This window comes from Brachyistius frenatus, unplaced genomic scaffold (assembly GCF_029030835.1).
Source record: "Brachyistius frenatus isolate BFR_SWC_R1_liver_20210118 unplaced genomic scaffold, ASM2903083v1 Contig_47, whole genome shotgun sequence".
NCBI classification, from domain to species: Eukaryota; Metazoa; Chordata; class Actinopteri; family Embiotocidae; genus Brachyistius; species Brachyistius frenatus.
The window spans coordinates 1,240,021-1,293,645 of NW_027210646.1; the positions used below are offsets into that span (position 1 = coordinate 1,240,021).

The 53,625-nt window shown below is 39.6% G+C and overlaps 1 protein-coding gene across 2 annotated transcripts; it reads right to left on the reverse strand.

Moving 5' to 3' along the window:
* Window positions 1-2,279: 2,279 nt before the first annotated feature.
* vipr1b (vasoactive intestinal peptide receptor 1b) lies at window positions 2,280-40,300 on the reverse strand. Of its 2 annotated transcripts, XM_069703460.1 has the most exons (14): window positions 40,231-40,300; window positions 40,038-40,134; window positions 31,841-31,931; window positions 26,985-27,095; window positions 17,615-17,715; window positions 15,860-15,957; window positions 12,550-12,682; window positions 9,215-9,368; window positions 9,021-9,081; window positions 8,867-8,939; window positions 5,426-5,517; window positions 4,729-4,858; window positions 4,240-4,281; window positions 2,280-2,581 (listed from the first exon to the last, which is right to left on the reverse strand). In XM_069703460.1, exons 2-14 carry the CDS (start codon window positions 40,089-40,091, stop codon window positions 2,390-2,392), a joined length of 1,332 nt encoding a protein of 443 aa, XP_069559561.1. In that variant the 5' UTR covers window positions 40,092-40,134; window positions 40,231-40,300; the 3' UTR covers window positions 2,280-2,389. The 2 variants fall into 2 exon arrangements, with proteins under 2 accessions (XP_069559561.1, XP_069559560.1); XM_069703459.1 differs by having other exon boundaries at window positions 40,038-40,255.
* Window positions 40,301-53,625: the final 13,325 nt, after the last annotated feature.

Here is a 53,625-nt window from a genome sequence, read left to right on the forward strand (position 1 = left end):
TGCCGCAGCCACATTTAGAAAGAAAAAAACACTCCGCCCTTCAGAGTGGCTGAGCGAACATTAATGCTCATGTTTCCAGACTGTAATCATCGCAGAAAACTGAAGATGTGAGCAAAAGTCTAGCGGAGCCAGGCGAGCTGATTCATTTGAACTTGCGCAATGTATTTAACTTATGTCATGTATGGAATGTAACAAAAAGTGGTTATTATAACCCAAACCACAATCTTTGCCCAAACCTAGGCCAAAATGCGACCATTTTATTATTTATTGTTACCGTGACGACAAAGGTTCAATACGCCTGCCACTGGCACTTTTTAACAGTCAAATGACCAACTCTTTAGTTTTGGTGTGAGGACGTCTTGGTCCTGTAGAGGGTGCCTAACAGGGTCATATGTTGTTTTGGAAGTCAGATAAAATTTCCGTATGAGGAAACATTACAATCTACTCATCTAACTCTCCACCAGAGAGCTGATTTTAGTGACACTTCATGGTGGTCTGACCCTTTAAATCAGCGCTGGGTTGAGATGATGACTTTTTTTTTTTTTTTCATGGATATTCGGTCTGGCATGAACATGTGGAGGACTTTCAACCACAATGATAGCCTCGCCGTGACAGGGCCAGTCATCCTCATCACCTCGCTTTGCTTTACCTACATGCTTCAATAGTATCTGCTGACTCGTCAGATTTAAACTCCTCCAACAGAGACATTTGAACCTGACAAGTCGACCAAGGATTCAGGAAAAATGTTTCATGATGGAGGCTTAGGAGTTCAAGCTTGTGCCAGTCCACCAGGGAATCAGCAAGAGAGCTCTTCTCTGTGTGTATTACTCCGTATTGTGAGCATCGTTTCAAAGTCGAGGGTGATTTTTTTTTTTTTAGCTCTTATTGTTGACAACAAACCACAGACTGCTACATAAACAAGCTTATACAAGAGAGTTTTATATTCCTGACGAGGCTTTACGTCCCACACTTTTTCTTATAACGAGAATAAACGACAATCAGTGGCTGATCACTAATATTATCGTCACAATTCAATCCATATGGCACAACAGTTCATAGAAATTAATTTTCTTTACACTATATATTTGTCTGTACAATGTTCTATGACTCTTCATAAGTAAATGTAAACATTCGCGTAAAGGCATTTCCTCTCTCTCTCTCTCGAGCCGCTGTGCAGCCCAACAGCCAGTGAAGATTAGATTGAAAGTGTCACTTCCAAACACTGAAACCAGGCACTCGACTGATCAGCACCAAACTGCCACACTGCCACCGATACTTCAAACCAATCACAGGCCCAGAAACACTGAGAGGGACGGCTGCGCTGATACAACGGATGGCAAAGGGCAATCAGTCTCTTGTGATAGTGGTAGTGCAGAGAAGGGCATTTGTGCTCCAAAGCCATCGTTGTGAATCAGTGTCACACTGGTCAACCCGGTTTGAAGCATCATCTGTTTGGCATTTGTGAAAATAACATTTCCAGATGGTCTTTCTTTTTCTGTCTTCCCACACCAGTGAGGAAAATGAAACTGTGCACACCACGCTGTTTATTTTGGTTGCTTTAAAGCATTTTTTTCTGTCAACACTCACATTCAGCGCTGAAACACCCCCCATAATGCTTTTGTGCTACTTTTCTTAGCCTGTGGTGTCCCTGCGCGCTGTGAGGATATAAATAATGGGATTTCCTGTTAAAGAAAAAACATCAGGTAATTGTGTTCTCATGGCTGTGCTGCATCACTAGCCTTGTTCTTTGGAGGTGCAAGAATCCACTAAGTCATTTTTAAATCAATGTATAATTACTTAAGTCTGTCATTTGGATCCACCTTACTGCATTAATAGTTCACATTTCTTTGTCCAGTGTCGGAGCACACAGGGTACTTAAGAATAATTGACCAAATGATCCGCAATGAAATGACTGACAGATTCACCCGTGCACGTGCGCTGAACCATGAAACACAGACATAAGGTGAATGGTTCTTATTCAACGGGCAAAAGCAATGCTTGTGAAGCAAAGCGCTTGTTTGAAAGAGGTGTGAAGATTAAGAGCTGCTTAGAAGCTGACCGCAGTCACACTATTTACTTACACCATGTATTGTTCTCTTATTACTTTTCTTTGTCAACGCCACGCTCAAACAACACATCATCCAAGAGAGTGTGTGGTACCGAGTCTGTGTGTGTGTGTGTGTGTGTGTGTGTGTGTGTGTGTGTGTGTGTGTGTGTGTGTGTGTGTGTGTGTGTGTGTGTGTGTGTGTGTGTGTGTGTGTGTGTGTGTGTGTGTGTGTGTGTGTGTGTGTGTGTGTGTATTTCTTAATTTCAGAGGCTATGATACGTCTTTCTGCCTAATGTTTGGCATGAGAGCGATTTGTACAGCATGTGTCTCGGTGTTTGTGAGTCATATGCTTGACAAGTCGTCGTGACAGGAGGACGAACCCCGGCGCGTTTTCGGGCTGCACCGTGTCAACATGGTGATCTGGGTGCTAAAGTTGTTGCTGCTGCCGATAGACGGGTGTTGGTATTTGGTGTCTGAGCCCATGTATCTCTGCAAGTGCCACCTCCGCCACTTCCTCTTGATCTCTCCTTGGACCTGCAAAGGATTAGAGCATTGAGAAGTTTGAGTAAAACTGTGTAACCTTTTTGTATGAGGTAAAAGAAAATGAGGTGCTAATCCTGAAACGATAAGGGGCTTGAGAGTACTGCAACATGTTTTTACTGTTTACTGAAGCTTGAGATCATATATAAAAGCTTATCAGGATTTTATTTCAGTTTTACTGTATTTTCCAGAGTATAATGTATTCTCCTTTCCTATAAAATGCCCACTTGTTACTCTTGCTGCCAACATACCACTAGCAGCGTGTAAGTCTTTCATTGGTATATAATTAAAACCATAAAAATACACTGTAAAACAGAATTACCACTGCTTACTCTTTTATGGTGATCTATCCAGGGCAATAATGGTCACAAAGCTTAAACCAAGTTCATAACAACTGTGAGATTTGCTGTTTAGTGAAGCTGTGACCAAGTATCCTGAATTTCAAATCAGAGGAAAAACTAGGAGGTTGGCACGACCACCAACAGCAAGCAAAGTTGACATACAGAGTGGAAACATTAAAAGAACCTAGAGAAAATCAAAAGAATTAGAGATTAGCCAATCAAAGGTGGAACATTAAAAATCTGCTCCAGCACGAACTACTTTTCATGTCAGCTGGAGGGAAGTGAACAGAAAAGTCGAGGGAGCTTCTGCAGGATCAAAGTATAGGGAGAGCATCAACAAGCTTTGAATATTTTTTTTTACTAATTTGCAGCCATTTTATTATGTTGGACTGATGTATGTTCTCTTGTAAAGCATTGATTTTAAAAAACCTTACTCGAAAAAGTTTTGCACAACAACTTTCACATTCAGGTGCAGTATTTTACACATAAAAAGGGTGAAAGGTGTTTTTATTTACTGCAGGACCGTTGTGTTGGATTTTTTTTAATTTTTTTTTATAATAGGTGTATGTGATAAATCTTTGACACGGAAAATACTATTTTAAATTAGGTCGAGATAATGGATTGTACAAAACTGATTTTCTTCCCCAGCACACCGTACGTATTGTTATTTTCTCCCCTTTTGTTTATTTTGTTTCAAAATGAGCGTCACTCTTATTTCTGTCTCTTGCTGATATTACATTTCATTACTTTAGTTGTGACTTAAATGTGTCTCTGATGTGACAAATAATCATTACAGTACAAAAGACCATTCTTGAGCTTTGAGTAATAGCGCTGCGCCACTGAGGCTCCACACTAAACAAAGGACACCTGAAAATTGCACAAGATTAACGTTCAGGCAGCGTAGTGTCAAGCCTTGCCATCCAGCCCATCACTGTGATTCAATCTGGCCCAGCACCGAAAACATAAGTAATCTGTCAGAGAGCCTCTCCAGACATCACTGAATAGCTCGCTGCCAAGAAGGCTGTGTCATTTACAGCCCTCCCAACCTGCAGGCAGAGCACAGATATTATGCCGCAAGGAGGTCCAAGGGAGGAGAGCACGCTGAAAACAACAGGCGCTGGTGACTCATACTCACAGTCTACCTTTCAGGACTGTGTGTGGATGTGAAAGGGAGCAACAGAGAATCTGCAGATAAACTACTTTTTCTGAGAAAGACAGCAGAACTGTGAACTACCTCTGCCGGGATATCTGGAGGTTCAAACATTGTTTATACCAACAGTGTTTACATCAGTGTGAGAGGGGTAAACCTACCTCTCCGTTGAGGAAGCAGTAAAGGACTGCGACCACGAAGCCCTAAAGGGAAAGAAAAACACAGATAAGAGCAGTAAGAGTGTGTGTCACCTGTTTATCTTGTCTTTACAACCATTTGCTAAGAATAACATGTGTGGCATTCACACGAGTCATTTAAACGAACGCTGCACAGTGGCTACTTTGGGGAGAAGGAGAAGGAGGGATGAGAGGAATGTGCTGGGAAGGTTCCTTTGGTTTCCAAGCTGTGTGTAGCGAAGCTGTGCCTTCTGTGCTTTCTCCATCATTCCTCATTATGTGACAAACTGCAAAAAACACCAGGGCTTTAAATGGTAACACTGCCGCTGAAATCAGCCTGCGAAGTGCTTGGAGACCTGTCGCAGTTTCTTCAACAGCAGCAGCCACAAGTCACAGCTGAGAGGATGCCCAAATTACCGTGGACTTTTAAAATAAAATTGTACAATGTGTTTGGTTTCAAAGTTGGCATCATACCTGAAATGACCCCAGAATCAAGTCGAAAACGAGCCGCAGCTCCGTCTTCACTTGCTCCGGGATGAACGCAAACACTATAAAATTGATCCCAAAGAGAGGAATCAAAAGCAGCGTTGATTTTGCGAGTCTCCTGAAACGACAATGCAAAAACAGATTAAAATCTTTCCCTCCAGTGAAACCAATTCTCCATCTATCTGTGTGTGACAATAATGAAACGCAACTGCGATTTACTTGTGTCAGTGGGGAAAAAAACTCATGCATTATGGCTGGCTTACGAGATGCTCTCCATCACAGGGAAAATCACTTGGACACAAAGAGCACTACATCCGTGTGTAAAGCAGCTGCCAGGAAGAGACTACAGTGTGCTGCGCATCACTTGCTAAGGAAATCAGTTTCCTTTCTGAAATCCAAACGGGTTGGTTATCCCCGCATCACTGTGAGCGTATAAAAGTTACATTTAGAACAATAGTTTTGCCTGCATGACAAATATGTGTATGTTTTGCTCAGCTTTGTGAGTTTATTCGAGATAATCCGTATTCACTCCTGTAAAGGCAGCTTTCACAGAATGTGGACCTAAGACAGAAACCACTGAAGAGGTGCAGATTTTCCCCCAAATCCTCATTTGGACCAGAAACATTTCATTTATATGAGTTCATAAATAATTTACAGCGGGGAGAAGACATCAACTTATACGCACGAGTACTGGTTGGACTCATTTCTTCCGATATCGGGGCAGTTGATCTTCTGGCGAAGTATTCGAATGATGCAGATGAAAAGAATAAAGTTCATCTGTGGGGAATATTTCACAAGCGTCATGTGAGGACAGAACTGAGGTATTTCAACTGTAAATGGCAGTTAGTGCAGGTAGTCGATTTCCAACATGAAATTTCTAGATTCTGCCCTGTGGGCAAATTCTTATCAGTTTTTTCTTTCCAAAAACCAAATCTCAGTTTTGTCAGTAGCATTAATAAAAGTGCGAGATGCTTTACTAAAAGGAATATTTCACACACACTTTCTCAAGTCACGCGTCTTTACCCTCCTTTTCCCACCTCCACGAAAGTGTCTTCATTTCTCACTTACTCACAAATGACACACACACACACACACACACACACACACACACACACACACACACACACACACACACACACACACACACACACACACACACACACACACACACACACACTGGAGATCATCATCTGTCTAGGTAAGTGGTTCGATCTCTGTGTGAACTGTCACACATGAGCTTTTCATGATAGTTGGGTTTTGATTGTTTCGCTGGAGATAAACTCAGTTTTAAAATAAACAGTTTGACATTTTGCCTCGCACATCTGCGTGCTGACTATGAAACTACAGCCAGCAGCCTGCCTTAGCTTAGCTTAAAGACTTGCAACAGCAGCAAGCCGATTACCATAGCAGCTTACTTGTGCCTGACGGTTAGACAGCAGCATGTACAGGTACAGGGTAAAATCAATAAAAATTACAATAAAAATATAGGTAGTAAAAATATGAAATATAAAATTTAAAAAAAAAATGCACATTCTATATAAATGAAATAGAAAATCAAACAACAGTGCAACGAATTAAACAAACAACAGCGCAACGGTGTTAATGATGTGTGATGGATTTGGTCAGAGGTGAGTTATTGTACAGTCTTATTGCAGTGGGCAGTAATGATCTCCTGTATCGGTCCTTGTGACAGCGGAGCTGGAGGAGTCTGGTGGAGAAAGTGCTCCGCTGTCCCTGCAGTAGCTGATGGAGAGGGTGGTCCTGATTATCCAACATGGATAACAGCTTGTTCAGCGTCCTCCTCTCCACCACCTTTTCCAGAATGTCCAGTTTGCAGCCAATGATGAAGCCGGCCTTCTTAACCAGTTTGTTAAGTCTGTTGGTGTCGCCGGCTCCAACGCTGCCAACAGCAGACCACAGCGAAGTACAATGCACTGGCCACAACAGACTGGTAGAACATCTCCAACATCTTGCTGCACAGATTGAAGGATCAAAGTTTCCTCAAGAAAAAGAGTCGACTCATCTCCTTCTTGTAGGCAGGGTTGATTGCTGGTCTTCCAGCTCAGTCTGTTGTCGATGGAGGCACCCAGGAACTTGTGCTCCTCCACCAGGTCCACATCCTCTCCAGAACACGCAGCGGTTGTGGAGCCGCTCTGTGTCCATGCAGCTCACCAGGGGGGAGTGAGGGGGCCAGGGGGGAAGCAGCGGAAGTGTGTGGGAGGTGTGGTGTGTGGAGGAGACAGATGAGGGCGGTGAACTAAACCTGTTGAAGAAACAGTTTAGCTCATTCGCCCTCTCCAGGTTGCCACCTGGTTGTCTCTCTCTCCCCTTGAAGCCAGTAATCTCCTTCATACCGGTCCACACCTCCCTCAGGTTGTTCTGCTGGAGTTTGGCCTCCAGCTTCCTCCTGCAGGAGCCCTTACACTCTCGGAGCTTCTCCTTCAGCTCACGCTGCACACTCCTGAGCTCATCCCTGTCACCAGACCTGAAGCCTGTTTTCTTCTTATTGAGAAGAACTTTCAGGTCACTGGTGATCCACGGCTTGCTGATGGGAAAGCAGTGTACAGTCCGGGCTGGCAAGGTGGTGTGTTCACCGAATTTGATGTATTCTGTGATGCAGTCCGTCATGCTGTTGATATCCTCCCCATGTGGTCCACACAGCACACCCAAGTCCGTGGACTCAAAGCAGTCCTGCAGGGCGTCATTAGCCTCCCATTTCCAGCTCGTCACAGTCCAGGTGGTTACAGGCTGCCTCTGCACCAGAGGGACATACTTTGGTGTTAACAGGACCAGGTTGTGAAGAGACCTCCTTTTTTCTTACCGCTTTGTACAACGTTTCTGTCCGCCCGAACAGTCCTGAAGCCGGGTGCGGCCGCACTGTGGTCCGGGAAATGTGAGTGCAGCCGTGTGTCAGTGAAACATGATGCTGCACTCGTGGTACTCCCTCTGGGTCTTCACCGGCACGTCGAGCTCATCCATCTGATTGCCCAGGGACCTCACGTTCCCCATTACAATCATCGCCAGTACACATGGTTTGGATTTCCTCCTCCTCGCCTTCAACTTAGCGCAACCCCGACGTGTTCTGCGAAATTCCTCTGGGATTTCAGGTCTTGATCCGGGTAGTCACAGTAGTTTACTCAGCGCAATCAGCTGATCGCGAGAGTAAACAGTGCCCAAACTTCTCTGTCCGTGGCTCTCCATTACAAAGAGTGAATAAAGTAACAGGAAAAAACACTAAAAAAAAAGTTGTTGAAAAGTTACGGTTCATTGCCCGACCGTAACTTAAACAAAAACATTGAAGAAATACAACACAACAAAATGAGAAAGCCTGTAACAGCCTGTTCAGGACAAAATCAAAGTGTCGACCCAGTGACTTGAAGTGGAAAAGTCATTTTCTGCTTTCTTATTGTCACATAATACTCAAAACCAAAACTTTTAGTTTCTTATATTAATGGTTTGTGTACATAATAATGGTTTGTGTACAGAATAAATAAAAGAGATTTTTTTTTTATATACCTTTGGTAGACTACTTGACTAGCTGTTACCACTTGCTTCCAGTCTTTGTGCTAAGCTAACAAGAGGCTGGCTGTAGCTTCATATCTACAGTACAGAAATGAGGGTGGTATTAGTTTTCTGATAACTTGAGGCAAAAGCTTGTTGAATTCCCTGTCTACCAACAATAGCCGTAAAGCTCCCTAATTAACACATGATCACTTGTTTGTATTATCTACATAGAAATAGAGTTCATATTGATATTTCTGTCTGAAAGCTCTCTGGGTGGTCTGCACATTTATAGATGCTAACACTGTGCTAAAAAAAGATGACGTCAGTTAGGAAATAAAACAAACAGCGATCATCCTGCCAACTTTCCAAAGTGAAGTGAGAACTTTGAGGTCGTGCTAACCTCTCAGAGCAATACAGCAGGAATACCAAAAAGACACAGACTTGAAAAACCTTCACACAAATTACACTGACAGATAACGCACATCAGATGTGAACTGATGATAACTGACACAGACGTTTTCGCTCTTAGCCGATACTACTTTAGAAAAGTCGTATTAGGGCGCTCAAAGTGCATACAGTTTGATGTAAGTGATGAAAAAGTGCTTGAGGCTTGTAGACTTACCAGGATTGACGCCAGAATAGGGGTTTTAATGATCCACCAGAACACATCAGTGTTCTCGATTATATCCCAGCACCTGGTAAGAACAATATTAATGTACAGGATGGAGCAACTCAAAGAAGAAATACTTTGTTTTATTCCCTGGTGTTTCTCTTACCCCACATCATTATAGTAGGCTTTAGCGATGCTCCAAGCTGTGATGAAAATGGTTGGGCCTCCTGGGGACATAAGAAAATATAGTGAACACCAAGATATTATTACATCGCACCGGCAAGTTTCTCAATCTGTGGTTTGTCTTCTGCTGACAGACGTGAGGTCTCTATAATAGCACAGATAAGAAGACATTCTCACCCCAGCCAATCAGAATGTAAGCCCAGAAGTACTTCCTCTCGGAGAAGAAAGAGACGGCCAACAACGCGTGAAGATAAAGACCTTCGACCAGCAGCCAGAAGAAACTGGCCATTATACAGTACTGGAAGAACACAATCACGGCTTTGCAGCCAACCTGGAAATGGACACAACAGCATTAATCACAATGACCTTCACTTTGTCACACTTGTGGGTAAAAACAATTATTTAGAAAATAGAAGAATGCACTTTTTTTTTTTTTTTTTCCTGATATGCTTTTTGATACGGCCATGTTTACTAACACACAAATAAAAACGTGATTTATTGTTGTGCTTGTGTATATGATTGTGACACTTATTATTGTAAAAGAGAGAGATATCTAGTTATTATGTTTTCTTATTTTCAGGGAAGGACAAACAGAAAAGACTTTACGATTACTGAAAAGATACTTGAGTTTCTCATGTTTTACATATGAAACGTGATCACATGTATGACACATGTTTACCACATGTCGGTACATTTAATAACATGGAGAAGATATGTGGAAGAGTTTTCACATGGGAATCGACATGGACTTTACACTTTACACCATTAAAATGTTTCCTATGGGAAAAACAAGTTTCACACTTGCACAGTCACACGTGTATGTGGTCACATGTGATCACATGAGTTTTTGCACATGTAAAATTGTGAAAGATTTACCAAAATGCCGCTCTTATTTAATGGCATATAACTGATGAAATGATGCATTAGCAAAGCTATTAGCTTCGACTTATGAACCCTTTGTAACTGGTGATGTTAAACTTAAAGCAATTTAGTAATTTAGAAATGCAGAATTTTACTTTCTTGCAACTTTCCTATACAACAAGCATTTTGCCCTGATGGTTGGCACCCCTGGGATATCAGCCAAACAGCTGAATGGAAGCTCCATCTCTCTCCAACCCAGAGGCTGCAAAGCCGCTAAAGTGCAGAAATGTTCCAACAGACAAATGAGTGAGGGAAGGACAAGAGTGTAACACTTAAACAACTACGCAGGAGAACAATATCAGCTCTGATCTGGTCGGCTGAAGGCGCAACATTTCCATCAGGTGGGTAGAGGGGGGTGGATTTATTAAAAATCCAGTTTCCTCCTGCTGAACTCTGGGCAGGGAGTCCGCTGTTGAACTTGCTACACAGGACCGTGTATAAAAAGTTAATCTTCCTAATGGTGTGGGCGGGCGGGACGGGCGTCTGTTCGTCTTTCACAAAATCCTCAATCCACGAAAACGACAAGGTCCGAGGCTGGTACACACACTATGAGCAACGTGCGAGCTGTTGTGATCTGAGCAACGCAGAGATGCTACAGGGAGGCAATTACACAGATAAAAAAAAATCTATAAACCGTGTCCCTTTAAAATGACCCCTTGAGAGGGAATTCGTTGAGCACTTTAGCAGATGTACCAGATGTGAGACATGAGATGAGTTGGGAGAAGGGTGAAAAGGACAGAATGGACTAAAGCACATTAAGGATAGAGAAGATGGACAGTAGAGCAGAAAGGTAAAGACCACAAACATGCGACAGAGGAACAAAACAGAGTGAATATGAACGGGGCAGGAGCAGGAAACAACTGCAAGATTAGACATTAGACATTTGAGTGGAAACAAGGATAAGCAAGTGACGGTGTAAAGCTGAAAAAGGCCACACCTCTTGTCTCAGCCTCAAATGCTATGAATGATGAATGAGCGGGAAAAGTGTCGCATGAAAAACAAATCCAAGTTTAACACCCGAGCCTCTGCAGAGGAGTCGTACTCCCACATCATTAATCATCTCTGAAGATGGAAGAAGAGGACAGAAAGCTGACAACAGTTTGCAGCAGGAATGCGGTCGACCAGCCCCGAACATTTTCATCTAAACAAGTAAACTGATGAGCTTATGTATCTTATTCAGTGGTTTTTGATTATATTAGAATTCCATGATCGATTGCTACATCTACTCAAGTACTTTACTGTTTTCAGGTACTTTACTTTATTATTTTAAGCTATTTTCAGCTCTGTTGGGTTTCATACAGAGATAGTTACTCACCCCATTTATTTCACACGTGCAATGATGCGTTTTCACAATATAATGCATTATCATAGATGAATCTACCCAACTGTACACTGTATGTCTTTGCATGTACAGAACATACGTTGTAAAACGTACAAAAGTGGTCACTGTAGTTGTCCACAGAGATACGCAGATGCTTTCCTGTCAAACTGATGTTTTTGCGAACATGAAATGTAAATTTGAGCTCAAAACACCTGGAGGTGCAATTTATATGCAAATAGCATATAAATGTTTGTCTTCTAGATCTTCTGGAACAAACATAATAACAATACCATTAAATTGCTGCATGATGAGGTAATAACATAATCACTGAATGTGGAGTTAATGTTTGGGACAGCTCATTAAAGCAGCCTATATGAACCGAGTCGCAATTGGCCTGTTGAGGGGAAGAAAACGGATCCAGATGGTCTGAACTTTTCTGCTAGTTCAATGTGTGCACATCAGTACAAAGCTGGGGCTCAGTTCAAAAAAGCCTGCCATCAGTGGCATGTGGATGAATGATGACATCTTTTGCTACTGGAAAAACACAGGGGGGAAAAAAACCCGGTGCCAAATAAACACACAGACACGAACGCACGTCCTTTAAATAAAGCTTTTGTTATATGCTTTCCTCGAGTGGTTATATCATGAATTAATCTAATGGGTAACTACGGCAAACATCCAACTGTCGGAGAGGGGTAATGAACCAAGCAAGCAGAACACCTACACACAAAACACAACAGTAGCTGAGCCAACAGCTGTAATGGAAGTCGTGCCAGGGTCACGGTGAGCGCTGCAGCCCCAGACCCGTCTCTATCGTTCTGTCGTTTTTCAGCCGAGCCGCGACAGCAGCTGGATCCCGTCAGCCCAATAGTTCCATTAACATGCCGCAGCTGCCCAGAGAGCTCACTAGTGAATACACTCCGAGAGGCTGCTCTCGTCATGTGGCCACATTGTGGAGCATAAACCTCGTGTTTGCGGGCCTGACTGGGGCCTCAGGAGCCTCTGGTCTGTGGCTCCGTGTCATGTGGCGAGGTGGAGCCAAGGGAAGATGACCAAATATGGTGGGCTGAACACGATAATTTAGGAATCCACAGTTTCCAGATTTAAACAATTAAAATCACATTTTCGAGACACATCCTCAAGTATGTTTGGTCACCTGCAGAGCTCCTCGCTGAGATCGACTTCTCTGTGGTTCAAGGGCAATGACCGTCCAGCTACAAACACACACATCGAGCAGCGTGTCATGTCATGTCATGGACAATTAACTCACAGAGCCTGTTGAGCAGTTGTCGACCTCCCCGACCTCATAGAGAACCACATCCTTGATGAACACAGCGATGGCCTTCAGGATAAATGACACAAACAGATGCATGTGGATGTAGTTCCTTGTGCAGTGGAGCTTCCTAGAACACAGAACAAGAGACACAAGAACACAGATCAAGACAGAGACAACTCACCATTCCATAATGAGGGCCTTCATGCTAATTATCCAATGTCCTTGGAATTAATAGCTTAAAATAAACACAAAAGAGAGACTGACTTTAATCATAATTAAATCACTCAGTTATTTTGTCACAGTGGGGATGGATCCTTTTAAAACACAATGAATGTTTTTTTTGTTGTCCTTCACACGCCCCTACAATAAAGACAAGACAAATGAATTTCCAAATGTTGAGGCATAAAGATTTTAAAATGCACAAGCGTGCATTTTTGAGTACTTCTTCAGTTGCTGATTACATTATTATACTTGAACATTAAATGATTAGAAGAAGGAGATGGGCGATTGTGTCAAGGTTCCCAATGACTCAGATCCTTTTGTTTATGCCAGGGATGCTTGTTCCGAGTGCAAGGAACCATTCAGCTGTGATAAACCACATGCCCAATCCATTATTATCCCCTCGGGAATTATTACAGTTTCATTCATACCCAGCAGAGTTTCTTTACATTCTGTCGCAGCTATTTAACATGACTAGATTTTATCCTCACTGCAAAAAAAAAAAAAAATTGCTACTCCCATTTCATTAAGTACTTGTTTTCTCCAGCTATTACTGCAATGTAGCACCTGACCATTTTCAGGCATCTGGAGCATTTCTGTGCCTGAATGAAATTATTTGGTCAGACTCCTGCTGCGAGAGCAAAGAGCTGTTTATGAATGGAAATGATTAAATGCCACCTGTGCAATCATTTGTTGACAAATGGCACCATGCTGGCTCTGTGAATATTCAAGAGTATTTCTTAGCAAACATCTATCTATCTATCTATCTATCTATCTATCTATCTATCTATCTATCTATCTATCTATCTATCTATCTATCTATCTATCTATCTATCTATCTATCTATCTATCTATCTATCTATCTATCTATCTATCTATCTATCTATCTATCTATCTATCTATCTATCTATCTATCTATCTATCTATCTATCTATCTATCTATCTATCTATCTATCTATCTATCTATCTATCTATCTATCTATCTATCTATCTATCTATCTATCTATCTATCTATCTATCTATCTATCTATCTATCTATCTATCTATCTATCTATCTATCTATCTATCTATCTATCTATCTATCTATCTATCTATCTATCTATCTATCTATCTATCTATCTATCTATCTATCTATCTATCTATCTATCTATCTATCTATCTATCTATCTATCTATCTATCTATCTATCTATCTATCTATCTATCTATCTATCTATCTATCTATCTATCTATCTAACAAGGAAGTTTATTTCTAGCATCCTTACAGGGAAATAAATGTGATGAAAACAGTGCTGTCAGTTTCTTTTTCCAGCCCTGAGCAGTTTCAACTGTATTCAGGCCCAACTGGCTCTTTTCACAGAAAATATTTTGACTCGTCAGCATAAGAAAATGAAAGGTATAACAAACAGCATAGTTGCATTCAAGTATCCCAGTAAGCAAAATACCAAAACCTTGAAACCTGCACACCAAAATGAAATGCAGCCATTGTTGATGTCGTTAAACACAAACTGTGCTTGTGCTGCTGTGACAGGTCAAAATATCTACAATGGAAAAGCTTTCTATAACCTTTACCTATGTGTAGCCTGGCAGACACAATCCTGGTCAGAAAAACTCCACGATGCACTCGCTTTGCTTATTAGGTTTATTGGTGTGAGCACATGGTAACTGAGGGTGAATAACAGAACAACTGTTGGCTGGACATTAAGAAACATTCAGCAATATGTCATCACTGATTTTAAATCCTCCTAATTTTCCAGCATCTCTCTAAAATAAACAGCAAATAGTGTTGGTGATAAAGCACCACCCTGTTTAATGGCAGAGCGCATGGTGAACCGCTGTGAAATATTTTTGAGAGTCAACAGGTTTCCCATTAACACCTTCTAGGTAGACCTTATGTTTCAAGACACTGTGGTCAAATATTTGCTCCTTTCCTGCAATCTTGAACCTCCCACCGCCCTGTCATCACTCTTCTTCTACCTCAAATCTGTGGGTTTGTTACGATTTCACACACACATTTAGTTTGTCTTCCTGACTTTGGCCTGGCTTGTGGCTCTGGACCCGTGAGGCTGAAGAAAACTCTTAGGTTGACACACTTTAACACCTTACACTTCTCTCCAAGGAAAGCATGGAAAGTACCTCTGATCAGTAACTAGTAGCACACATTGCAGTGACAGAGGCAGGGGACAGACTACACCAAACACCAGTGTGGCCCTGAACAGAAATGTCTGGGTATATGACAGAGTGGGGGCTTGTATGGAAGAAAGAAAATTCTTGTTGCATCACATTATTTTTGCTTTGAATTGGAGATGAAGGGAGCACAACCAGATTTTTTCAAAGAAATCTACAGTGTCGTGTAAGTCACTCACATCCACTACAAATATTGTCTCTTCAATGTCCTTCAGGGATTAGATGCTGCAATCTAAAGCTGCAATCTCCTTCTTCATATCAAAACCGTAATTGCTTTTGAGGATCTCACAATCAATCCCTGATTTGCCAAATGGCATATATACTGTATCAGTTTCTTTAATCCCACTACGCTTCAGACGTATAACCTATAAAACGGCGGCAGGTATTCACCATCAAAAGATCGAGGGCCATCAAGTTTGACTGACAATTTCTTTCTTTTAGGAGGTATTTGTATCTTTCTTCTCGTCGATCAGTTTAACATAAGCCTGTTCTTTATACCCGAGCATAAAGTTGCACTGATCAAAAATGATTAAATCCCACTGAAAGGTTTTTGATGTGTGACACTGGGATGTATAATCTGTCAGGTTGTTCATGTTATATCACCCAGCAGGATCACCGTCAATGTTAGTGCACTTTATACTAATGCTCTGCTCCTGCAGCAGAGTTTCTTTTTCTATTCTTTTATTGTTTTTCTGAACAACTGACCGCAAGAAACCAGAAAACAGGTTAATCTATGAGGAACTATCATCAAAGTCAGAATTGTAAATTCTTGAGCAACACAATTTCTAGCAAGGGTAAAAATGTATAATTAATGTTATTTTTGTATTTCTCTCGGTAAATTGAAAATTGTGATGGTTCCTGTTATAAAAACATTTGACTTGTAACTGTATTTCTACGTACCTGAAGATGCAGAGGATCACAATAGCTGTAGTCAGAGAGATTAGCGAAACACTGTGGCCAATTGTGTAGCCAATCTTCACTTGCAGAAAAAACTTTCCCTGCAGAAAGAAAAAAAAAAAACATCAATACAAATCAAAATGAAGGACAATGCCAAACAAAGTGCTTTGTCTGATGTGTATTCACACACTGGTATTTTAACACAGACACAACTGGAATTTAATTCAATTTAACAGTGTGAACTAAAATGATTTCCATTCTTAGTTTAAAGAAGTTCTCTACTGCTGCTGTCAGGAGTGTTTTTTCTCAACTCAGGGTCGGATGAGATGAAGAGTTTGTGAGATAATAAGGAAAGAAAACAACACACAAAAAAATAAATCCTAATTTAACTCAAACTATCTTTGCTGATGAAGATCATGTGACTCAGAGACCTGTAATGAGGGGTTGCAACAGGCACAGCTTTATATTACATTAAGGAACATCTGCATTGAAGAATATTATTTCTTCTTTCTTAGTTTAAATAAATTGAAATGAATGTAACAAAAAGGTCTGTCATTCTTTGATTCCACTGAACAACATTGGAGACTTCAATGTGACTTCATGGACCTTTAAGTGTTGGAAGAAAATATTTCTTGAACAACAGACTTGTGTCTTCCCCTAATTTAATAACAATCAATACAACTGGATTTACTGACACAAACCAACAGTCAGTCTAATATATTGTAATAACATGCTGGCTTTATGACATGAACACTTCGGTCCTCTCAGAGTACATCACTGCCATGGCACCGTATGGTTTTTTTTCTTGATGAAAATGAGATAGAGACCTCTGCATCTTGTGGCGCACGGTGAGATCAAGTATGCAGAGAGATGGACATTGAATTCCTTTTACGGTACTTCACCAGCCAGGTCCAGCCTGACTTCCTATGTGGCATACTAATGAGGCCGCCTCTGTGACGCAGAGCTCCCACGAGAAAGCTTTTACCACCCTGGAGCGCAATGCCAACTTTCACCCTGCTCCGCCCTCGTCAACGCAGACAAAATTTTAAAAAAAAGTAAGACCAAAATTTGATGTATCTATCCTCCTCCCACCCCCGGAGGCATCATGAATAACCTCTAATGACTCATAATGCCAGATAACAGAGGCAGGAATAACTAACTGACCTGGCCCTGTCAATGAACATCAAGTGTGTTGTCCTTCAAAGAGTGTGTGTGCCTGCCTCAGCTAACATTGAATAATGCCGACTTATTGGAAGATTCATTTATAATGTCTTCAGAATATTTTTGCTTTTACCTCATGAATTCTTTAGTTTGAAGGAACAAAAATGTTTTGCATACAAACAAAACAAAAGCGACCTGCAGCTATAATACAGAACAACCTGGCCACATGTTTACGTCACCAGTCGTAACATGATCGTTACAGTTTCTCTTCTTTACACACCATGTGGAAGTTTATTACAACTTACTAACTTAACCTCTTTAGAGAAGTGGGAGGTTTTAAGGCCCAAACGTTCGACTCAACGTTGCTCGATGAAAAAATGATTAGCGTAGGAGCCAAACACCAGAGTTGTGAAACCAGCAATCAATACAGCCATTTTCCAAATAGATGCAACAACACCCACCCACAGAGCAAAATAAATATGTTCTCATTCAATTCTTCCTGTCCACTGGCTCTTAACATAGTTTCCCACTGCCCTGCTGTGTTCATTCACTACGAGAACACCGGTGCCGCTTATAGACTGCGGCGGCTTTACTCACGTCGTCGTTAGTGCTGTTGAGATTGTATCCACAGTTCAGAGCAATGTCAATGGGATGCATCTCAGTCCAGCCGTCTGCTGTGCAGGTTTTGGAGAGGTTACCTGGAGATAGGAAAAGGCATAAACAGGTCACGGCCACCCCAGCAGGTTTCTCTTCTATCTGCCCACCAAGTTAGATGAAAATTGGTGCAACACACCCTGCGTGAGACACACTGTGATGCTGGCGTTGACCCCACACTGGCTTGTTAGGTCGCTTCAAACATCAAGAAAACTTCAAACTCCACGAAGTGCTGTGTGACTCACTCCTGCTAATGGGAGCCACTATTGACTCGCGCATTATCTGTGCCTGCAGAAAGGTACTCAGCTGTTCCAGATATTGACAAACTGATCCTTATCTTGTCACTCATCCAACCCCGAGCAAAGATGAAAATGTTCCAGGGAAGTAATAGAATGCATGTCACAAGAGGAAATATTACCATGACCACAACCTGATGTTTTGAATTTAATACTTCTGGTAAATTGGTGTTCTAAAACTGGGATAAAACCTGGTGACATTTTAGAGAGTTCATAGTCCTAATTTGTTTTGCCAATTACATTGTGGTGAAACACAATTGAAAGACACAATTTGTTTTTAAGTGAAAGAAGCTCTTCATTTATGTGCTACAAAAGAGGACTGTGACACCAGAGAAATTGATTTGCATTCTAAGATCCAGGATTTAGGCAACAAAAAAACAAGCAGTCAGACAAAAACCATAAACTGAAGCTGTTTAGCTGCAGGCGGATGGTGTATTGCAAGAACAGATATTTTAGTGAAAAACCAATAGAATACGTAATCTGAACATTTTATGGAAAAATTCAGTTAATTAATTACTAACAATTACTGGATGTTATTTGCTGTTAAAAACACGGATGTCTGCAGAAAACCAGATATGAATATTAATCAAGTCATTAGGTAACTATATTGTGGTATTACTGTGGAGCTGGATCAATTCAATATACTTCACTACTGGAGTGGTGTGAAGGTTTTGGGGATTGCTTTGTGTTCAACTTTTATTTAATTTAAAAAAAAAAAAAAATTATATTCAACTTTTCTAAGGTTCTAGTTTCTAAGAGGGTTATCTGGAGTTGTGACCTCTATGTTGGTGATATAATCAGTTTCCTACTATTTGATCTATATTTATATTGACTCTCCGGTATTGAGATTGTGTCTTGGACTGTGCTTATATTTTGATTGTTTCTGTGTTTTTCTTTCTTTCTTTTGTTGATTTTCTACACTGGCTTCTTTTAGTCAAGACACGTCGGTGTGTCAGTATATGATGTGTTGAATTTAATCAAAAGTTGGTCACAAAAAGTCATGAAAGACAAGAATGCTAACACTATTGTAAGAACATTAAACTGCTTTTTCTCTACCATAAAAAATGCTTTTTGTATTAATTTGCAATTAAAACAGTCTGTGAAAGTCTGGTATTGGGTTTATTCATGGATTTGTTCATGGTTTATTCATTTGTAGTGCATCAGAGGTTCATGTAAACAGCTTAACCCAAATAAGACCTTAACCACAGTGTGACTGACAGCCGGGATGCTGCGTGCACGTAAACGTAGTCAATTACGGCTAAATGTTATTATACGCAGGCAATGAGCTGCAAAAGAAAGAATATGCAGCAGGATGTTGGTAAAGAATCTGGAAATAGTGCTCGGTCACAGAGCGGTCATGTGATTGAAATGTCACGTCGTCTCTGCTCCAGCTGTTTTTAAGCATTGTGCTCAGATAATGTTTTCAAATTCTCCTTTGTTTTCTCTCTTGTTTTTCTATCATAAATAAATTTTCCTGGATGCATAAGTAGCCACACACAGAATCAACCTCATTAAACTCTCCTGTAAGTAAGGAACTTCTCAGGCGGTGTTGTAGGAGGGCCGGGGCTGAATCCTCCTGAGGATCCTGAATGAAAACACGGACTAAACTTGACGTGTAATAATTTCTCAGGGCCGTGTTCATTTGTAGTCTGGGTGGTAAGCTTCTACTTTTTTCAACAGATTTACTGCTGCACTGCAGAAAATTGCAGAATGGAAGAAAGGGTCTGATAGAAAAGCAACTGAAAGCTGAGTGACTGCACCAGGAATCAAGGACAGTCACAGACAAAGCCACAGATTGAATTTTTGTGAAGATATGCATCTGTAGTTTTGGATGTTTTATAAGATGTGTTAAAGCAATATTCTACTGTGCAACTAACAGAGAAAATAGACAGTTTATTCTGTATCCTTTGGATATGTTTTGCACGGACAGGAAATCAATTTAGGCATCTACCGTCAGAGTAAATGCCACGAGAGGTTGCATCTTTTGGATTTAAGTGTTAAAATAAGATGCAATATGACACAATATGACACAATATTGACATCAAATCCCCCTCTACAACTTCAAAACAAATAAATGCCCCAAAAAAGTCTGTGAACACTTTAAACAGAAACACATCAGTAAAGTTGTCAAATGAACAGACACTGTTTGTTCTGCTGCCCACACTCGTATTTAATCAAATAAAGTCTGTTAAGATTTGTTTTTTTCTTTGCAAAGACGGAACACTCAGACTGGATCCACAAAGGCAGGAGAAGAGGAGTAGCTGGCAGACTGCCACCTCACAGTCCTATTACCCCCACTTACAGCTTAATCGGTGAATTCTCATGCAGGAGGAAGGTTTTGTCAGGATACTGTCAGGTTGTGTAAGTGGAGCTCCGTCAGCGATCACAGAGTTGAGCCATTTGCAGAGGAGAAAAAAAAAAACCCATTGAGGTGGGTCATGGTCACCTGAGACAATATGTCCTTTCACGTGGAGAATCTTCAGCTGTCATTTAACAATAATGTTCCAGTAAAGTAAAACTCTGCTCTTTACTTCTTTGAAATATGGTGGAAAACATAATATATTTGTCTTGCAATTATTTCTGATATAAACTCTTTTTTGTTTGTCTTCCTGGTCATTTCCAGAGAAAATCTGTCAATAAATGGGAAAATATCCAGTAGTGCTCAGGGAGACAGATTGTTCCAACAATCATGACATTGACTAGATATGTTCACACAATGTAGGGTGGGCGATGACGACATGTTTTCAGATTCGGTTTCTGACTGTAACATAACAGCAGAATGGAGCTCTGTTTGATATAGATTTTTTTTTTATCACGAATTTGTCTCTGCCTACCAGCAATCATCCTCTTATTTCATCTCTAATGTACAATTTTTCCTACTAGGTTTTCTGACAAGCCAGTAAACTGGTATTATGGATGTCTGTCTCTGTGCCCACATATGATAGGCAGGATTGTTACAGCACTTTTAGGAAGAAATCCAAGTCAACTTAAGTTTTAGGAAAGCAGAGCTTTGAGCTACACGCTAACATGCTGATGTTCAGCAGGTAGATAATTTACCTGGGTCACCAACAGTTTAACATGTAAGCCTGCTGCCATTTGATCTTTTGTAAGTCATATCAAGTCCTATTGCACAGTTTGTCTCCGATAGCTGCTCTGAGATCTGTTTCACAAAAGCGGTTTCCAAGCATTGTTTTTCACAATGACTGCCATTCGCAAATTTTACAGTCGTCTCCCATGATTATTCAAAAATGGTGTTTCTATTTTTAAGTTAAAATAGTTTTTAAGTAAAAATCGACTGCACAGTGAGTAGAGATGGGTCGAAGAAGTTTTTTACGAGTTTCTCTTTTGTTTTTGAAGTTGTGGATTTAGAGAGATTTATTGCAGAGCCACACTCTCAGTTCGTCTGTGTATCCCTCCAAAGGACTTTACCTCAAGCTGCATCGACTCAATTTATTTGCCTCGTCTTTGAAGGTGAACTCCTGCTCTATTTGTATGCACAGTTTGTCTTTCCTGTTAGCAGCCCTGCCTTCACAGGAGGTAATACCACCAAGCTTTGACTGAGTCTGCTATTTTGTTAATGCATTATATTTTATGAAGGTGTTTGTCTTTCCAAAAGGTTTCGAGAAATTCCCGTTCAATTACTAGCAGTCGCCAAAGTCCTTTCAACTTTACTTTTATCTGTATATACCCTACATAATTCATAATTTAGTCTTTTCTTGATGACAAAAATATAATTCCCTCTAGATTCAGAGAAACTCAATTTCATTTTCACATGTTGTTGCAGAGAAGTAGCTGATTAGGATGTCACAAAACTTCCAGCAAGTCAAATATTTGACTTTAAATGAAATCCACAGCTTCAAAAGTCAGTTTTGGCCAAGTCACCGCTAAAGCTGCTGCTCAGATATCAGCCGCAGTTCAGGTGCAAAGCTCCGACAGCACATGCAAAGCTGGTGATCTATCCTCCAGGCATGTCAGTAAACAAGTTTTTAAAGTAAATTCACTGCTCCTTTTGCTACTTTTATCAAGTGCACTTGGATAAAAAGTAGCACTTCTGACACTGCTGGATGAAAAGTTACTAACCGAGGTTGCATGTTGTGATTTGGTGACTGAGGTTGTTGTCATGTGAGAACAAGGTCAGCCATTTTTTTTTCTTACAAAAATGACTCATTTTCTCATCTGGCACCTCCGCTATTAAGGTTTGGCAGGTTAAGGTTATGAAAAGCTTGTTGTCATGGATGAAACTGGACCATGTTGGGTATCATTAGGTCACGAGTCACGTGTTGGAGTTTAACATTTTAAGGAATGACAAAACTTTTTTCTGATGAGGACAGTATCAGTGTGCTTAGGCTTAAGTTACATTACTAGCATATCATAAGTCTGCCACAGCTCTGGGAGCAAAGCAGCAAGCAGAAGGTTCATCCACAGATCACCAATCAAAGGCTAGCTTTGTCAGGAGCTAAGTCTGCAGAGCAAACAACGGCCCTCACGACAAAGATGAAGTTATAGACACGATCCCCGTCAGCTTTGTCATTTGTCCTTCGTTTTCTTAACCTGAGTTTATGGCAGAACTGAGTCTCTCTCCCTTTGTGTGCAAGCTTGAATGGTGTGACAACAGGGGGAATAATAGTCCAATAGTTCTCAGCGAATATTGAATAGTATTTTTGCTTGAAATACCCATCCCAAGAAACAAATTGCATATTTGTTTAGATTAAACTGAAATCCATCAGAATTCCAAAGATCACTTGAGTACAAAAAGGTTGTTTACGGGAGAGACAACAACAACAATTACGGGCATGGCAAGTAAACAAAAAGGGGAGAAAACCCCTTGTTTGGTGACAGCCTCAGAATACGTCACTTGGTTGGAAATCCAGTAGGTGTGCATCCTTCCTTTTTATTCAATGTTTATTTGTTTAGGGACAAGTATGAATGCATGCCTCCTTAAAGTCCTCTGAATTGACAGAAACACAACAGTGTTACTGGACAAGGGTGGCTGGCTAGTTCAAGACCTGCTGAGCAGCATCGGCTGTGATAATTAGCAGCAGGCTTCTCCCTGATCCAAGAGGACAGAGCGAGCTGGCTACAAGGTTGTCTAATACAAGCAAGCTGCCGTGACACATTAAAAGACTAAAATTGAAGGCAAATTACTTTTTAGAGGAAAAAAAGAAGAGTTGAATTAAGGTCAAAGCTATTACTCTGCAATAATATCTCTTATTAAGGGATAATCAATTACAAAGTAAAAATAAAAGTCAATCATGTTTTTATTCAAAGAGAAAATGAGATTTGGGCTGAGCATAAAGAGCGGCAACTCGACATCAGGAAATCCTGAATATTTTGCACTTTCAAAGTGTATGAAAGTATGGAATAAGGAATATGTCAAGATGTTCGCTACAAATAACATCTGTCTCAATTTGCAGCAACAACTCCATCAGGTCTGACCAAAAAAAAAAAAAAATGTATGTCGAAGAAAAGTTCATTTCTATTAAAATTCTGCTATGAAAAACACCTTCTTGACTCTTTATGGGATTCCATTTTTTTATAATTAAGAAATTGCCTTTTGATGAATACTCAAATTTTAATCTGAGATTACAACATAAAGTGTATTCTGTTTTGTCAAGAGTTTCAACCATCGCTCTGTTTGCCGTTTAATTTGATCAAAACCAGAGGTTTGAATACACTTCCTCTTTCTCTGATGTTGGACTGAGGGCCGATTTTCCACGCCAGTAACTCACTGTAACATCTTGTGGTACAAAGTGGTACTATGAGACAGGCCGGGCCGCCGCTAGCTGATTAGCATGCTTACTTCAGTAAATATCTTTGCAACACAATATTTAGACATCAAAACTACTATTCCCACACATACTGAGGATAGGTTTAGTCAATTATTTTACATTCTAAACTAAACATTTTACAGATTGCCCCTTTAAAGAGGCACAAGTAAGAGGTCTAGACTTTAACTGCATCACAGGACACACACACAAAATATTCATACCGAAAAAAATTTTTTTATTATTTTTAGATTTGACTTTTGTATTGATTTTGCAAAAGAAAAGCAATAAAATGCAGAGATGTTTTGCATAAATTCAACTAGAAAGCAGTGGTATATGCAAAGTAATAACAACCATGTCGTAGATTGTTGTCCAAAGACAATTTCACTTGATGCTCTGTGACAAGCAACGCAATTGATTTCTGCCATCTGTCGAGGGCAATAATCTGAAAACAAATTACTTCAATAACAAGAAAACTGAATGTTTATTGCTACGTGCAGCACAATGTTTCAAAACTCTCACTGCTCCCGGTTTTATGAAAGTTATGTCTCCACTTCTCGAGGAACTTGTTCTTATTAACGCCCCAATTGCTTATCATGTAGTGAAATATCATATATATTAGAAATACAAATGAAGTTTCAGATGCTAATATACATTATATCTAATCAAATAAATCACAATTTAATTTTTTTTTTTTTTTTTTTAAATGGAAACCAATTATGAATGTGAAAATTAGCATGGTAAAAGTAACACGAAACATTATCATGGCAATTTGTATCATTTTCTATCTTATATTCAACAATAATGTGGCTCTGACAAGATTATCTGTAGTAACCACAAGTCCATTCAAAGCATTACTAGATTTGTTTAAACTTTTGCCATTAGCTTTAAATTCACCTTTTTTCACACTGCCATCAGCCTGCAGTACACGTGGGGTTGAAAGTACATCCTCCATCTTTGAAGTGCCACTTTTCCCAGTGTCTCATTCACTGCAACTTTCTGAGGTCTTAATGCAAGTATGAGTACACCACTACTCCCAGACGGTGAAAAAGATTCAGCATAAACCAATAGCATGGGGGAATTTTACTGGCTGTTTAAGAGGTGATGGATTGGCTTTTTTCCACATCTACGATATATGCAAACATAAAAGAGCTCACCCACGGTTAGTTGAAATATTTGGTTACAAACAGACAGAAATGTAAAGAGTCTTAAAAGTAAATGATGAGAATGAAAAGTGACAGTTTGAGAGCTAAACAAAGCAGAAAAACACTGCAGTGAACTGTTAACGATGTGTATATGTAGTTGTAATAATTACAGCGACAGTATGACACTGAAATGTTAGCTTAATACAATTTAAAGGAATGGTTTGACATTTTGAAAAATGCCCTCATGCTCTTTCTTTCCGAGAGTAAAATTAAAAGTGATTCATGTTAAAATGTCAGTTTCTGACATTAGATCTGCTGTACAAAAAAAACATCACTTACTTTTTTCTAAGCGAAACCATCCATTAACTGTAGCATCGGAATTAGTGTACAGACAAGAGATCGGTACGAATCCTCTCATCTAACTCTGGGCAAGGAAGTAAATAAGCAAATGAGAGAGCGAAGAGACAGTAGTGACCAAGATTCAGGGAAATCCTTTTAAAGAAGAGAAGCAAAACTGAACGAGTGAAATATAATTTGTTTTATCTTGAGGTGAATAAAAGCATAGGCATACATTTTTTTTTTATGTAATACCAGTAGACGATAATAGAGACGTGTTGTACAAAGGAGGAAAAGGATGAACAGGCCCGGGAATTATGCATTTCAAATTTCACTGGTGGGGGCCTTTGGTCTTTGTATAATGTGCCCTCTCATCTGTGAAAACCAGATGAAATCCATCTTAGCTGCAAGACTACCGGCCGAGTTGGTATCTCACTCATCTCCTCCTCTACAGTGAGGCCACATCTGTTAGTGTAAGTGGTTACCTAACAGTAAAAGCCCCATCATTTTGTATCCAGTGGTGCTGTCAATAGTCGGATAGAAGCCAATCTCTCAGTCAGGGAGAAAGATTAAGCATTGACCGAAGCAGGAGCACCAGAGGAGCAAGTAAAGAGCCCAGTGACGTTGAAAAGGAGGAATGGATATCCATCAGCACCAATTTTGACCAACTCGGGGTCGTGAGACATTATTGGTGCATTGCTGGTGCATCAGACTCTGCGAAATGTCTGAAATTTTATAATCCAACTTTCAATTCAGTTTAATCCAGTTCACATTTAAAACAAGACAGAAAACTGTAGATTTAGTTTCAAACTATAAAATCTACAAAAATGAAGTGGATCAAAGTGCTGCATAAACTCTCAGTACATGTAAAACATTACAAAAGTACTACCACAAAATAACAGAAGAACATATTTCACCATACAGTTAAAAAATTAAAAGAATTATTGCGGAAATATATAACAAGGTATTTTTTTTTCATTATTATTTTTCAGAGTGAAGCCATCTAAAAGGTCAAGAGTGTGGCCAACCCTTGATTTATTTTTTTATTTTTTTTTATTTTTTTAACAGCTAAACAGCTCCTGATTCTCTGGAAAAAGGTCAAAATGTGGCCTCGTTAACCTCAGCATGGACCAATTTCACTCAAAGTATGCCGACTGCTCAATGCCAGAATTACATTTATCAAGATGATTAAAAAATTATTCCCCCCCCTTCTTTTTCCTAGAGCATCGCCTGTAAGGAATCATTATGTAAAGCCCTGGTCTATTCTTCTCGTTCTATGAAAGGACCATTACATAAATGTAAAATGTTCTGAAATTTTACGGGTTGGTTTTCTATATAACAGTGAGGTGCTGATGTTTTTTATAAAGCTCATGAATCAATATCCATTTTCCTGTCAGTGGGTTGCCAAAAGCCTTTTTGTGGAGTGTCAAATTATTTTCTGATGTCCAAAAGATTTTAAATGTTCATTTGCATGCAAGCAACACAGTAGACATTTTCAGTGTCTACCCAAAGGCAAGGCTGGCTGACAGCGAGAAGAAATGTGAATAAATAAATAAATAAATATAAAAATGTGGTAGCTGATGGCTAAAATTACAGCAAAGTCCTGTTTTGCCACCTGTCGGCTTGTTTGCCACAAAATAATTCATTCCACCAATTATTCCTGCAATGAGATAGCAGACTAGGAAAAATAAATTCCATCAAATAGCCTATATTAATCATTTCCTACAGACTGCACTGTGTATTTACACGAACGAAACGTAAAGGGTTTTACCTCTTTGTTGGTCACTGAAGTAACTGAAGTACATGGGGCAAGTTATTGTAACCACCTCTCCGACTCTGGCTGTAGGCCAACAGGCAATGATGTCCCACATGCCTTGGCAACCTGCCAGGAGAAGACATTAACATTAATACACACACACACACACACACACACACACACACACACACACACACACACACACACACACACACACACACACACACACACACACACACACACACACACAGAGACCACAATGACAAAATTAATTCATGTGCTTAACACGACACCCGTGACAGTCAATGTTGTGCAGCAACTGCAAGGAACAATTTACTATCACCTAGTTTTACTGCAGATTCACAAGTTGATTACTGTATAAATACGTCTTTATTCTGTTTTTATGATGATCTTCAAGTGATGGAACAACGTTTAAATTCTGAAAACCCTTTTTTAACAAGTTATAAGATCAACACAAAAGGGAGAAGAGAGAAAAATCTCAGAAGATTGGATTTCTATCTGTAGTGGCTGGTTGTAGAGATATTCAAAAAAAAAATCAAATTTATCAATTCATAACAATCAATATGCAATCTGTTTGTCATTTATCACTACCTAGATCCCTAACAAGCCAAGAGGATGAACTCTGCTAAAGCCTGTGTCCTTGTATCTTCATCCATTCAATTATTTTGGAAAGCATCATTTTACCTGTGCAGCTACACTTGAATTTTGCTTTGGTTTAATCTTTGGTACTTTTGATTCTTAAACAATGCTCTCTTACGATTGCAGGAGCTTTTGACTAAAAACTGAAAGCTATTGTTTTTTTTTTTATCTCATGTGACACATCCTGCAGAGTAAGATTATTGTGATTGCCAGCGCAAATATTTTCCCTGAGCCTGAAAACAGCCCGGACACATGACATGTAACAAGTGACAAGTAGTGAGGTCTTTGGGCAATCAAATAAGCATTTCCCAGCATGCCTTCTTCCTTCATAACTTTTGAGAGTAAGCAATCACATTAAAAAGGTCTAAGTAATGAGCAGAAATAATATTTATTTTTAATAAAACAAGCAGCTTTGGAACATTTCAATAAAGACCAATAAATATACATCGGTCACACCGTGTCCGGTTACATCATTGGACATACAATAGCATCTAGTAAGGCAAGAAAAAGCACATAAGATGTTGTTCAGGATAAATTTGTTAGTGCCAAAATGTACAATCACACACCAGCTTTTCCGTGAATTTTCCTTGAAATCTTTTTTTTTAACCTCAGTCTGTATTTTTAGTCAAAGTCACAACCTAACACTCAGATCTATAAAACCCGAGTGAAGCTCAGGAAATTGCGTTAGAACAAAAACGCGAGCAATCAACTGTGAGATGAACAGATTTCTGAACTTCAATAACACTGGAAATCAGTCAGCTTCTGCTTTTTCAAGAACATCTTTGAGTCAATAATCTCAAGAGTCATTTTGTGACAGCTCTTCATGTCAGAATACACAAACTGTCAAAAAAAATACTCCTTTTCATGTCTGTTCTGTCTCAAGGAAACCAAGGCATTGCTAAAAAAAAAAAAAAAAAATCCCTATATTTAATATGTTGCACAACCATAGGCTGTGACCGTATGGTTTCTCCAGCTGCTAATTAATTTAGTCGGGACGTGACCTCTGAGTTTAACTTCCACTACCTTCCTGTTGAGGAAGCAGATAGGGAAGTAGAAAAATGAGGGTCATTGTGGAGATAAGGAAAGCTGTTGCCACGCGAGCCGTTCATGTGGATTCAATTAATTCACCATGCAGTGCATGCAGTATGGGTGGTGTTTTTTTTTTTATTAAAACGAGAGCAAATGCAGATAGTGCCGAGTTTAACGTAGATTCGTTTTTCACTGTTTTTGTAAAGTCACAGGAAGCACAGGCAGCCAGATGACTCGGTGGGCAAAGGAATAAACATAAATATGAATTTTAGCCTCATTTGGTGCACATGTCGAAGGGCACAGCAGAGATAGGATACTGTATTACATATGTTTTCTCACTCCTACAGACAGAGTGGGTCAACCCATGATGGTGTCAGATAACAATATAATCAGAAGAAGTGTTGACCAGAAATCCCACTTTAACTTCAGTCATGTCTATTTTCATTCTGCAACATTTAACCTCTTCAGGTCTATGATTAAAAAAAAAAAAGATGGTCTAACCTTGTTGGCTTCAGTGAACCCAGACACCCACACAGAAAGATGTGTTTTAAATAATTCTGTTGATTAGACCTGTGTAGAGGGCGGTGTGATGGTGCAGTGGTCAGCACCGTCTTGGCTCACCCAATGTTCAGTTCAATTCAATATTATTTACAGTGTAAAATCACCATGAAACATGTTCCCAATACGCTTAACAAACACAAAGAACAACATTAAAATATCAAGGAAATATTAAAACAAAAAAGTGTACAACGAAGAGACTTAAACACTGCCTTAAATTAGCAATGTTAAATATCAATATCAAAAAAATGTCAGTGTTAAAGGGAATTTTGAAAAAACATGCAGTAGTGGGAAATGCATGGAGGGTAAGAGAGAGCATAGATGGTTCAAGCTCATTTTCGCTCTGCACCCGTCACAACTTCCGAGACCTGCGCATCGCTTAGTCATCACTGCTTTCTTAGGAAGGCTTTTTTGGGGATCTGCGAGGCCCGAGAGCCGCAGAGGATTCTCAATTAAGTCTTTCCCAAACCGCAGTGTCTTATCCAGCTCCAACGCATCCCACCATATCATAATCAATAAATTCTGTTAATAATTAATTGAGGTGGTGGTCCTTGCTCATGAAAAATGGTTTACAGATCTGGACTGCAGCCAGGCCAGTTTAGCACCCAGAGTCTTCTAATACGGAGCCACACAGTTAAAATACGAGCTGAATGCAGTTTGACATTGTTTTGCTGAAACAAGTATGGCCTTCCCTAAAAGAGACGCTGTCTGGATGGCAGCATATGTTGCTCCAAAACCTGTATATATCATTTAGCATTCATGGTTTCTTCCCAAATGTGTCAGCTACCCATACCATGTGCAGTAAGGCATCCCTGTACCATCACAGATGCTGAAATTTTAACTGAGTGCTGACAAGAAGCTGAGACATCCCTCTGCTCTTAGACCTGGAGGATGCAGCATCCATGATTCACAAAAAGAATCGCAAATTTAGATTTGTCAGACCACAGGACCAGTTTTCTACTTCACCTCACTCCATTTTAAATGAGCTCGGGCCCAGAGAAGGCGGCAGGGTTTCTTAATAATGTTTAGATATGGTCTCTTCTTTGCATGGCTGAGTTTCAACAAGCATTTGTGGTTGCAGCAATGAACTGTGTTCACAGACGATGGTTTTCTGAAGTTCTTTTTAGCCCAGACGATGATTTTCACGACACAATTGTGTCTGCTTTTAATGTAGTGCCGCCTGAGGGCCCGAAGATCACGACCACCCAATATTGGTTTTCAGCCTTGTCCCTTGTGTACAGAGATTTCCCCAGATTCTCTGAATCTTTTAATGATTTTAATTATTGTAGATAATGAAATCCCCAAATTCTTTGCAATTTTACATTGAGGAACATAATTCTTGCACTATTTCCAATGCAGTCTTTTTACAGAGTGATGAGGCTCTCTCCATCTTCACTACTGATAGACTCTGCCTCTCTGAAATGCTCTTTTTATACCCAATAATGTCATTGCAGCCTTTTGTTGCCCCTGTGCCAACTTTTTTGAGACGTGTTGCTGGCGTCAAATTCAAAATAAGCCCACATTTTTTATGAAACAATAAAATGTCTACATTTCAACACTTAATATGTTGTCTTTGGTCTATTGGCAATTAAATATGGGTTTATGGGGATTTGCAGTTCACCGCATTTTGTTCCAATGTTTTCAGAAATGGGGTTGTACAACTGAAAACTCTCATAACCGTAAGCGAACCTGCATCTGTTCTGTTGAAATGAGCTAGTAACAAGAGATCTTAGGCTCCACCCCCCCTTTGACCTCCCACAACATAAAGCGTGTATAGATAATGTACAGATAGAGAAACCTGTACCTGGTTGGATAAAAGTTTGTTAGGGTTTATATAAAGTCTGAAATCATTCCCTCCTTATTCAATTGTTTTTCCACCTTTTATTTCAATGTCAGAATTCTGAACTTTATCCCCTGTATGAGACATTTTGTTTCGTAAAAAGTCGTGTCCATGCATATACACGGCTTTCTTTTCACGTGATTATTTAATGTTTGTAATGTACCCGTGGATGTACAGATAACAATTACTTTGACACTTTCAAAAAAGTGACGATTCTCAGACAAGTTCTAGTGTAATAAGGTGTCTTTTTATCTATGACTTGTAAATGAATGTGTGGATGTATATTTATCCCGTGTCGGGGAGATAATGGTTTGTTGAGACTTGTTTTCACACAGAGTCTAAAAATATGTCTATAATGTTGTGTTCAGATCTGATTAATTTCTGATGCTGACAAAGAATGTGAAAGGGCACGAAAGGCTTTAAAGTATCAGTACTTCAGTATCTTTAATGAATAAAATGTAACCACAGAGCCGACTTATGTATTGAATATTGATGATTTTGAATAAATCTAAGACTCTACTTTTACAATGTGTGTGTAATACTATTGCAGGGTTGAGCTCAGGGTTTTTTTGTAAGAGTTGCCAAGATAATTAACTTATGTGTCTGAAAGATATAAGGTTTATGGTTTATATTCCACCTTGCTAGCACTTTATCTACAAAATCCTTACCTCTACAATGACCTTTACTCGCTATTTATTTACTCATGCGGCCTCCTAGTTCCTTTAAATAGCTTCCTGCACACCCTAAACAGCCAGACAGACGCAAATATGTTTTCAAGAATTACCTGAAGTGACGTTCCCAGAGGTGCTATTCTCACAGTGCTCTTTCTCCTGCTCAATCTCGTTCACCACGTCGCACATCTGCACCGATAGCACCTGAGGAAGAAGCAGAAAGAACATTTAAGTGTCAAGAATGACATATACTGTACTTCCATTACACTGCTATTAGTTACTGACAGAATTCAGTGAGGTTGAGGCAGTAGAGAAGTTATAAGCAGGAAAGTATGTGCCAATAAATATTTTAGTCGACATTTCCTTTTATCACATTCTTGTGACTGCGGTCTTTGATGTAATGTATTCCTATCAGAAAAAAAACCCTGGCTAAATACAGTAAATCCACAGAAATGTTCTCTGTATCTGAAATATAAACTGAGCTCCTTCTTGCCAGGAAAATAGATGCTATCATGCAAATGGATTAGGAAGTGGAGAAGGGAGCCGCTGAGCAATCTATTGCAATTGTTCATCTGTGTCAACAAAGTCTGAAAAATGCAGGCTGACAGCCGCTGGCAGAGAGCCGGTGGGTCAATGAAAATGTCTACAACGAGCAGCGAGGAGCTGGAGAAGTTCAGTGAAGATGAAGAGCGAGAGGAAGAGGAAGAGAGGAGTCGGTGTGAGGCAGAGCGTATTCATGAACACCCAGGGAAGAGCTTCACCCTGGGATCTTGCCACCAAACCTGCAATACCTACAAGACTCAGAGCAATAAAGGTCACGGTGGGAGGAGGGGTGCAGCACAAAGCGATTTATTTACTACTGGGCAACTCGTGTTCAATAATCGGTCCTTGTAGATGTCTTTAAAGTGTCTTCCATGAGCCCGGTCCACCTGGAGCTGTCAAATGTATTCGACAGTCATCCTGTTTAGTCAAGCTGCAACAGCAGTCTGCGTGTGATCACTTAAGGCCAGACAAACACGCCTAAATGTCCCTAATGATAGGTTACCATGAGCAGAGTCGTGTTATAAGTGTAATGAGGCAAGAGTAAAGTCAGGGGTTCATCATTTATACAAGTAGTACAGTAATTACACAACATCCAAAGCACCTGCTGTGCTTTGAGATACCTACAGTAGTTGAATATTTAAAAGCACTCAAGCATAATACATGACATCTACAAGGAACCCGTGACAGTCGACATTATCAGTCAGTCAGAGTGTAGATCATGTATAAAACTGGTGTCGTCTAACAGCAGCTTACAAATGCCAAACACAAATGTGGAACGAGCCAAATGACACGTCAGATAACACATATAGCATTTTTTTTTTTTTTTACTCCCTTTATCAGCAAAATAACAGTTATCATTAGCTAAAAATTACATTAAAAAAAATATATTCCACCTCTTTGGTTAATGTTTTCTTAGTTCAGATTAAGGGGCAACCAACTATGACGTCACTAATTGGTTTGTGAACGGCCGCTATGAGGCCTTGATTTCGGATTTGGGCCGTGGCCATCTTGCTAGTTCGGAGCGGTTTGGAGCAGGAAGTGACCGTATTTCGACAGGCCGGGGTGGAGCAAGCCGTGGCTCTGACTTGATCCGATTGGAAGCTCGACGAAATTACATCCCGCCCAGCGATAGCCGTAACCTGACTGCACCACAGGCCTGTCAATCGAACAGACACGCCCCCAAAAACAAGGCCTTTTGAGGCTTATTTTCTAATTAATAACAGGATTATTTTCAGATGGACTGCCAAAAAAATATAAAAAGGAGCAACTTTAGCTAATGGCACCGAAATAACTTGAGGAAAAGATGTACTTTGTATTCCATGCGACAAGTTGAATAGGAGTCTACGGAGCCAGAGGGTTCTTGGAGCCAACCTCTAGTAGCACTCGGTGGTATTGTAGTTTAATGCATTTCTGCATCGGTCTCATTTTTCAGACCCCTTCCGTCCACTTTTAAATAGATTCTATGGTTGAGATACAGACGCTGCTTCATTCAGGTTGAGTCCTTTGTTCCCGACAGACAAGATACATAATTCACTTGGGTCTTTTTAAAGGATTGGAACAAAAAAGGAGATGGTTAAATTTTTGTCTCCCAGGGTGTCTTTTTATGCCAAGTCATACTCATGTCAAAAAGTTTCAGCCCTTCAAAAATGTGTATGATTTTGTATCGTTACTTCACTTGGATGTTTTAGCTTCGCTGTGTAGAGTCATGTCAAGGAGAAGGTTTCTCTGTGCTCACCTTAAATCTGAGTTTATGCACAAGCAGGATTTAGTGACATCTAGATTGGAAGTCAATCATTTTCCGGAATGCAACTTGTAAAAACTTGAAAATGCGGTATTTACAGTTACAACTATGTAATACCTTCATGCTATTTACGTCCACTTTTCTACACGTTCTTCTGTGAGCTTAACTCATTGCCGCACCAGCTCCCTCTCTGTGAGGTTGTTCTACACTATCATAATCCACACAATTTTATTCACAGGAGTCTTTGCCTGCAACTGATTACAGCACAAAATCCAACATATCCTGAAGTAATAGCAGCAGCATTGCCTGGGAGGCAGGAGATTAAGCCATTTCATCTGTACAAGAGCAATATGGATGCAGAAGGATGTCTCATGTTGGTCAGACCCTTTAGTAACCTTATTTCTGATAAGCATGAAATTGATTGTGGAGCAATGTAGCAGTGGAGCATTTAAAAGAGGATTTTAGTAAAAAAAAAAAAAATCCCTGGGGAAGCTACCATCATAGTGAAGGGAAATGAGAGAATATAAAATTCTTCAACCTGGTCCATCACTGAGGTTTCTCTTGTGTGCATCTGATTTACCATCACAACTGTAATCCTACTGTCCAATACAGCTACTGTCACATTATTAGTTTTATTACTCAGAACTACTTAAAGCTCTTTTGAAAAATAATTCTGGCTAACTATTGTTCAAATTCATTTTCAATTGGTATAGATGTCAAATTTTGGCAAAATTCTGTAAAAGATTATGTGTGCGACTCTCACGAATTAATAAAGTAAATTTATTTTGTATCATCCAAGGCTGGATTACTCAAACTGGTCAACAGACAACTGGCACAGAGCTCCATGTTGTACTTTGATTGACTGCAAATAGATTATTTGTAAAACTAAAGCGAAAGGACAATATCAAAAAAGAAAGGTCCTGCACTGATTGCTAACTTGTTACAAGAGGCAATCAAAAAGTTCAGAGTCTGCTTAGCACAAAACACCGCAGCACCGTGACATGCACAGCGGAGGGGGAAGCTATCGCCTTCATGAGCAGGTGTTCCAAGTTACGACACTTGACGAACATCAGCAGCTGTTGTGCACGTTTTTGTGAACACTGGTACGTGGCCATTTGCAATTTCCCCATGGACGTTAAAAATCAATCAGGGAGTGCACATCAAATTTTATGTAAATTTTTGGGGAAACAGAAAGAATTCACAAGTCAAAGAAAACCCAGCTGGTTGCGCTCTTGACTTGATGCGCCATCTTCAGTCTTAGACAGTGACTTTCTACTCCTCTTGAAACATAAATGCCACTCAAAACACCTCGTCAAAACCTATTGCTTCACTGCTGTATTTGTTTCAAGGATCTCCATTGCAGATTTCAACGTGCGCTCTCATCATGTCAAAGGAGAATTCAAAAATGCGCACGTACCAGTGATCATAAAAACATGTGTAAGTCAGGTGCTGATGTTGATCAAGAGACATAACTTGGAATAATTACTCGTGTGATTTGTAGTTCCCTCCGCCTTGAAAAGGGTATTTCAACAGTGCTTCAAGAAGTGTCAGAGCAACATCTGAATTAAGAGATCATAAATATGAAGAAACATGATCGGAGTTATCTCTCAATTTAAAAACAACGTAGCTGCCAGTCCCAGATTTTCAGTTTATTTATGAAATATGAAAGTAGGACATTGCTTTGTGTCTTCTGAGTTTTGAAAAACGCAACCTAGTTTCAACTTGAACTTTCCCGAAAACCATTAATGCTGCATAAACAGTAAAAAACTTGAAGCAAAGTCCTTCCTCTGGGGCGAAAACAGACATGATAGTGGAATGTGTGCGTGGCCTTATACTGTAAGCTGCTGGGATCAAGGGCGCTTCATTGCATGGAGGTAGTTTATTAGTTCCTATAACCCTGTACATGTATATTGTGAACAGAGCCAGAATACACAAAGAGTTGACCAATGATAATAAAACCATCAAACTGCCAATCCGAAGCCACGCACATGATAAGTAGACTTCTCCAAAGCCTTTGGGACAAGCAGTAAGCAAAACATCACATAAATACCTGTCTGCTTTGATAGTTTGTTGGGGCAGCGCTTGTCGTGAGGGCTGGCGCGGTGCTGCTGCAAGTTTTTAGTGATTGTTGTCATTTAACATGGCTGCTGGCCTCGCCTTGTTTGAGTACACGATAACAATCAAATGAAAAACGCGAGAGCTGACAGGAAAACGAAAAGAGAGGCTTGTGTCTGTGTGTGGCCAGACAATGAGGAGTAATGTGTTTACACCCTGCGCTTCACTGAAGATAAACAGTTACACTCGTGGTTGATGCATCAGTGAGCCAAGTGTGAGCATTGTACAATAATTATGGCTAAACATTTCGAACAAAACAAGCAAAAACACGTGTTTTTGTCTAATGCTAAAAACTAACCAAGTGTTGTGAAGAAATATCTTACAATTTTGAAAAAAATATGCTAATTTGTTTTACCACGAGTGATATAAATGCATTAATTAATTAAGAGTTGATTGAGACTGAAAAACATCCTGGCTCTGTCCGGTGTTTAAAAAAAATATGCATACCAGCACCTGTAAAGCTATGTAATTCAAATGTTGTTTCTTGTTTGTTTAATGTGTGCATTAATATAAACGTAAAGACATCCTGTTTGTGGTTTTATGTGCTTCCAGCTGTGCGTTATAATTTCTGGTTGCCAGTTTAGGTGTCAAGTAAGAGTGGATTTAAATAAATATCCACTTAATTTTGATTTAAATTAAAACACGTGGCACCACATGAACTAGCTGATGCAGCAGGTTCTACAAAGCTACAACTGCACTAAATGACTGTTGCAGCCGACTGAACCAACTAACCAAACTTGTGTTAGCTTGTCTCCGCTATCGTACTGTTTGACCAGTTCAGAGGAAAGTCAAAAAGGATTATATCAACTGTGGTTTACAAATCTGACCTGAACAAAAGTTAATTCAGAAGTTTATCAAATTATATGTCACAAAAACACAAAAAAATAGTTTTGATAAAGTAAGCATATTACATTTTTCCCACTTATCTATTTGTATGAATATATAAAGAAAACAAATCTTACAAATAATCAAAAGCAATATATATACCCCCTTAGACTGAGTTTTTCGTAAGTTATGCTAAAAGCTTGTGATGCTATCGTGGCTTCCTGTTAATATAATTTAATGCTTATAAAGTTTAATTGTACAGTGCTACTGATTAACACATTACTAAAGTGTTGGGTTGCTAAAAAGTTGGGTTTGATCTTCTCACGTCCACAAGTTGATGGAGGCTTAGTTGCTGCTTTGTGCACACAGGAGGAAGGTTTCATTAAAAAAAAGAGAACGACTGGATTTGCAGGAGAAAAACAAACAGCAGAAATGATGGTGCATAAAGTTGCATGAATGCAGCTGTGCATGAACTGAGAACGTACAGCCTCACAGTGTCTCTGTTTTTTGTTGGCTTTGAACTATTTATAGTGGACAGATATTCTATTTTAGGTTATTGTGGCGACATGAATCTGCAATTTCCTGTTGTGTTTGGTTGTTCCTCCAGAAAACCAAGCATACATATATCCTTCAAATGTACCATATTTTTCATACTGAATCACAAGTACGTGAAAAGAAACTGTTTTAAGAGGTAAAATAGGAGCGAGCCGCCACCTCCGCACTAAACCCCCTTTACAGCACAAATAGGTAACTGTGATTATTTGTTAAAAAAAAAAAACTTTTGGTGTCTATCAGCGGGTTTCATGTGATTTAATGTGAGATGGGGAGGAAAAGCCATTATCGCCCACCTCGCTGCTCTTTCCCTCCTCCTCCCATCTCGATGACGGTGACATCCAGCCACTAACGTGCACTTTTTTAGCCACTTATGGGATTTTTCTGCGCTTCCCTCGACACCATATTTCCTCACCAGATATATCAATGGAAAAACGTCAGGGTGTGTTATTGTAAAGCTGCCACCGAGGGCCTTGGAAAAGACACACCAGCAAACCATACAAGAGACACTAAAGTATGTCAACAAATGACGCATCTGGTTGATCCAAAGTGTCAGGGTGGGCTGGACATCTGAGGGCTGTCAGAGGTGAGGAGAGGACATTTTCACACACTCACTTAAATATTCACAGCCCATTCTGCTGAGAAAAAGCTTTTCTCACTGGCAGTGAAGGAAGCCATGCAATTTTTAGCAATGACTAAAAATCAATCCAAAGTCACAATTATTATCATTATCAGAAGTCTTCAGCTTCAAGAGGCATATTCATCCCTGATCACTGAAATTACACCGATACTTGAAAGAACAAAGTAAAAGCTTTTTACCGGTTATGTGTGTGCAGTTAGAGGAGCATCAGCAGAATACTTCTGACATTTCTTCAAAAAGATAAATATTAAAAATAAGACATAATTGCAGATGACACTTTGGCTGAGCGTGCAAATGAAAAGAGCAAACGGGTAGGCCTGTCACAACTATTACATAATCACTGGATCACAATGATTTAAGCTGAGTGCAGTCCTGCTGCATGATGGTTGGAATCACTTCCATTCATTCATATAAAAACAGCTGGATGAAACTAACAGAAATGTCTCATTTCCTTCACCTGTGACGATTTCCACCATTTGAGGTTTGACTGGTGCTCTTTTAATCACGTCACACTTCTTTTGCAAGACTTGAGTGGAGCTGGCACATGAGTGGAGAATTAGTGCCATCAAAGGTTTATCTTGAGGTGCTTAATTTCTAATATTCGATTGACCACATTTCGTTGAGCATCTACTGACATTAACATCATGGATTTGGTTGCAAAGGCAAACACCACGGCACCTCTGAAGGCAAAATTGGGCTTTAAAGCCAAATGAAAAAGGAGAACTTGAAGGCCATTTGTCAGATCTGCAGCAAAAAGGTGGCGATCAAAGTAAAATGAATTGAAAATGACAATAACAAATATTTGACAATTAATCATCAACTAAAATTTCATGATCGTGACAGCCCCTGTGCACAGAGCGGTTGTCCATTTTACTTCAAGACACATCTTTACACTTGTGTGCAACTACAAAAGACGCAGGAAAGCCTGCACATCCATCATCCACAGAACATACATTGTATTCCTGCAGCAGCACACGGTGCCACTGAGAGGTGACATATGGCAATGCTCAAGGGCTTTCCCACCAATTATTTGTTTAAATAATACAGGCTAAGTGGGAAGAATGTAGTCCAGTTAAATTACAGCATTTGTCCTCTGGAAAAATATTCAAAACAATGTTGAGCATAGAAGGCGCTCAGACGTGTTCACCGCATGTGAATTTACAGTAAACGGTGTCCTGCATCAGATCTGTTATCAGTGAACATAATATAAACACAGCAGCCAGTTAAAATGACTTCAGGTCAACCAGTAGTCGGATCATTTTGAGCTCTTTACACGCTTTTCATGGCGACATTCACATCCTATGCAACAACAAATCCAACAGTAAAAGCAGCCAAACTCAGACTTTTATATATAAAATTGTTTTATATATATATATATATATAAACAATTTTCCAGGCAAATCACACTGAAACACTACTGATTCTAATTCAAGCTATTTTCATATAAATGTGGTCTTAAATGTGACACGTATAATTTAAGGTGTGCTTGCTTTTAGGAGTCTATTTGTATTAATTTGACTTTTCATTTTGCTCAATTTATCGGACTAGTCTTGTTTACCTTCACAGGTTCTGACTCATCTGTAGGAATGAAAAAGGTTTCACATGTCGGATGCCTTGGGAAGATATAAACCCCAATGAACAAAATAAAAATAAAACAGACAGTAAAAGATTTTAGTTTTCTTTTTAAAGAGAAATTACACAGACTTTTTGGGAAATACTTTTTTTTTTTAAAGCTCAGGTGCAAAGGCAATGATCTAAAGATAGATCTCCTCTTTATGGCTGTAAAGAAGTGTCCATTTAACCTGGACTTCATGCAGTTTTTTTGATGGCCAAAAAGTATTTTTACTGTTAAAACAATTTTTTAAAGAGTATTTTCAGAATACAAGAGACTTACTTTTGGTAGATATCCGTACAACAGCAGTAGATAGAACAGCTGTGATGAACCCATCCTGTCTTCAGTTCTTGAGTTTTCTTATCGACGACTCGTTGATCTTGGTGAATAAAAAAAACAAAAACTCCTCCTTATGGCCGTTTCGGTGTGTTAAAGAAATCGTGGCTGTGGGTTTGTTCAGATGTGTGAAGTAAACCTCTGCTGCCGGTCCATCGGATTGCGCTCTTCTCTATGAGCTCCTCCAGCGGGAGAGCTGCATCTGTTTCCCTGCGCCCGCCCCTTGCCCATTCACAACTACACACACCGCCCGGCCCGAGAGACCGTTTGTTTACATGTCTGTCAGCCTGTAGGAGGACGATGTAAATCAGGAGACCACTAATTCATTCTAGTGTAAACTCTGGTTCCTCTTTTTGTTCTCGATAGTTACACCAAACACACGCAATGAAAAAAACGAAAAGTCTAAATGAAGGTGGAGCTGATGTTGTCTGAGGGACATTGATCCATGGAGGTTACAGACGGACGTGGGCCGGTCCTCACCGGACTGACTTTTTCTTGCACACCGGCTTCCCCCAAAAAAAGCTGCCGCTTCTACTATCCGCCCTCTCCATATCAAATTATTTGGGTGATTCACAACTGTCCTAAATAAACTCTCATTTCCCAGGGTTCACCACGTGACGCATACCTGCTTCCTGTTTTTCTCTGTTGACGGATAGTCCAAGAAATGCGACATTAAAACTCACAATAATGTCAATCAGGTTCCATAAGGGCACAAAGTCAGATGATGACACAGCTTCGAGAGACAAATCCTTCCCAACCAAGACTTAATACAGGCCGGGAACAGCAAGCTGAGGTTAGCACCACTGCTGACAGAAAACATGCATTTGGTGTAAGGTTTGGAAAAGCAAAAACACCTCCAGTTACAATTCAGTTTACCTCCAGCCTGGTGGTGCCATTTCTTTAAGTAATTGAACCTGTTTTTCATTGTGAATACAAGTATTGTTTGTCTTCCCAAAACTGTGGAGTGCTCTCTGAATTTATCCTACCTCATATGAGGAAAGGCTGGAGTCACTTGGGTAGGGCCAAAAGCCAGAATATCCTGTAGCCTGTGTTTCAAAATAAAGAGCGGCCTTTTCAAATTAAAAGCTCTCGAGCCTTCATACATCCGCCTATTCTTCTAGTATTTTTTTGGCTCAAAATTAAAAATGTAATACTTAATGACAGCGGAGGAAGAAGTATTGAGATCCTACACTGAACAATTGCTTCCTTTCAATAAAAAAAAAGTCCATCACCCAGATTGTTCTGGTGCATCCAGGTGTAATTGCTAATGCATTAAGGTGAGAACTGTGTAATCCAAAAGAAGATGCCGTGCTAATCGAATTAGTGACAAAATATGAAAAACATGACTAAATGGACACAATGTCCACCCACCACTTTGTTTAACTGTGTGTTTCATTTTATGAGACTTTGACTGAAAGAAAGACAGAGAAAGGCAGTCACTGTGGAGACAATACGCTGGCTTTTTTGGGTGAATATGAGGGATAATATAGCCTTTAAAATCCACCCGTAATCCCCCGTTTCCAGCACTACACCCCTGCAGTCACACAAATACACTCATCGTCCCTCCTGGCTGCAACATCAGCCGTCCATCTCCTCCATCTTCTTGAGCCGCAGTCCAACACTCATGCCGTCTGTGTCACAGTTGACGGACTTACTCTCACAGCTGACTGGACCTCACTGCACATCTTCCTCTTCATTCTCGGTGACAGGTCGACTTCATCCTGGCAGACATTTCTCTGCATGAACTCTGCCATGAATATTGATGGACCGTGTGCTTTGCACAAGCCAGGGTAACACAACTAAAACATGTCAAGAAAAACAACATGGCCTTGTTTTCTTTCCCCTTGTTTCCTCTTTGTGAGGTCACATGTTATTTCTCTTGTGTGGCTTCATGGTCCAAGTATAATCTGAGTTGGAAGGGTATCGTGGTGTTTTATATCTGTGTGCTGTGTGCAGCAATATTCCATATAATGTACAAAGCATGCCGCAGTGTATTTGACATGGAACAACTTTTAAATATAAAAATAAATGCTACACATACATAAAGTGCAAAGTGTACACTTGTGCAAATGTGATAACATTTTACTACAAGACTGTGTCAATTACACACATTAATGTAATCAACAACCACGTGATTACATATTGTTACACTACAGGGACAATAAAATTCTTGACTGATAACATCAAAATAGTACTAAACATAGTTATATTTACATTAAATTTAAACATGTCGAACATTTATGAAATAAAAATGAAACAATGTAAGTGATGTAAATTAATTATCTGATATGTTTTGACTTTAACCTATGCACTATGAAATTTGGCACAGACATTTCTGGTTCCCAGATGATGTGTCTTAATGACTTTAGTGATCCCACTGACTTGTCTTTTGGCATTATCCAACCAGCCACTATTGGATGGTTGCTATGATACTTGGTGTATACCTGTTTGTATCATGTGGATAAAATGATACATTCTTTTAGTCTTATAAGTCTGAATTTGTGAGTTTCTGTAAAGAGCCGATGCTGATAAAAAGTCAGTTTGACTGCATGAACTAACATATCTCTTTCCTGTCAGATGGAAAAACAAAGAGACAATTTTCCAAGTCATTAGATAAATAAATCTATAGTTTCTTTTATCTTGGATTTGAAACGGATCTGACCTTTACGTTAAGAGAGCAATGTATTATACCAGCAGACGATAGAAAATCAAAGGACCCCCACGGCAGATTTCTGTCTAAGAAAGGTCAAGAGTCTTTCAGTCTTCTGAATTAGTTTCGGGCTACCTCAATGCATCAGGGTGGGTCTGAAGAGAGAATGGATGATGATAAATGAAAGTACCAAGTAGGATAAACTGTTCATCTGGGTCTTAGAGGATTAAGAAGACAAACTCTAATTTAGATATTTATTTAACCTTTCTGATTATTTTTGATTTATTTCAAAACAAGATGTACTATGTTATTTTCAAATACCTTAGGTACTTTTAACTTTAGCAGCTTGTGTGTGTGCGTGTGGGGGGGTCGTTGCTGTGAGTATTTGGTCCCTATACAACCCCAGTGAGAGTTGTATACTCTTGGCAGTAAGTCAAATAGTTGGGCGTTGACCTTCTCCAGGGTTGTCCCTTGTCACCAATACAGTATATGATTTTCATGGACAGGATTTTAAGGTGCAGCTGGAGGTAGGAGACTGTCTGGTTGGCCTTCCTTCTCCTGCTAATTGATGACGTGATTCTTTTGGCTTCATCAGGCCGTGGCCTTCAGCGTGCGCGCTCGCAGCCGTGAAGCAGCTGGGATAAGAGTCAGCGTCTCCAAGTGAGGCCGTGGTTCTGGACCGAAAATGGCTGATTGCGCCCTTCTGGTTGGGACGGAATTCTTACTCCGCGTGAACCGGATCGTTTTGGTGAAGAAGTGCATTTAACGGTCAATCTACTTACCTATTGTCACGAGTAACTAGAAGCATAAGATCGCAGATACAAGTAGAGCCGCTGCACCTTAATGTTGAAAGGAGGCAGTTAATGTAGTTAAGACATCTGATCTGCCTCTTGGCCGCCTTCCATTAGAGGTTTTCCGGGCATGTCCAAATAGTAGAAGACCCAGGGGTAGACCCAGAACACGCTGGACAGATTATATATCTCCCCTGGCCTGGGAAGGCAAACGTTGCTGGGAGGAGACATCTAAGTTAACTTGCTCAACCTGTATGGATGGATGGAATAAAGCCAGGTGTTATTATCAAAATAATCATTATTGTTATACTCCATTCAATGGTCACTTTTTTCTTTGATCCAAAAGAATATTAATCATGATCTCAAACCCAAAGGTTTTTTTTAATTCTAAAATTGAACATTTTATGGGTGTCAAAAAAATAACATAAAAAGGTTCAGCGTAGAACCATGTGTTTTAAGAGTGGTCTCTATAAAGTTTAAAGTGAATAGGATTTGTGTAAATCTTTTGCATGATAATCTTGATTTCACCTCTTTCAGATTTGAAGCTAACTAGTTAGCTTCTTATGAAATATTAACTCACCTTGTGTTCATTGTGATTTCATCTTTGTCTGCCAGTTACTCTGAGCATGTCAGTTATGTTAGTATGTGAAGGTGATTTCGGATCGTCATGAATAAATGCACTCAGGGTTTTCCCCTCAAACAGATCCACACTTCATTTGTTTGCGTGCACAATAGCGCACTACAATTAACAGTAAAAAATACGACTGTCATCATTGTTGTGACCACACAATATGTTTCCATTAACCCTCAGTTCACTGTGCCTGGGGTTCATCAGTGCACCAAGCAACATCTCTTTTCTGCCTCTATTCCAAAAAAAAGAGCGTAAACCCAAGGTGAAGGTGAGAGCATTAGTGTAGTGTAGTGTGTGTGTGTGTGTGTGTGTGTGTGTGTGTGTGTGTGTGTGTGTGTCAGCTTGAAATTCAAACACACATGCAGGCAGAACTTCAGCCAGCTGAGCCCAGTCAGAGTGAATAGAGCAGGAGGAAGTTGGAAGCGAGTTTCTACACCTGTTTTTTTTTTTGGTCAACGCAGAGGTACGTTACATTCAAATTGCCTTTTGTTATTTGCGAACAATGGAGAATATTGAGTACGCTCTTTCTGATTTAGATCAAATACTCGATTATTTGTGAATCTAAGATTGAATTGAGAACAATTGACTTTGAATGAAAACAAAACTGAATGGGAAGTTGCAGCTCGTTTTTCATTAGTTGTTCAGCTACACAGCAGACACAAAGCAGGCAGTGATATCACAGTGAGCAGAGACTCCGATTGGTACAGTTCAAAGGCTGAGCTGAGTTAAATCTCATTTATTTTTTATTTTTTTCCATCTACAATTTACAGACACTATCCGTGTCAATCAAATCACTTTTCATCTGACTCAATTTGGACGCCCTATGGCTTATTTGAAAAAAGCGTAATATTACATTACATTACATTACATTTCATTTAGCTGACGCTTTTAGCGACTTACAATAAGTGTCTTTCAACCACGAGGGTACAAAACCCAGAACAACAGGAATCAAGAAAATACAATTTCTTCAAGGAAGCCAAACTACAAAGTAAGAGAGAGGATTCATGTGGAGCTCACAACCCTCAAGCTTTTCTTTTTCTGGCACTCTTACACAATTAAAGCAAATACAGAAATACCACAGGCAGCAGCAGAGGAGGAGGAATGGTGAGTTTTAGTATAACTTTGCTCCATTTCTGGAAGAAAAATATCTTCCATAAAATAATGTTCTTCCAGTTGTTCTGACGTTAAAGTTCAGCCTTTGTTTGGTTTACAAAAGATATATATTTCCATACATGAGTTGGCTCCGTGGTGAGGGCAGCAACTAGTTGGTTGAAATGATTTACCAGGAGGCTTTTTGGATGCCAGTAATGGAAGAATGCATCTATGTCTAAATGACAAACCTCAACTTCCAGCCTCACATGGTCTGGCAGCTCAGGATAAGCTCACTTTGCTCATAGGCTTCCCATGTCTCAAAGGGTAGTTTTCACTTTAGCTTGGCTGCTACACCACGTGCAACGGAGATGTGCTCAACACTGCTGCAAGCTGCTGGAAGGAGTTAAAGGTGAAGATATGACATATGGTGCATCATAATGGAGGTACATTGTAGTGGCAGCAATCATATTGACAGCCAACTTGATTTTATTTCTGGAGGGGTCAGGTAAAGCAGATGAAAGCAGGTGTAGCCATTCAGCTGTCATCTTTTATATTCTATAGCTACACATTCTCATCTATGTCGGTCTCTGCATGCACTTCTCTCTGCTGCCTGTAAATTTAATCACCAAACATGATTGACAGAGCAAGAATAAGCTCCACCTTGACCAACTACAACATTAAAATTGCATTTACATGTCATAGAAAGACTGCCACAGCAGCATTTGACATACAATTTTACTTCCTTTTCCAAGGTTCACTGGAGTCAGCTGTTTGAATGAATTTATTGAACATGAAAGTACTTTGCAGACCTTGGAAAATATTTTTAGATTTTACTCAAGGCCCGCTCAAAAAAAAATTCTGGATATTTCCACCACATGTCATGGTCTTCCCAAGCAGGTGAAAGAGGTTCTTTGGTTGATGTGGTTGACAGCTCTGTAAAAACTAGTAAGTGGACCCTGAGTCAAGTTGTTTTGTTCAACATAGTTTGTGTTCTCCAGCAACTTCTGACTAGAATGTTGGACTTTTTAGATGGTTAACGCTCCACTATGTTCACCATTACTGTGTTAGACTGCCTTTGGTGCCGACCTGGTATAATTATTATTATTATTATTTTTTTAGATTTATTTTGTCTGAAAACAGCTGCGTGCTGCTACCAAAGTCTATACCTTCAAGTGTGGCGGAAGTCAACGAAAACAAGCAGCCAAACAGTGAACTGAAACTGGAAAACTCTTTTCAGCATCTTTTCATGTCATGTAGAAGAATTTTATTTCACAATGAGACTGTCACTTTTTTCCCCATTATAATCATTACATTTCTGGGGTGTAAAATGGTTATGGTCTTCAACCACATATAATTGAAGGATCAGATTTTTTTTTTTTTTACTCTGTCTGAAGAATACTGAAGTGGAACAGAGGAATTTTGAAACTTTGAGGAACAAGGCACTTAATGTCTTGAATAAAAAGGTTCTTGCCATTAAAATTGATGACCAATGCTCATACATTTTCGCAGTTATCATTTGCATGTCAGAGTTATTAAATATGAAGGAAAAACTGAACATATCGTGCGCCACAAATAAGGCAGGTTTCATTTTAAGAAATTAAAACATTTATGCTTTATTTGTTGGTGATTGTTTAATGGTTCCTTCTTATTTTTGTGTCTTTGTTCTTACTTCTTCAGCAAAATTGAAATGAATGTCCTGAAAAAATATTATCATTGTTGTTTAGTAGTGCGAAAAGAATTCCATCTGTGACAATATGCAACTATTAACATAATCCTGCTTATCATAATAGTGTGTTGTACTGTATCCTTTTCCTTCAAAATATTCTGAAAACAGACAAATCCTAAAATCTCATGGAGTCTTTTCCTTTTTCTCTCAACAGCTCAAACATCGGTCATGCACAATCTCCAGAATCGAATTATGGACAGGAACGTTGTGTTTTTTCATGGAATGATGGAGTCCACACTAACAGAAAGAATGATGGTTCAGAAGCAGACGAAGTGGATAATTTGTTTCCGCGCATGTTTGCTGCTACTGTGCAGCCTCTTCCAACTCAAACCAGCAGAGTGAAATTACCTCTAGCGCTATGCATCTGCATCCAAAAGAGCAGCATGAGTAGTATGATGTGTTACATCATACCGGGTGATTTTCTGTAATTTCCAGTGAAGTCCAGTTTTAAACAGAGATGACACAACATGCGGATGGGATTGTCTGGTGTAATTACATCACGATTGGGAGTAGCGAGCCCCTGCAGGCTGTCAGTCCGGGGAAACAAACACTTCTGATTGCAGGGATGTTGAGCCCCGGACCCAGACAGATGGTGCAAGCCAAAGGCTCAGGGAATAGATTTACAGAGGGACCTTATATTGTCTGAACTGAAAGTGCACTTTGTCTGTTTGTTTATAGCAAATGCCTATAGTGCTGTCAGTCAAAGTTTTGATCCTGAGAATCAGTGGTGCTCACAGGCAGGAGCTGGTTCATTAAAGACCCAATGTACTGTCTTTAAACTCAGGATACTGAATATAATCAAAGGAGAGCTGTATGGTGAAAGTTTCACAACGAAAAGATAATTGATCGAAAGTTGATAAACGGTTGTATGAAGATTTTTGTTTTCTTTTTCAATAATAACAGAACATTTTCTGATTTACTCGTCTCTACGGGCTACAGCAAAAGTTAGTGTCTTGTTAGTCACACTTTATTTACATGGTTCAATGTGTTGCTCAGCTTCCTGTGTGAGCGTAATCATTTACTGAAAGTCTCGAGTTTATTTTATATAAAATTTGAATAAGGGAGAAGGATTGCTTCCTCTATTTCTTGCAGTGTATGTTTTTTCAGATCTAAAATAAACAATGATATCAAATGTAAAAATAATAGAGCAGGATTGCAGCAAAAGGTGCTTTCATTACGTATTAATCAGTTAATCATTTTGGCTATAAAACTTTTAAAAAGGGTAGAAAGAAAGACGGCCAAAAATGTTGATAATTTATACATCTAAATTGATGCCGTTAAATTTCTTGACTTGTCTGACCAACATCTTCAAAACCCAAAAATACACAAGTGACTGTCTTACATGAGAAGAAAAGCAAAGCTTTATCTCACCACCACAGGATGTTTGACATGGTAGCTTGAAACATGGTTAAAATGTTCAAACTGGTCTGACAAACTGCTCACATTACTCCGCAAAGCCACATTCAGTGTGATTCATTTTAAATTTATGATGTATTCAGCTGATTCAAAGAGCTAATATTAGACTGCAAAATATTGATTGTGTATTCCTGCATCTTTAAAAAAAAACATTAATAAATTACTTGAGCAACCACATTTTCATAAAGACGAGGTTTTATCATGTGCACGTCAGGTGAGTGTATTGAAGTGGTGTCTGTGAGAATGATGACAACTGAGGCTTTGACACCAGGTTAGCTTCAGGATGGAGGCTGGTTTAAAAGGTGCATCTGTGGTAGTAAATAAATTCACCTCTAAATTACCCAACGACAGTCTGAAAACAGCACGCCTCACCTCACTGCTCGAACTCCGGCAGAAAAAAAAATCAATGTTTTAAAAAAACTCAATCCCTTGATTAGAGCACTTGAGACTTTACTTTTGACATCCATTTGCTTCTCTGACTAGCTCAGAGTGGGTTTGTAAAGAAAGCTAAGACTGAATTGTAAAAGATGGTGGCTCTCCTATACCAATATCCTCACTAATGGAGAGGCATTGTTTGGTGGTGTGAGGCCCCACTGATCACGCATACTGGTCTTTTATCTCCACACAAATTGGATTAGCCTGATTGCATCGATCAATATTGTTTTGGTGCCAGAGAACGGACTAAAATCACAGCAGGCTGCTTGAATATTTTAACATCCTTCTGGCCCTCATCCAGACAAACACTGTCCAACTCTCAGGTCTTCATCTCTCCACACGTGTCACACCCTCAATTCATTATCTTGAATTTAACTTTTTAATCATTTTACTGAAGATAAAACTCTTTGTGCCAGTGTGGTACATCCTTTGCCGGATTCCAATTCAACAAAACTTTAATTTTCCAGAACCCTCTGCAAGCCAGATTAAATTAATTGAAATTCAGAGGTGTCAGTCCGTCAAGGCATCATCGCAGCAGCAGCAGCAGCAGCAGCTGAATAAAAAAAACACCAAAGAAATTGTTTCACTGTGATAGACCTACAGCCAAACCCACGTACGGAATATCAATAGAAACGTACAATGCCCGGCAAAGAAATCCAACATGTATGAATTTATGAAAGGAAGTACATTTTACCTTCCAATACTATCTCTTCTTCTCGGGTTAGTTCACATTGTTGCCGCATATCACATGGCTCACAGAGGGACAGAATATTAGCTTGCACAGCCTTTGATGCCTGCTCTCCATGAAACTATCAACACAAGCAGAACTCGTAAAAATGTATGCACACCGTTGCTCAGCACCATGAAGGTTGGAAAAATTAATTTAATCTCCTAAAGCTCCTGCTCGTACAAGTGTCCAGCAAGGTTTGCTTTGAAAAAGGAGCTACTTAACACAATTTCAGATCAAATGCATCAAGGACATTTCTCTTTGTACACAAACACAGCCATGGACCTGGCTGCTGAATTGGCACACGCCTGCCACTCTTCAGCCATCACCATCAACCAGAGATGAACCTCTCAGTCCCCCCCCTCCATACATACACACACACACACACACACACACACACACACACACACACACACACACACACACACACACACACACACACACACACACACACACACACACACACACACCCTCTCATGCCCTCTCACACTCACCCCTCGGGAATGTTGCTTGAGCTACCTGTCACTTCAATTGTGGTCACACAGGCAGATTTGCACTTGCTGCATAAAGGTTCCCTGTTTCTGGATCACTGTAGATGTTGGCCTCTTCTCTTTATAATGTGTTCATGGTGATTGTATTCAGAGAATTTAACTTCACAGCAAAGGAGAGCTGGAAATACCAATAATTATTACAAATTTGACCTTGCTCAACCTCAGAGGCATTAACATCTACATGTGCTGATGCCACGATGAGACTTTAGAATAGGCGAGCATCCTGTTTTCAGTACGATAACAGTATTGGATGTGCTGTCAAATGTTTTAAAACAATCCACGATTAGAGGTTCCTGCCAAGCAACCTCTTGTCATTGTGTTAATAATGACTGTTGTCTGTCAGAAGCAAAGGCACCGTTAGTGCTCAAGGAGAACTGACTTTCACAGTAGAGATCGTCTTCTGTCAGCAGGCAGCGACGGTGTCTTTTAAATGTAAATCTTTACTTTAATTAGTAGTTTTAGTTGCCGAAATGTAAAGCTGTATTTATCTGTACTTTAATGTGAACAATGGATGAAGTCACTTCATGAAAGTGATCAATAAAATTCTCTCATCATTGACTCCCAGAGAGTTATAAACAGCTGATCTAGTTCCTCTTTATTGTACAGTGGATCTTAGCGTGTCTTAGCTCAGTGTTTGTAATTATGGTCCACAGCTTTAGTGTGTTGGTTCAGTCTCGTCAGCCTTATTCCCAGCTCCAAAAAGCTTGTAAAATCCTGCCTTCACCAAATGCAATACCGCAATATGACTATACAATAACTCACCTCTGGCAAAATCCATCACACAACAATAACACTGTTGTCTGTGTTTCTTGGTTGTTAGTATATAATATATATAGATATATATATATACTGTACTGTATATACTGTGCATTCTATATTTAATAAAAAAAATTTAACTGCTATTTTATTGCTTTTTATTATTCTATTATTATCTTATTGCTTCCTGTATGCTGCTGTAGCGAAAAAAAATTCCCTTTGGGGATTAATAAAGTAACTACTTAACCTAACCTAACCTAAACGACAGACATGCAGAGTTAGTAACTAGCCACTGAACACACTGGGGCAGTTATCTACTAAAAAGCCAGCTATTTTGCTCACCGGTTGGTGGAGACCAAAAACAGCGATCAAAGGAGAGTGAATGTCTAACTTAAATTCAGCAGGTGGTCAGAAGCATGAACCCAAATTAAACCTAATGTTGTTTTATGTCTTCAGGATGGAGGTACCGTTTGCTCGAATTGGCCATAACAAATTTATAAGGAGAGTTACTGTAGGTTTAGCCAAATATTAACCGTCGTGGTGAACAATCAATCAATAAAACGATTAACAAAACAAATGTCTGTGCAAAAATGGGTGAATCTCTGGTTAATATCGCTCTGGTGATGACCATGAAACCGGACATTTAAAGCACAAAAATAGCGTTAGTTTATTGCAGCTACTGCAATAATACTTGCTTTTTCTAAACCTGATCAAATTTTGTATCGAACCCCAACAAAACAGTTAAACATGTGTTTAATATTGTTTCCATGACGATGAAGGTCTGGTGCACCTGGTCCAGTGGTTATATATGGCATTGATACTAGCCTCCTTTGGCTCTGCCATGATCCCAGTAACAATTGATTGCAGCTCATTTAACGGGCTGATGACATCCGAACACAAGGTGAACACAACAAACCATAGAAATCTATGCATTTACTTCTGGCTCTGCTTCACAGTACACAGTCACAATGAGGACAACACGCTGGCCCCCACGTTACTCATTTTAGAGAACTGCAGGGGAGAAACCTCCCATACAATTACTGCTAAGAGCGTCATTTATCATTTACGCCAACTCACTCACACTACACACACAGAAGTAATTTAAGGGCCTACAAATTACATAAGAGTCAGACAACTGCACTGAAGGGTAATGAGCAGGAAACACATGCACTTAAACTGTTTTAGGCCAATGTAAAATATAATGCTGTGATTTACATGATGATTACGTTTACCAGGGAATTATAAATCCAGCTGCTGATCAGTGAAGCCTCGTTTTAAGCACGTCACACGCATCACACAAACAATACAATTGGCTACCTAATTATCAGGAACTGTTCACCCACTGGAGAAACTGTCCACAGCACAGGCAGAACTATCAACGACACAAGTGTCTAAAGCCAGGAACAAGATATAAATACCAGATAGAATCCATAGTTCCGCAGTATAAATCTGTGAATGCTTCGGTTTCTTTTCCTTCTCATGATCAACTGCAAACATCATATCAACACATTTCCAATGCAATTAAAAGCTTGAGTATGGAGCAGAAAAAAAAATTCCCATTATCTAACATATCCACAGTGAAGGTCAGGTGTTGTTGTCAGTCTCTCAGAATTAAAAGGCACAGAGAAAAATCAATGTCTCCTGTGACGGCAGCATCAACAGATCACAATTCAAACAGCCAGAACACGAGGCATTCATGAGAAAGAAAAATGTCTCTCTTTTGCTTCTGCCTATTGAAATAAAAACTATTAACACCCGAAGTCATAAGTTGGCATCCTTCATTCAGAGGCTGTTGAAAGTAATTTAGGGGATGTAAAGAAAATCACTACCTGAAGAAGACAAAGATAAGGGAGATTGTCTCTCAAACGTTCGGTCTCAATCATCTTTTCTTACTCTTTAACAAGCATCTCTATATACAATTTACTGCCTTTATCCGGGGCTCTACAATTAGTATGCAAGAAGGTACCAAAGAGGGCTGAGTCGGTATTTGCTGTAGATTAATTTGCTGTGTCAGACCACAGATGAATTTCAGAGGCTATTGGCTGCTTTTCAGCGCCATTATGTCTGGCTCCAAATGTGACAGTCACAAGGTGAAAGAGGGAAGATCCGCAGAGCTTTTACTCTAATTGGTGGCTTTATGAGTCCAGACGAGAGCGCGGATAGTCCTCCTTTAACAGCCTCTGATGAGCCTCCTGACACAACATCCCTCCGCAGGGTGCCAGCTGCCCAACTTTGATTGGAGCCAGAAATAAGCCCGGCTGTGATGATGGTGTCCTCAGCTTCCTGCTGTGAACATCCTGTCTCGAAGCACAGGTGGGAGGTAAACGGCTGGGAAAGTCCAGAAGAAGCAAATGTAAATATTTAATTACATTTTCTCATTAACGAAGTGTCAGTCTGTCTATGAAGATTTTCCAACCACCCTCCCTGATCTGTGATACCAGAGGTTCCTATTGAAATCACTCATCTTTTAATTATGTGCCACAAATATATTCTTTCATTTTGGAACAAGAATAAGACCAAGAATACTTTACCAAAACAGCTGGGCATTGCAGTTTCTGGGAAATGCTTCTCAACATTTACTTATAATTACATTTTTGGGAACTATTTTCAGCTGCGGATTAAAACACATTTCAATCCTTTCGCCAGACAGGAGCATTCATTTTGGACAATTCTTAAAACTTTTCGAAATATTCAATGATTTTTTTTTCTTCCGGTTATTGTTGTTTTATATCTAATGCCAATATTCTTTCTACTATATG

Coding starts and splice junctions, on each gene's coding strand:
- vipr1b (XM_069703460.1), bottom strand. CDS start 40,091: ATGGGTTCATCACAGCTGTTCTATCTACTGCTGTTGTACGGATATCTA. Junction 27,096..31,840: donor CTCTGGGAACGTCACTTCAG/GTAATTCTTGAA, acceptor TTCTCCTGGCAG/GTTGCCAAGGCATGTGGGAC. Junction 17,716..26,984: donor CTTCAGTGACCAACAAAGAG/GTAAAACCCTTT, acceptor TCCTATCTCCAG/GTAACCTCTCCAAAACCTGC.